The 72,089-nt window shown below is 40.4% G+C and overlaps 2 protein-coding genes across 6 annotated transcripts in view; one reads left to right on the top strand and one right to left on the bottom strand.

Annotated features, from left to right (window-relative positions):
• Nucleotides 1–8,352: 8,352 nt before the first annotated feature.
• On the top strand, nucleotides 8,353–23,466 carry kcnj5 (potassium inwardly rectifying channel subfamily J member 5). Its single transcript, XM_062418859.1, has 3 exons — nucleotides 8,353–8,415; nucleotides 10,574–11,447; nucleotides 23,078–23,466. The coding sequence occupies exons 1-3, from the start codon at nucleotides 8,353–8,355 to the stop codon at nucleotides 23,464–23,466; spliced, it is 1,326 nt and encodes a 441-aa protein (XP_062274843.1).
• A 36,036-nt stretch (nucleotides 23,467–59,502) lies between these two features.
• st3gal4 (ST3 beta-galactoside alpha-2,3-sialyltransferase 4) overlaps nucleotides 59,503–72,089 on the bottom strand; it is a 21,061-nt gene continuing 8,474 nt past the window's right edge. For all 5 annotated transcript variants that reach the window (XM_062418761.1, XM_062418757.1, XM_062418760.1 and 2 more), the window contains 9 exons: nucleotides 71,759–71,840; nucleotides 71,313–71,402; nucleotides 69,854–69,951; nucleotides 69,403–69,466; nucleotides 69,066–69,161; nucleotides 67,285–67,474; nucleotides 66,431–66,568; nucleotides 60,679–60,831; nucleotides 59,503–60,572 (listed from right to left, as the gene is read on the bottom strand). In XM_062418761.1, the coding sequence (XP_062274745.1) occupies nucleotides 60,483–60,572; nucleotides 60,679–60,831; nucleotides 66,431–66,568; nucleotides 67,285–67,474; nucleotides 69,066–69,161; nucleotides 69,403–69,466; nucleotides 69,854–69,951; nucleotides 71,313–71,402; nucleotides 71,759–71,840 (1,001 nt within the window). In that variant the 3' untranslated portion in view covers nucleotides 59,503–60,482. The remainder of the gene's footprint in view (nucleotides 60,573–60,678; nucleotides 60,832–66,430; nucleotides 66,569–67,284; nucleotides 67,475–69,065; nucleotides 69,162–69,402; nucleotides 69,467–69,853; nucleotides 69,952–71,312; nucleotides 71,403–71,758; nucleotides 71,841–72,089) is intronic.

Genomic DNA, 72,089 nt, shown 5'->3' on the forward strand with positions numbered 1-72,089 from the left:
AAGATTTCTGCAGCCGTATAGTGCATTTACTTGTAGATATAGCCACTCTTACTGTAGCTGCAGGCTGATTTCAATATTGTTTAGCTTCTTACTACAGCCAAAGACATTTTAATTGGCGACTATAACAAATACCCATGAATATGATTTGCTTACATTGATGAAGACTGTCAACTTAACTAACAGTGCACACTGATTCATGCATGCAAAGACATTTTAGCTTCACATACAATTGAAATAGAGGATATCCCATACATGTAAAGCACACTTCCATAATAAAGTGATGCTGCTAATCACCGCAGTACCTTTGAGATGTGGGAAGCGAACACACTGAGGCCTCCTCTACATCTGGTGGGATGTTTTTTTTCTCTTTTTTTCCAGGTTTTATGTAAGCATCTATGAACCGTGAGCATCCATCACCCTAGGGAAGCACATCCCTGTACATTTCCAGCTCATTAACACCAACAGAGAAGAAAAATACGGCATGGATAATAAGGGCTGCAGAGTGACAGCATGGATTTTTTTTCGTATTTATTTTTTTAAAGATTTTTTTAAAAAGATTAAGGGATTGCTGAGCATCATCCACACCAACTTGCTTCACGTTTATACAGCTAAGACTCATTCACACTGTATCATCTGCCATCATCCACTGCAGCAACAGAGATTTAAGCGTGTTGGATTCCTCGTCAGATCAAACGAAAAACAAACAAACAAGCTGGTTTGAGGAATTAACGTGCAACTGCAGAGCCATAATCCTATTTTAATCTGACTTGTTATGTGCTGACTACAGAGAAGTGGGCTCCTCAAAGGGACAAGCCCACGGACACAGTGAAGCATGTCAGGAATTCCAATCAAGACCATTTGACCTTTGGCTCCTCCAGCATTTGCCATGCGCCGCCTGACTCTGCAGCCCCGCCCCACTTTTCTCATGGCCTAACATCCACTCTCCTCTCCCGCGCTGCTGTCCTTTACGGTGAGGTGAAACGGAGGAGTAATGAACCAGTATAGTAGGATCAAGTTTGCTTGCTCAGCAAGTAACATTTGATGCAGAGATTCACCTTATTACTGCAGAGTCATACTGTACATATACAATACTAAACAGAGATTAATACTTATCTCCAAATAGTTCCCTCTCTTTAAAATGTGTTATTTTGCTTAGCCATCATTCTCTCCTGCTAAGTAGGAGAAGTGGCCCAGGAAGGTGGGATCCAGGCAGTAAATCATGGTAAGAGCCTGACAGAAACGCCTGATAAGAAGAAGGACTAAGGTGTTGGGGAGCATGCCCACCCAACCTCACACATCTCTTGTCTCTCTCTCTGGGTCTCTTACCGTCATGTCTGTCATGCTCCAGGCCAGCACGGTTGAAGAGGGTGTTATTTGGCTCCAGGAGGTGTTGGGTTTTAATCCCATCCAAGCTCCACTCAGCACCATTTTGAAATCTTGGCTATCACTTAAAAACATATTCATCTTAGTGGAAGAGTGACGTAGATCTGAAACATGAAGCGATGAAATAGCTATTCTTGGCTTGAACAACCATCCTTTTTTTTCTACATGTGTGAGCAGAATGTACTGTAAGAGGGAGAGTGAATGATGGGCAAGGAAAGAGAAAGATGCGTCTGTGTGTGCGCTTGTGTGTGTGTAAGAGAGAGAGAGAGAGAAGAAGAGAGAGAGAGAGAGAGAGTTGGACAAATCATTAGGGAAATTGTTTCTCCAGTGTGAGTCAAACGTCTCGGTGCAGCAGTGTCACTCCAGAGAAGGTCATCCATGAGAAGGACACAACTGGATACACTCAGCTCACAATCGGGCAGGCATAATGGGAAAATGGGAGGGAGGGTTGGTATGAACTTTGTGTGTTTGCGTGAGTGTGTGTGTGTGTGTGTGTATGTGTGACTCTATGCATGCGTGTCTGTATGTGTGTTTGCTGGGCCTGGAGCCAAACTAGCTCGGGACGTTTTTAGTCATTTGACCCACTCGACCTCAAAGTGTCATAAGTGAGCAGAGATAGTGATGAAGCCATGTTATTGTATGGGCCAATCTTAGCCCGGGACATAATCGTGACAGGCCCAGTAACCATGACTCTTCACTTTCACTCAAGGGAAGGAGTGAGGGAGGGTAAAGAATCAAGGAAATAGAAAGTTCCAGTGCCTCCATGGCTACGAAGCAGAGACAGCAGATAAGCTGGGACGGCTCTACCAGTGTAGATATCTATCTGATGCAGTGATTCGGTAAATATAGTTGTTTCAGTATTCTGAGAAGCTCCGCTCTGTTGCAGTCCTTTTCTTCCTCCTTTCTTTTCTTTTTGCCTATTTTTTCTGCCACTACCGTGTCAGCACTGTTCGCCGTATTTGATGAATCGACAGAAAACTGCAAGCTATGACCTCAATGTCTATGGATGAGTGCCCACTAATAGTCAAATTTGTATTGTAAACTAAGGGATACCGCTGAGTTTGCACTATATTGCTGTGCCATAGGTAACCCTGTCATGGTCAACGGTAGTGTTACAACCCCAAAAGAGGAAATGTGAAAACATAAGCACTATTGTAAGGTAAGAGAAGGGTTAATGTAATGCTTTTTTTTCCTTCTTTTTTTTTTAAATAATGCTGATTTTTCCCTACTGATATGTTAACAATTTGAGAAGACAAAGCTTCTACCCAACAGCAGCAATCTATGCATCTGCAAAACAAGCACGTCTCAAGCAGGAAACTGTGTTCTCCACATACTAGAAAAACCAAATTGATTACCTCCATATAATGGGAAATAGAAAAGTAATTTATAGAATGAAACCATTTACAATGATGTTGATCAAGTGAGATATAATTCAGATAATTAATCTATTGCTGGAGCTTTATTGGAATGGTGATTAGTATTGATAAAAACCCCTCTATTTGCTCAGCTCTAAGCTAGTTTCTACCTTTCGGAGCTGCACACAGCGCTGACAGCACTAGTTTCTGAAGTTTTGAAAATGTAGAAAATTAAATCTTGAAGTGTGTGATATTCAGTACCGTACAGGCCCTAGGGGGAAATTATAGAGCTTGCCACAGGTTAGAAGGAAAAAAGACACATTTTGCAGGACTCTGTACAGATTATTGTTTACAGCATGCAGCGTCAGCAAATAAGGGAAATATATGTGCTATAGATATCCCTTAGGAAGCAAGTTCCCTGGTTTACTAGTAGCCCATTGGCATTAAGCACAATAGATGAGTACACTTGTTATCAGGACACAAACACAATTCAGCCAAAGCATCCTGTCACTCTCCCGGTAACAAGATAAATGTTTGTTACCCTCTTAAAGCGCCAAGATAAAACACCCCAGCTGGTATCCATGTTCGAACACCTCTCATTTGGGCTTGTTGAGTCTGCTGCTGCAAACAGACACCGCAATCACAGCCTCGCTGAAAATACACACAGGTCTGGAGTTCACAAATCTCCAGGGAGTCATGTTTAATTCATGAGAGAACCTAAAATGAGTCAGAAAGCGAGACCTTGCAACCCTTTAATGTATTCTGTGAGGTTTTTCTGAAGGTTTGTGTGTGTCCCATGCATCTCTCCTGTCCATCTGTCTGTCTTTCTCCCTGCTCAGATGCCTGTCACGTCACTCTGCCCTTTGCTTTGGACCATCAATGTCAACACTACATTCCTGTGTGGATCTGATTTGTGACGTTGTCCTCTCACTTTTCCACTCTCGCCTTTGCATTCCCTCTCCTCGCTTGTCAGCGATCAAATAGAGTAACATCAAAGACAGATGACAAAGAAATGTCAGATGTTGTTAAGGTCAGGGACCTTGGTAATTTACCCATGTTCGTTTGCTTGGTTGGTTACAAGACCCTGTGTATCCCTTGTTCTTTTAGCAAATTAAAGTTGTTATAGTAATTATAGTTGATTTTCAAACAACACCCGAGGGCTCTATAAGTTAATTGCCTCTTGTGGAATTCCAAAGGTGTTGTAAGATTAATGCTAAAATGAGGTCTCTATCTGAGGTTCCCCCCCAACACATTCACACCCCCACTCCCCTCTGTAGCAGCAGATGTTATTGCATCCCACATCATTCAGGAGACATTAAAAAGTGTTCCTTTTTCTACTACTCCTGTCACTGGATCTCACACAAGAGATGTTTAAAAAATACCTGTTTCAGCATACAGTACAACTAAGGAGCAGAGAAATACTTTTTAAAATCTCATCACACATAATGTAGCCTGTCAGCGCTTCACCTAATCGCTCCACTGGAGCTAAAAACAACCACAAAGAGAACACGTAACACTCATTTTACATTAGATTAAATGTAAAGTAAAAGAAGCAATAGAATTTCCTGTGACAGTAAGTGTTTATTTCTCTGCCGGCTTCGGATTAAAAGAAAAAATCAAGCTAGATAAGATATGAAGCATTGTTGGTCCATGGAGGAGCAGTTTGTTTGTATTTATAGAGTTGTGTATCTGCGTTTGTGTACATGTGTGTGTGTGTCTGTGAGCGGGCACATGAAGCCGTAGCAACTGGCAATTCTGGAAATGACGAGCTTGCTCTTTGGAAAAATGACGCAGTTAAAAACGTTGCAGCTGAGGCCGCTTCATTGTACGGGCAAATTAGCCAACAGTGTACACTGGGTCATCTCCCATGAGAGGCTAACAGATAATCCCTTCGGTCGTTTAGCAGTGAAAATGCTGCACCTCTATCACCTCATTTTATTCTATTGTATACAGTATACTGGGGACAAACTATGGCACTTTATGCATTTTGGATCCTTTTATATATGCTTTGATTTGTGATACTGTGCTCATTTTTACATTTTGATCTTAAAATACAATTTTATATTTTATATTCCTGTATTTGTACTTTCAGTTCAGTATCAGTGGATTTACATGCTAAGCTGCAAATGCATGGGCTGTATGCATAGACTGCAAAAAAAAAATAACGCAAGTAGCTACCCTTGATTTCACCCAGTGGTTTGTGGACTCCCAAGCATCAAGTTTTTACTTTGACCATTGTCATCTTAGATTTTTGGAGCCAGAAGTTACCGTATTTGTATGAGAAGATGAAGCTAACCCCCACGCTAGCTGCTAACTTAGTTGCATTAGTTGCTCAGTCCATTTGCAGTCTATGGTTAACTGTGATAATGCTAATGCTAATTTGTGCTAGCAGAAAACAGATTTAAAACAAACAGTACTTACCATAAAAACTAAGCAACCAAAATGTTACAATTAACTTTCTTGACCTGGGAACACACTGAAATAGCTATTCTATTCTACTCTCTAAACTCTAAATGCAGGTTTAAAGTCCTTCCACCTTGGCTTCACTTTTCAGACCTGGAGCTACCCACTTGGCTTAATTAGTGGTTGTTCACCAGAATACACAATTATACAGTGAAATGTACTGTATGTTCAGACATGGCCGTAGCTACCATTGAGGACACCGAGGTCATGTCCTCTGTATTTTTTTCTTGAAGTTTTGTTTCATTGTGAAGTGAAAATAGCGTCAACGGACCGTCACGTGACACATACTTGCAGATACCGCTGCCATGTCAAAACGAAAGTAGTCAACTATAGCCAGCATCCACCAGGAATTTGTTCACCAGCCCCGGCCCCGGTGTTATGTGCCAACTGGTTTCCAATTTAACTGGTTTCCTTACAGAACAGCTCCAGCTGTGTTGTGCTTCCGTCAGCAGATTCGTCACAAATTCACAAATATACAGCCAGCATCATATTACTGGAGATTTTTAAGTAGCATTTATATAGTGCTCACTTCCAGAAAAGATATTCGCTGCAGTAGATGTTGAACTGCGACTTGAAAATCGCCAGAAATATGTTTATGTCTACATTTGTGAATTGGACTTGACCCGATTTTGCCAACTGTTCATTCATTGGACGAACCCTTTTCTCCCTTTCCCAGCAGGCCGTGCTCCATTCCACATTTGAAGAACAAACAAAGAAAAAATAATATATTGCAGTTATAATTTTTTAAATATGCAACAATGGAAGTTTGTAGAATACTGAAATAGGAGTTGATTTAAGTTGCAAAATTGGAAGTGATAAGAAAGAACTGGACCACAAGAGTGACCATGACTGAGAAATGCACAGCAAGAAAGCGGTATAAATACATCATGGATTACGTGGACCAGATACTTAAGATGTGGTCTCTTTTTGACCTCGGTATTTGAAAAATCCTGGCTACGGCCTTGTGTTCAGATCAACTTTGTCATTAGAGATCACACCTCAAAGTTTAACTGACAGTGAAATCATTCAGCAGTGGTTCCCTTTGATAGATGAATTTATCTTTTGCAGACTGTGAGCACAAGACATGGTGTGCTTACTTTAACAGTTCACTGAAACCCTGATTTTTACCTGATAAAAGTGTTTTGTGTTGCCTAAACCTGCACCGCACACATGATTCAAGATGCAAAATCCCAGCCTTGCTGTCAAAGTCCTGCACTTCCATCCATCCTGATTTCTACAACAATTATGGCAACAAAAATGTCCTTTGGGGGAGCAAATTAGTAGTAAGCAAATGTGATTTAAAGTGATTTCATATATCTGACCTGACAGTAGTGAGTGTGATAGCTGTCTTCAGTGATGGATGGAATGAACAAGTTAAGTATAGGGCTTTAAGTGGTTTAGAGGTGAGTGGCAGCAGCATGAGCATATCTCCATAATTATGAGTAAATAAATAAATCATGCTATCAGCTTTGGGAGAGATAATATCACCATTTTTGACTGACATGATGCATGACAGAGAGCTGTGTGAAAGAGCTGCCTCAGCTACTGTGCCATTAGTCTTTAGTTTAATTTTTCTTGCAAACGCTTGTCATCCTCGCTGATGATTTCTTGCATTGTGGTGAGTTACACAATTTAATAAAATAAAATAAAAAATGGATATGAACATTTAAAAGTGAACCTCTTCAGAAGTATTCTTTCACATTTTTTGACAGAGTACAGGCTTGTTGATTTAACATTGCTTTTACTCCCCAAAGTTGAAGTTTTGGCACTAATTTCGTAAGAGACAATAAAACACACATTCGTCGCTCACATTTTGGGTTGGGTGAAAGCTCCGTAAAAAGTGGTTAAAAAGTGAAATCCTTTGAGCTCCCCTCAAAACATGATTTGTGAAATTTTGGTGAAATTTTGATTCACGCAAGAAGGCTATTCATCACTTATTCACTTTAATAAAGATACTGCCATGCATACTATCCTTGCCATCACCATCGAAGTGTGGCCATGCTATAGCTATCATAAATTTCACCCAGTTTTACTGAAAGATCAAAAAAACCAAAACTTTATTGGTCACTCAGTCTGTGCACCAAATCGATATTATTCTTTTCTCTGATATGTGGTCGTCAGCATACAGTGATGTAAAAAAAAAAAAAACAACACATGTCAATTGACTGAAGACCAGAGCCAGTGCCATTTTCTACCGCAAATGTTAGTGACAACCGACACTGAGCGTAGACCCGCTGCTGGGACTGCTGTCAGCACAGACCAAATAACACTGACAACATAGGACAAGCGAAAGAAGAAGCTGGAGATGGGGGGTGACAACTCAACAGCTCAACCTCTCTGTCTTATTTGTGCTGATAAGCTATAGAATATAGTACATTGCTCCGCAGAGCATAGTGTGCCCTGCTTGGCTGTATTGTATCATACAGTGATGTTTGGTTTTATGTCTTCATTAATTGATTATCATATATATGATGTCAATATTCTCTCAGTGCACCCTCTGCCCTGGGTTGAGCGCCCCCGAAAGACATGATATAGTTCACATACTGACATAGACTACACCACAGTGCTATTACCTGGGTTTACAAATGAGATGCCACTGCAGTAATGGTAGCTTCTTAGCTTCTACCCATATCCCAGCCAATGCAAATGCAAATATCGTACTCTGCTGAAGATTTGAGATTTAAAAGCAAATGGTTTAAACTGCCTTTGTGGGTTTTTTATGGTAGAACCCATAAAAAACCCATAATACATACATATACACCAGCTAGAAAATATTGACATATTGATCAATTTAAGCAATATAAATGACAAGTGAAAAATAATATTCTTGGGGGATTACACTATACATCAACATCACATTGTTAGCGTAGACATAATGTATGTTCTTTTCAAAGAGGCTGTGCATTTTAGAGGAGGGCTAAAATGTTGAAAGGTCCACTAGATAAAGCTTGTATACTGTATGTCTGAGTGCACTGCAGCTTTGACCTTTAGTCTCTTTTGCATTGGTTGATTTTAATGTCGGTGATCGATGCAATGAAGCTCATTCTTTTGTTGCAAATGCCAGCGAAATACTTTCATTGTTTTGGCTGAATTCTATCTCAGTGACGATGTACTTTTTTTATGTCCTACAGGTGTTAAGCTTCAGCTGAGGATGGCAGGAGATTCTCGAGTCCTCATGGACCACAACATGGAGATAGGTGTCACGCCAGCACAGGTAAACAACTGTGAGAAAAAATATATGTGACAGATGCCATGTGATGAGAAATGGTAGTGGCAGCACATTGAGAGAGAAGATAAAGAGAAAAAGATGGAGAAGAGATATAGAGAGAGGGGAAGGATTAGGTGGGACTGAGCTGTGTGTGTGTGAGGAAGAAAACCAGACTGACGGGTTTCAAGAATGTTGGGAATAAGGAGGATAAAAGGGCTCTTAGATATACAGTAGATATTCTGAATACATACTTTATAGATCCACTAAGTGGTACAGATTATAGATCAAGCACAACAAAAGTCAAACCAAACCTGTTTGTGTTGTTCAGATAAGCGCATGTTTCAGTTTGCTTGGTAATGAGATGCAAGGAAAAAAACACTTTACTCATTCCCAATAGCAAGGGGGTGGAGTTTCACTGGCTATCTGCGCTGATTCTCCAGCTGATTGGAACTTATACTGTGTACCCGAGCGTGGCCGGGAGAGCTCATTGAGAGAAAACAGCCACCACTTACTACTGCCACGCAGAGAGAACGAATTAATTTGTTTATGGACCATCACCCCCGGGGACTGTATTGACTACAAAGGCCAAAGATTGGTTGACACTGCTTGTGACAGCTTCATCCATCACTCAATTAGCACCAGCCCAAAGTGTGGAAATCAATGGACATATTTTGTTTGCCTCTCATTTGAAAGCAGTGTAGTAGTGATTTACAAGAACTCAATAAACAAAACAACAACAAATGTGTGAACATTCACTGATTTTGTCAGTGGAAAGTTTAAATCTGATAAATGGGGTGGGGGGCTGGCTTTGTCTCGACTCTACATTTGATCCAATATCTCTGAGCACAGCTGGTCATAAGGGAGCCCGTTGACATTTACTGAATGCATTGTCATCAAGCCACTAATTGCGATGCTGGTCAATAAGCATTGTCTTTCAATTCTTCTTTGTCAAAACGTTCCTTAAACAGAGATCACTTCAAATCGATATCTAAAAACTCAATACACGCATGCCTGACCGAATCCGCGTGCACACAGGACAGCAGTGAAACACCATCTGACATCTCAATGAAACTCCCATCTTGAATAAAACCTCTCTGACAGATTTTATTATCCAGGCGCTACAATCGAAGGCACTGCAAGGATATTGTGGTGCCCTTAGATTATGTCCTTCCCCGGCTGGACTGTGAGAGTGATCGTGTTTGTGATAGAGCAGAAGAGCAGTCAGTACAAGCACAAAAGGACATAACTTTCCTGGTGATGTGAGCATGACCCTGGAGGGAGACGGATCACAGGTGTCCGATTAGCAGTGAGAGATTCAGAGGGCACAGGAGCTTCTTTCGTGCCTCAACACAACACTTTTCAATTATCAACTCAGATTGAAAAGTGTCAGTGTGCTGCCAACATGTCCTTGGTTTGTTTGAAAGGTGCATTGCAACTGTGTCCTCTGGTGTGTGCCTTCCCATCTGAATCTATGCATGGATCTGTCTAAAAAAAAAGGGGGGCAGAGCAACTTGGCAAATGCTATTTAGTGCTTGTAGCAATATATTTCCTGAATGTGTGACAGTCATTGTTTTTTGTATCCCTAAATGTTCTTAAACCGTGCATGACACCACATATTTAAATCCTGTGTGTACAATATGTGAAAGCCTATTTCTTCATGAGAGCATATATGTGGCTAGGCACATGTCTCTCATTTTAAGGATGCCATAAGCATCTGTTGGGGGAGGATGAAGGATGTGCTGCCAATGTCCCATTGGTTGCGACGGAAGGGAACACAGGGGACAGGGGGAGAGGCAGGGCACAGCTGTGGAGCCAGATCGCCTCACTGGAGCTGGGCCAACACAGACAAAGACCTGGGTTACCTTGTGTTCTTGTTGTGTCCTTACTCTCTTTCTCCCAGTACATACACATACATCCACCGACACCTACAATGTCATTGTACTAACTATGCAACAGCACTTAGTTTTATTCGCCTCCCCTTCGGCAGCACAGAACAGCGTGGGTTTGCAAAGGCTACAATAAAATCACATTAAAAAAAAAGGTTATCCCACTGTCGGAAAACATTTCAACTCTCCCCCTTGTCTTCGTTTGCTTGCTTTTTTTTCACTGTCCTTCTTCCCCTTACTGTGCCTTTCTCTATCTATATCTTTCATCTTCCATGTAGGTGAAGAAGCTTCCCAAACACTTGCGGGAGGCTCAGATCTCGACAGAGCGAACCCACTTGATTTCCGACCCAGCAAGGAAACCGCGTCAGCGATATGTGCAGAAGGATGGCAAGTGCAACGTTCATCACGGAAACGTGCAAGAGACTTACCGTTACCTCAGTGACTTGTTCACAACACTGGTGGACTTACGCTGGCGTCTTAGTCTCTTTATTTTCACCTTGGTCTATATAGTCAACTGGCTTTTCTTTGGCTTTCTGTGGTGGCTGATTGCGCTCATCCGTGGGGATCTGGTGCATGGTGACGAGGAGGACTGGACCCCCTGTGTTGAGAACCTCAACAGTTTTGTCTCAGCCTTCCTCTTCTCCATTGAAACGGAGACCACCATTGGGTACGGTTATCGTGTAATCACAGAAAAATGCCCTGAAGGTATCATACTGCTTTTGGTGCAGGCCATATTGGGTTCCATTGTTAATGCCATGATGGTGGGCTGCATGTTTGTCAAGATCTCACAGCCAAAGAACCGTGCCGAAACCCTCATGTTCTCACACAAAGCTGTCATATCAGTACGAGACAACAAGATGTGCCTGATGTTTCGGGTTGGTGACCTGAGGAACTCTCACATCGTGGAGGCCTCGATCCGAGCAAAGCTGATCCGCTCGCAACAGACGAAGGAGGGGGAGTTCATCCCACTCAACCAGACTGACATCAACATCGGCTTTGACACGGGAGACGATCGCCTCTTCCTGGTGTCACCGCTCATCATTTCTCATGAGATCAACGAGAAGAGCCCCTTTTGGTCGATGTCACTGGCGCAAATGGAGAAGGAGGAGTTCGAGATCGTGGTTATCCTCGAGGGCATGGTGGAGGCCACAGGTATGAAGGGGTGTAGATGGTCAAGGGAGGAGGAAAGAGAGAATACAGATGACAGATAGTTGGATAAATGAATTGTTGAATGCAGGAAGTGAGCTGAGAAGGAGGGGTAGGAGGATGGATAAATGGATGGAAATAATAGCAAAAGATAATAGTGTAAATGATGGAAACAGAGAGATAATCAGCTCCCTAAGTGAGACATAAATAATATTAATGCATTTCAGCTCAAGGTTAGCACAGGTTTCAATTAGGTTTTTATTATTTTAATGATGTCATAACAGCTAACAATGTTTTTGAGGAGGCTGGCAATTGTTTCTTCATTAATCCAAAAAAACTCATCAAATCAGCAAATCCTTTCTGAACATTTCCAAGCATGTTTTACTTCAACTGAGGCAGATAATTTGAAAGCCATCCATGCTGTCTGCTACAACTGCCTTGCAAATGTTTCTCTGTGCTGCAATGTACTCACTGCTACCCGCATTTCCACTGTTGCTGCTTCAAGGTTATGCCTTTGATATTGTTTATTTCAAAATGAATGAAGTGTAGCTACCCACACTGCTGGTCTGTGTTTTGAGTAAAGGCCAGGCAGTCCCAAGAAGTGCTCCAGGCTTAGTCTTCATTTATAAGGCAGGTGTGACCGAGTCTTTCTGTAAAGTTCCACAGAGCTTCTTATTTCCCAACAAAAGTCTGTCGAGGCTGTAAGAGCAAACTGCACCGTCTTCACCTCAACAATCAAAATGAGATAACAGCAGGTTATTAGGTCCGTGTTTCATTCATGGGATTTTCAAAAACACTCAATTTATGATATTTAAAGTAATTTTTTGAAAAAATCTTTGAAAAAACCTTGTATGAAACATCAATCACCTTATTATTCATCATTATTATGTGATGAATACAGACCTCTACAGCATGATGACCCACTGCTAGCTGTTAATTTGCTGTTCTAATGTGTTTTCTGTGGGGTATTGGATAAAGCAGGTATTGTTCATATGCCTAAGCTGCATTGTTTATTGGCCTTTATTCAAGGGCTAATTATAATACACTCATTTTAAATACAATGCATTATACATGTTACTAATTTACTTTATTAGATATCAACATACTTTGCATCAATAAATGAGACACACTTGTTGATTAGGAGCGTTTTAGTCTCGTGGACACATAATTGTCATTTAAAAAAGAAAAAAAAAGAAAAGCACAAACCACACAGCTCCCTAATGTGATCAGGCATGGCTTTGCATGCATCTGAACATTTCTGCTCTATTTCATTTTTGATCTCTCTATTTATTTATTTATTTATTTGCACCATCATGCTTCCTGCCCACACTGCTGGATACTTGACTCAGACATTAAATCACCTCTTGCTTCCCCGGCAGAGACCATGGCGTCATGCAGGGGTTATGACGTCATTGTCCTTGACCGCTAGGCAACAGACCAATCTGACCATTTACTGTTCCTCCCCCAACTCCGTTCTCATGTTAACCTTATTGAGACTTGTTAAACAGGTTGCCTAAGCCTGGGAATTAAGCTTAACTAATGTTAATTTTACCCATTTTGCATCATTTTTGCAATCATGACACTTAGATTCAAATTTTGCCAACAGCTTCATATAAATGCTTGCAGTACTGCATTTGACACACATGCTGAAGTCAGGATGGTATTAGGGTCAATGACGTATAAGGATTTACAACAACTCAATTGTAGAATAATAAAAACAAGCATATCTAATGCAGTAGTTCAAACATTCAGAATGTTGTGTACCTAAAGATTCATATTATAAATGTGAAATTAAGTGATTTTAGTGGGTTTTTCAAGATTAATTGGCACTGGCCTTAAAAAAAAGTCATGTGGTGCGACCATGATTCATCTTGAAATAAATTAATTTACTTAACACGCTTCACTTTTTTTTTTATTTTTTATTTTTTTTACAAGTTTTCAGTAATATAAAGTGATTGGAAACAAAGTATTTGCATTTTTTTTTTTTTTATTTTTGTAAATGATGATCTTTTATTTATATAAGATATTTCAAGATGAATCATGGTCGCACCACATGACTTTTTTTTAAGGCCAGTGCCAATTAATCTTGAAAAACCCACTAAAATCACTTTCACATTTTAATATGTATCTTCAGGTACACAACATTCTGAATGTTTGAACTACTGCATTATATATGCTGGTTTTTATTATTCTAAAATTGAGTTGTTGTAAATCCTTACACGTCATTGACCCATTAACCAAAAAAGGACCAGGTTTAGGTTTGAATAAAGCCTGTAAAAATAACTTTTGTTGATAATAAGCGCATTTTTTAAAATTGAAGTGTAAGACATTAGGTCAGAAACATTCAATGGCTGAATAAGCATTCTCATTTGCTATTTGAAATTGATGAATCATCCTCTCAGAGTAATTATGCATCAATCAATGTTGGGCCAGTGCTGTAGTACACAAAAAATACTATCGACCTGATCCCACATAAAAGCATATTGTATTATAATATTCATAGTGTGAAGATACAGTAAATGCATGTCATGTACTAAAATGTTTTTAAACAGTTATAGAATATACATTTATGGCCCCCATATCAAACAAATAATGATTTCATGAATTCAGTCCAGTTGAGAAAGATTGAAATGAGCATCTACTGCTGCCCATGAATTGTTCAGACATACTCTATAGACTCAAACTCTTGAGTAAAATATTTACCACATCATGATACGAATGCTGTCACAGACTTTGGTAGTGACAGATAAGTGGGTGCGAAATGGCTTCATTTTCTCCTTAATGGCCGGCCATCACTTGTCTCCTCCATTGACAACCATCCGGTTTTCAGCATAATTGTGAGTCAGGCTCGAGAAATCTGTAATAGCGTTTGCTCTCCAGGCACTCCCACTGCATTTGATATAAAAATGTAAAATATGATAATAAGAAGAATATAGTGTAACTTCCTACTTGATGACAGGATTGCATACTAATTAAAATAAATGAAATAGGTAAAACATACAATAAACTCAATTCCAGTCTCTCAGTTAATAAATACAATAATAATGTCACAATAAAATGATCCAATTAAGGGATTCATATTTTTGAATATAATGAAAATGTATTAATATATGTATTTGAGGCCCATAAAACTAATGACCTCACTATCACACATAGCTATCAGCTATCATTTTCTTTATTAAGAATAGGTGATTCAAACAAATGGTACGACTTTTATGCTGCAATACTAACATCTTCACTGTAGTTGGAAGATTGCTCGACTTACCTTTTAGAAGCTGCTAAAGGTGATGATGTACAGAGCTACAGAGAAATATTACTGTTTTCCTTGCTTACTTTGTTGACCTATCTATGTCTATCTATATATTTCCACTTTCACATCCTTTTATTTGCAGCATGTATTTAAGCACAAACTAATTACAGTACAGTACAAATTACATGAAATGCAAATAAAGGAAAGCCACAATTTATTCACAAGAGAAGTTTATGCCCAGTCATTCAGTGTATGCTTCTTTAAATTAAATTACATAAAACAATAGTAACCACCCCTTGTTTAAACATGTATGTGGTCAGACATTTGTGTTGTTACAATCACCTTTGGGTGCCTGAGCAGCGACCAGCTGTCCATAAAATAACAGCAAAGAGTCCCCTTCATGGCCTTAAGGTTTTAATATACCTTTCCTTTAATATACATTTCCTGTGAGTTTTTCTATAATTAACCAACCTCCCTAATCTCACATTTTGCTCCTAAAGAAAACGTGATTTTTTTCACTGCAGTTTATTGTTACATTTCTCATACTGGTTGGTGTGCCAGAGGCCCAGCCACGTGCATCAGTGATGCTGATAACAAACTTTGTTTCACTGATTGTATGATTTTCTTTAAAGTAAATTATTTAAACATAAAACAAGGCCTGCTTCAAGACGTTTCTCATAATTCAGGAAGCATCTTGAATCAATATTGAACAAGAGTGTCTGCACTCATGTTTTTGGTTCAATGCTTTCCAGGAACATCCCAGAACACAGACACCTGTATTAGGGTCCAAAAGAAAGTTTTAGTAATAGTTACCAGTAGTGGTTTAAAATGGATTGACAACAGATATGATTGCTGAAAATCTCTAACAAAATGTTTGTTTTGAGGTTATTTAAAGCAAGGGTACAGTATTATTGATTCAAAGCAACCAGAACCAGGCCCAGCCGATATAGTCCAGTTATAGAGCAATCCAGTCCAGTTTAAGTCTGCTGCATCTTTTGGAAGGGAAACTACCAGCAGCAGCAGTTTCACCTAGATTTATACCTAGGTGAAAGGGTTAATGGCAGTCAGGTTGCAGATAAAGACTGTCCTCCCAAGAAAAAGTAATTTCAGCAAGTGCCTCGACATGTTTATGTTTAAGTGACGAAGTCCTTTAGGAGCTGTACGAATTATAGCTCTTGTGCATCAGGAGCAAAGGAGGAAATGAGGTGACATTATAATAGAACAATAAAGTCAGCTGAAGAGGAGGTGAGGTGGATGGATGGGTCAACAAAACGTCAGACTTTAACTCAGGAGATCCTGTCTCCAAGTGACATTTGTTACGTTTAACCGTGGCCACTGTCACTCCCTGATCTCAATCACAAGGTTATTATTGTAACCATGGAGACAAAGGTCCTCTAATCATAAACCTTCAGTGCAGAACTTTTTTGCTTTCACACAACGCTGATTAAGCCTATCACTATCAGATAAATCTCTCTGTATTTCACAGTAAACTGGAGTTTTTAAATCTCACGTCGGGCGCAACATTCCCGTCCTGGTCGTTTAAGTGTTAATTTTGCGGCTCTTGTAGACTTTCGAAATTTTATCGGAACAAATAGATTAAAATTCTGACAGTGAAATGAGTCATTTCGCCTGGGCCGTGTGCCGCTCAAATCAATTAACCACCGTTTTTTACAGCAGCAACAGTGGATTGGCGAGGGGCGTACTGGCCATCGGGCATACTGGGACACATCTCGGTGTGACAGTGGACAGTCCTAACATTTTTACCGGCCCTCCCTGTGTGCCTGTCATTTGGGGTGCACATAAGAGCGTGCCGCATACCTGTGTCAAGCAATCATAGCCAGGTGCCGCCCTTTGCTCTCACTGCCAGAAGGGGGAGACAAAAATCCTCTACTCCAGCTTTACAGGAAAAAACATTTTAAACTCAAATTACAATTTTTCCCTGTTGGGGTAGCCTCACTACGAGTCACCCCAAAAAGATGTTGGGTACCCTAAAATGTAAGAGTGTAAGGGAGTTTGGTTATTAATAATGATATATCAATTCTAGTTATTAATTTGGGGCACCACCCAGAAACCAGGAACAACAACCAAACTGTCAAATTAGCCTCAATCAAGAATCAAATAGGAAAAGTGAATCAGCCACTTATCACAATAACATATGCACAATGATCACAAAACACTTCTCTTTAAAGCTATAAACGATTTATGAACAAATGATTAATTAACAAGTTAATCAATGAATAGTTATGAAGTTATGTGTGTGTGTGTGTGTAGGAGAGAGAAAAAGGGGGGGTGCGTGTGTGTAAGAATGGGGGTGTTCAGGAGCATGGGAAGGCGGATAGGGGAGAGTGGGGTAAAATTATCCGCTTTTTACATTTTTCATCATTGTAATTTGTGTGAAAGGTTTTATTACGCAATCTTAACATCAAACAAAAATTCAAAGTCTTCTACATCTTCTGTAAGCTAGAACTTCAAGATAACTCAAATGGTTTAAGACATATATACTCCCTCCAAAAAAGTTGGTCTTGTGGCACAACTTGAGCATAGGTGTGGGTAAGATGAGCCAAAACACACATTCAAAGAAGAAACCTTTTATTTCCTTTTAACAATGTAGGATTAAAATAGCGAGGTCACACCAGTAACTTTCTAACTTTTTTTCTTATAAACAGTTGAACATCTTTTAAACTAAGGTATTCACTTTAAGCCACTAAGGTAAACTATTGGCGCTTTTCCACTACACAGTTCCGGCACGACTCGGCTCGGCTCAGCTCGCCTCGCCTCGACACGGTTCCAGGACAGACCTTTTCTATTACAAAAAAGTACCTACTCAACGTGGGCGGGGTCGTCATAGCACGGCTCCGCGAAACTGCTGTGACTTCGTTTTATACACGACACAAAACACATAAACAATGGAGGACATTGAGGCAGTGGTGTACTTGCTGCTGTATGAGGCTTTCTGTCACACACAAAGCAAGAAAATTGAGCCGTATAGCTGTAACTATGGTAACGCTGTTGCCGGTATTTAAAAATGCCAGGTTTGATTCTTGTGTGGGACGGCTCATGACTCTTCCAGCGACAACTCTTCTGACCAATCAGCGGCCAGCAGTGTGTCGATGTCACATTTAGTATCGACTCGGCTCGCTTGGAACCTCACCAGAGCAGGTACTAAAAAAGGACCAGGTACCAGGTACTTTCCCTAGTGGAAACGCAAAAAGAACCGAGGCAAGGCGAGTCGTGCTGGAACTGTGTAGTGGAAAAGCGCCATAAGGTATTACACTAAACTAAGGTAGCCCATGGATTCAGTATCGCACTGTTTCAAGTTGCAGGGGAAGATCAGACTGGAACCTTCAAACACTATCACTTAATCAAGTCTGTAAGCTCAACTTGCCACAAGCCTGATGGCTCATCTTCCCCCGCGACTGCCATCTTTGAAAAAATGCCTCTCAAAGCTAAGTAGGCTGACATTCGTGATTTTCTTCAGCCCTCTTATTATACCTTGGAAGAGCACCTATTACTTTGTATTGCACATGAATGTGGATCTATTCCAGTTTTTTTCAAAAAAAGGTTAACTCTGGTTACAAACAGAATTCACTCGGAAAGCAAAAAATCACATTTTTACACATATTTTTCTTACCACATTTTCCATGTGCTGCCCTTCTCCACGGGTTGTTAGAAAAATGATCCCCTCTTCCTTAAAATGCTGTCACATGATTACATTTGTGTACCGTTTCCTAGAAACAAACACAAGGGGGTGGCTCATCTTTCCCCTTATGCTGACGATAAGGCTACTTAGCATGTAGCTTAGCTTAGCCTGTGTTGTCTCACCAACAGCTGTGTGATGAGGGATGTGTGAGAGACAGAGAAGCAGGGAAGATAGCGATCAAGAGGGAGAGAGAATGGCAAGCTTTGTACACAGATAAACATGCACACAGCGTGGAGGCTGTGTACATGTGTTACCTGATGCAGGCTGACAAAGCTGTTATTCCTCTCGCTCAAGATGGCGTTAACCCACGGCGAGTTAAATTTCCAACAAAGGTAGAGTCGTGATTGTAAAGGAAATGCAGTGCTTGGATTGTCCACGGGTCAATGTCTGCTTTATCTGGTCTCTCAACTCGACAGGGCGACTTAATTCCTCTACAAACACATTAACAGAAGCCCTGGCTGGCTAACAGAAACATATCACTATGGCAACAACTGTTGAACAAAGACTCATGGAGTCAAACAGCAAGTGAGGGCGCGCGGGCCCAAACACAAGCTAATACTAAACTAGTATTATACACACACTAATGACTGCCCAGACGAAAAGCTCTTATTGTAAGATGGGCTTGGTGCGAGTGGTATGGCTTTCAAGGTCCGGTAGGGAAAATCAGACGCTGTCCACAAGCTCCCCGATCCTTCAGGCTAACAGGCGCTGATTTCGGCTCTCGACAATTCTCATGGGTATTGGTCATCCACGGGTTCAAACGAGGGGGTCTGCCTACGTTTCGTCTGCAGGAAAGGGTTTTAAAAGCTGCTTTTGGTTAGCAGGTTCTTACGGATCCGTTAACAGGGTGGAGTTCATGGGAACCCGGTTGAAGTTTTCTTGTTGTCCCGCGGGTCAAAGCTTCGAGGAAAGGTGTGGGGAGGAATACACGTGTAAGGTTACCTTTTTAAGCCAGTCGCTAGCGGAGACAGCGTTTCGTTTGCTGGTTGACTGGTTTAAAGGCCAGGTGTTACTCGCGCGTCCCCATTTTAAAGACTGCGGTGACATCAGTGGCTAGAAGTGACAACGGGTGTCTCACAGCCAATGAGGGACGAGTCACAAAGGGGATTATGGGACCCTGAGTTCATCTTGATTCAAACCCAGACCAGTTAGGGCTGGGGGGAAGGAGCGCTTCTTGCCCCCTTGGCGGTTTTTCCTTTGCTGAGGGGGGGCGCAGGTCACTCGAATCAGGTCTTGAACTTTCCTCGAGGCTGCAGTTCATGCTTTGTCTCTCAGCAGACAAAGAAAAGCCATGTGCTCAGTCCATCATATTCCTTTAAGTCGAGGCCCCAACATCCCTAAACCTGACAAAGTCATTTTTATGCCTAAATCTAACCAAACCGCAACCGTAGCATTGTCACACCATAAAATTGATTTGTAACGGTTTTGGAAGACGCAGGAAAATTATGCCGACTTGATGATATGGGACGTCAGATCAGAACAAGCTTCTGTGCATCTGTATAGCCCCAGCACAACACTTGGCAGGTATAACATACATGCTTACAACTAAAGCCAGCAAAATGTATTTTATAAGGAAGGAGGAGTGATCCTTTAAAAAAAAAAAAAAGAAGAAGAAAAAAAAAGACATGCCCTGGGCGTCTTGTTCTCTGGTACGGTAATGAGTTTTAGTTGTCCTTATACAGGTTACCAAGCTTAGTCAGCACGCTGTAGTCAGAGCAGATTGTGTACATGAAACCTTGAGGGGGACATGAAGAGTCACCATGAAACACAAGGGCAAATGAGTACAAGAGCACAGAACACAACCAAGAGATTAACTGTAGTAATACAAAATATTATTAGCTTTTTATTGCATTAAGATTGACTCCATTTACTGCATAAACATTATTGATTTCGACATAAACCGCATCGATAGTTTACAACAAATAAAAGAGAATAAGTCATAGGTTAGGTGTTTGGTGCGACGAAAATATAGCAAGAAAAACACAGGACAGATTCATTACACTACATGAATGTGACATCTAGGCTCTGCCCTCATCGATACCTGACGATCCCTGATACCATAATCCCTTTCAAGATGTCCCATGCTTGCTTTTGTTGCTTTTTCACTGTAAGTCTGTTTGGGAACCACAGTTCAATATCATTTTATATTAGAAAACAATATATCTGTGATCGGAAGATGAAACAGTGAGCATGGAACAGCAGCCTTGTAGTTTACATAATAACAATGTAATGAAATACAGTAGATAACAGAATGCAGAAGCTGTTTTACAGTAGGTGGGTGCTGTGCTCACCTGCTGCCAAACATCACTGCATTCACAAGTTGTTTTGTGTTTTCAGAAACACAAAATTTCCAACAAAAAAGCAAAAACACTATTGTCATGAAAAGAATAATACAAATTTAGTAACATCTTCTACTTCAATGGCTGCTGCTCATCTGCTACAGACACTGTCAAGTCTTGAAGCACATGAACACATCACAGCACAGGTGTGTCTTCTACACACAGAGCACACTTTTTTTAACCACATGCATAAAACAAAACAAAACTCACAGGTGCTTTTATAAAAGATACAGATGAAAAAGCCAACTCACTGTTCTGGAGCCAAGGGCTGACTGTAGCAGCACAGGAAAAAAGAGAGACATTATCATACAGTATTTGTTTATGCTGATAGTGATAAATGGAGTGTGTCTTCAATTATGGATAGTCTCTAGTGTCCCTCGTAGTATCTGAAAACCTGTTGGTGTGTCTAAGTGTGTGTGTGTGTTTGGAGGATGGAGTAGAGTACTCAACTATTTGTATTTGTGAATCGAATACTATGATAATCAACATACCAGTGCATCATCAAAATGCTGTAATATTGTCTATGAAAAGTCTTGGATTGAGTCCACCTGAGTAACACCTTCAATATAATGATTAACATTGTATGCAGCATCTTTTCAATGCTAATACGACAAGATGTTAAAAGATCCTCACTCAATATTCTTAATGTATTTGAACTGCAAAGTTTTAGTTAAACTAGGAATTTAAAACCAACACATCAAACAATAACAGACACTATAGAAAACCCTTCTCAATAGAAACCAAAATTTGATGATAGTCACAGAAATAACAAACAAGTTAAAAGTTGAAAACTAGGCCACTCACTTCCAGAGGGAAAGCTGGGGGAAAAAAGGTGTAAAAGCCCCTCCTCTTGCAGGGACATTAGACGCCATATCAATTTGGCATCTACATCTATTTTAGAGCACATGCTTGATGTTATCGGGGGATATTATGCATTCATAGGAGAAGGAAAAAAAACACACTGCTCAACAGCTGGGCAAGCAAGCTATCAAATCAGTATCCAAGATGAGTTGGGTGTTTTCAGTTTAAAGTGATACTACAACTATAATACACCTCTGTCTTTCGAGTATCACAGTACAACAATCAACTTCTGAAAGTTTGAAAGGTGAAAGGCCACTTTCCTGAGGATGAGGATAATTAACCGAATGCAATACACCTCTGTGATAAACAAAAAGCTGTGGGAGGAAAAGGAGTGTGCTTCACTGAAATAACCTGGACAACAACTTTTTTTTAATCACCTTAAAACAAAACATGTCCCTGAATACAAGCAATGCGAGTTAGTAACAAGCCTGCTAACCGCTAATAAAAGCATCTGATGTTCCCACTGAACCTAAAACACTCAAATACCTTGCAGTAACAATGGACGGCCACATTTGTAAAATTGCGTGTTCTGTACTTCCCATTTCTCATTTCTCATTTTGTGTCTGTATCATTAGTCGCATGGCTATCTGCGGCTCAGCTACTTCACTAATAGAGCTTTTCACAGCAGAGATTTTATCATTTCAGGAAAAGCACAGACGTAATTAGTAACGTTATTAACGACTACATTCCATTTCATTGAGACAGTTTCAGGGCTCTGGTATCATGCAAGCTGGCTCAGTGAAATGGCTCTCTGGGACACTGAATAGAGGGTGGAGCATCATTCATGTTATTAGCTACACCTATGGTTTTGCTGCCATAAAAAAAATGTTTATTAACCATACACCTACAAATCAACACTGCCCATAAAGAAGACCATTGTGTAGTGCCTAAAAATCCATATACGACACTAGCAATACATACATTTTGTTAATGAGAAACACTTACAGTAAAGTTGTGGCTTTAGCGTTTATCTCTCAAGGCCGAGTATTTCTCTTTTTCCATTCCAAAAGAAAGTTTGGCATCCCAAACGTGTTTGTTTAGTTTGGTTTTTATTCTTCCTGACTTGCTTGTTGGCACAATCACACAACAGTAAATTAATCCTGACACTGTTTCGCCAGTCAGTTGTGTGTATTTTGTCAGCCAAACAAAATGACAAAAAAAAACCTTTCTATTTAGATCAGTGGCATTTCAAACATTTTAGCTTACACAAACACGATGGAGGTTTACAGGAAACATGGTGCAGGTTACTGGCCTCTTCTGCGTGTAGTGTCTATATAAGCATGAATAATTAACTGATGCTGTCTCTCTTTCCCCCCCACACCTCTTTCCATCTTTGTGTGTGTTTGTTTACCTGTCCGCTCTGACTGTATGTGTACTTGCCTCTTTCCAAACCGTGTGTATGTGTGCTATATGTGGATGTTTTGTGCTTGTTTGTCTGTGTGTGTATGTCTATGTGGACACTTATGCCTATCCATACCTGTAACAGGGATGACATGTCAGGCGCGAAGTTCCTACCTGGACACTGAGGTGCTTTGGGGCTATCGCTTCACACCGGTCCTCTCTCTGGAGAAGGGCTTCTACGAGGTAGACTACAACAACTTCCATGATGTCTACGAAACCAACACCCCAACCTGTAGCGCCAAGGAGATGGCTGCTAAGTTTCGGGATGAGCCTCTATTGCCTCAGCTTTCACTCCTCAGCCCCACCGAACCCAAAACGCAAACTTTTGACCCCCTAGACCGCCTGTCTAAACCAGACCCACTAAACCAGGATGAGGACAAGGAGGAGAGGGAATCAGGGGGTGACAGAGGAGAAACCAATGGCTCAGCTGCTGCTTTAGAGGAGCTGCCCCTTGCTGATGGACTGCCTGACTGATGAGCCACATCAGCTAAACAGCCCAGGAGAATAAAGACAGGAGGACTGGACAATATAATGCTTCATTTAGTCAATGGCCAGCTTGTTCCATTGCAATGTTTGGAGAGACAAGGCATCTTTCTCCAGCCCCCGGCTCATGCAATACTCCTCTACTAGAGCGTCAATCTATAGTATAGATTGGTTTTGTAGACACGTAAGTACACATACACAGACACACACGTACAGTATCTATATCTACACTTAAAGGTTGGTGGTTCAGGTTGTCTTTTTATAATCGTAATAACCACTTATCTGCTATACCGGCTCAACTTATATAATTTAAACTTGAGCTGAAACAAGTAGCCATGACAGAGTACCATGGGCTTTTCATGGATACTCCAATATTCTCATTTTAGAGTGTGTTAATTCAGCTTCATTTGAGCAGAGTATAAGTCTCAAAACTCAGCTAATGTGTCTGACAGCAGCTTCTGCGTGGTGGTAATTAAACCTTACTATTGATTATTTTCAAAAAAAAAACACAAAAAGACATGGGGGATTATTATTTCCTTTCTCTGTCAGTGTTGTTATTATTCTGTGTCCCCTTCACCTGGAGGATATATGTACAGCTTGTAGTTTGCCTTTAGCAAGACAAGAGGAACTTATCCGTAAAATGCAACGTGTACTGGCAACCACTATCTGATTTTTTTCTTTTTTATTTGTTGAAAGCCTTCCTCATGGCTGGACCACCAGAAATAATTTCATTGTGTGTCTGACTGTCTCCCCAACACACCGGGAGCCTTGACCCAAGAAAAGCCAGCGAGTACCTCATTTTATACTCATTTCAGGGTTTCAAATTAACAATAAGAACAAAAGCAAATGCTGGTAAAAAACTGTATGTGCTACTGACTGACTATTTTGAAAATGTTGTGACTGATTAAAGATTTAATTCCTTTTCTTGTTACAGTTACTAAAACATTGATCCTGTGCCCTTTTCTTGGTACATAAAGCACAACTTCCCAAGAGGTGACTCCACACTGACCCAACCACCCACCTAGACACCGCTACATGGCTGATGCATGTCAGACCTAGTTACAAGTGACATTCAAATGTAGATTCAAATATTTATATGAAATATTTATGTTCAACTGCTATTTAAAATGTTCTTGATTTTTATACACCACACACATGAATATTTCAAATGCTCCACAAGCAAAATGAAATACTCCATGTATCTTTTAATGTTTGTTTTGTTTTTGTTTTAAATATTTAAAGAGATTCAACCTGGATATTTTTTCTGTCGCATAAAAGTATATAAATGATAGCAGCAGGTTTTTCTGTCCAATCTCATGAGTCTGGTTGATCCATCACCAGGAGTATTTGCCTTCTTTGTAATTGTTTCCTCTTAACTTTACCTTTAACGTTCACCTATGATTCAAGGTCTTCATTGTCCATGCAAACTCAGTTCAGTCTGCACTTTGGCTTTGTTTCACAAACTGCCCCTGGGTCTTTTGCTTGATATAGTTTATGGCCCTTGTGACCACTGTTTTGGAAGCTGACACTTGTCCTGTGAGAGACATAGCCTACAGTATTTTTTGACTTTTCTTTGAAAGGACACATGTCAGAGCTTGCATGCATGAATCAACCCTTATGTCCCCCATTGCTGAGTAAGTTTAATACAGTAAATACAGGGTATTTTCTAGGCATGCAAATTATGAGATTTCTACAATATGTTATCAGATAATGTATCCAAATATCATTTGTTGAGAGAAAAATGAGATTCCTGATACTTTAAAATTTCCCATTCCCCAATTTAATGTTAAATTGTTTTTATTTTTATTTTTTACAGATGCTTGTCCAATCAATGTATTTATTTCCACTGTGACATTATAGCATCTTACTATGTATTCCATTTGCTAAACGATATGTTTGTCATTAGAGAAAGATCATCTTTCATTGTTGGAATGTCATCTGTTTTCTGTGTGTTCTCATGGGAATAAACATAATATGGCCGAAAGAACAAGATGTTCCTGTTAGATAATGTGTGCATGCATGAGCAAGTGTGTGTGTGTGTGTGTGTGTGTGTGTGTGTGTGTGTGTGTGTGTGTGTGTGTGTGTGTGTGTGTGTGTGTGTGTGCGCTTTTGTGTGAGTAGTTTTTTTGCACCTAACTTTGCAATTGAGGATTGGAAAGTACTGTAATTTAACAAGTGTGGGACCACACTTTATCAGCTGTAGTCTGACAAAATGGCAGATTTAACCTACAGTATGGCTCTATGGCTAAAACAACTACAACTCTTGCACACAAGCTTCCTGAAAACTAGTTTAACTGTGCACCAAATCTTAAAAAGGAGACATAAGCAACTTAAATTATCAGCACAGCACAATCTTGTCTTGCACTGAAGCTCCAGGCAAAAACTTCTCTCTGCATGTTATGAAACAAGTACAGGGGATAACATCAAGAACTTTGTCTCCCTTTTTCCATGTCTGAATTTGAATTAATTAATTAAAAACATATATACAACAGCAAATTCTGGATATATCCCAGCAGGAACCCACACCCGTGTTGTGCTAAAACCTGAAATCTAACAGTAGTTGTCCAAATCCATAAAGGCAAATAACCAGTGGTTTCTCATGGATTAACATGACTGTGGCTGCTGGAGTCCTACACAGCATCCCTGAGTCAGCTTTGTGTATTATGAGACAGCAGTTACATTCGTACAGACACATGCACACACACAGGAAGACACAATCACAGAAAACAGCTGGCAGACTGATTAAAAGGGCCACCACAGCTATTAACTAACGACAGAGAAAACACTGCAGAACTCACAGGGCTAATCACATTTATCCACAGCCCTCAGAGTACACCAGTCAGAAAATGGAACATGATGTTACATTTGGTGGCCAGTGTGTCATAGAAATTCACTGAATCACAGCAATGTGCTGTCAAGGCTATTCTTGTCCAAGCTATTAAATTTGGAAGCTAGATCGTCAGCAAGATGACAGTCCCTGATTCAAATCTGAATAATGTACGATGATGAATATAATGCATCCATTGAATGGTGCATTGAAATAGGTACCCAAGGCAGGTGCGTGTGGGGGAGCATGTGTCTGTGTGTGTGAGAGAGAGATAGAGAGAGAGAAAAAGAGAGGAAGAGAGACATAATCAGTCATCACACCCTCAAGTCAGCAGTGTACACACAATAACATCCACAAACACACAACTGAACACAAATGTATCTATTTAAGCTTTTGTCTTTTCTGTAGCAGGAAAGAAAAATGATGAAAGGAAAAATAACAAAGTGAGATAACATTGCTAAGGCTGATGAATGGCACCGCACCAACGGAGTAACTAGCTATTGTTCTTTCCGTGGCTAGCTAATACTCTTCCCTTCCCCTTTAAATAATGCATGCTTGTGACTAAGAAGGAAGCACATAGGCCATTAACAACTGTGCAGTCCTGCATAAGAAAGAAAATTACAGTGACAGAAAAAAAAAAAGTTAATGGGAGGAATTTTACTCTGGTGCAGCACATTGTAGTTAGAGCTCCATAGTGTTGCTGCATTGTTCTCAGACTTTTTATTTTTCCAACTACCTGACCCTGTCAAACACTTCCCACACAGAAGAAAGACACAAACAGACATACACAGACATAATCAATCAGAGCACTGGTTGTACAAGTACTATACAGATTTTTTTTCCTGTGGATTGCCTGGTGATGTTTTCCTGCCTAGAAAAAGAGACATCCAAAGTTGAAAAAGAAAGCTCCTAAACCCCATTGTCTCCCTCTTTAGCAACTGTGACTCCCTGCTGCAATTATCTTATTACGCATTCAAATCACCTCTTACATGATACTGTAATAGCTCCTCTGTCTTCATTCCCTTACATCTCCCACTGGTAAAAGATGGGCTTTGTGTATGTCATTTGTTTCTTTTTCCCTTTTTGAAGCTTTTAATTTGACATCCTATCTCCACTGTAAGGTGCTGGTGCATATAGACTGGCCCTTTTTCTTTTTTTTTTTTGCACATGCTTATTCATGTGCAGCTCTGCGTAGAAACCCACACGACCTGCGGGTTTCCTGGGAATCTTCCTCTGCAACTGAACAAAAGCTGTAAGCCTCCAGAATCCAGCAGTGAACATGTTACAAAACCTTATGTAATAAGCTACGCAGAACAAGTGAGCCAATCGCAAAGAGCTCTAAGGTGACGCACTTCAGTCTGCTGTTTGTTCATGGTGAAAATGTGTTTGGAGCAGGTCAGTTAAGCCGTTGAAATAAACACATTTGAAATGTTATAGGTTATATAGGTGTAGCCCCTGTGAGAAAATGAGGGGTTAAATAAATGTAGTGCCTTATGAAAGTAGGAAAAACCTAATAAGATAAAAAAAAAAATGAAGTGGTATTAAGTGTTTTCATAACAATTAATAGAGACACTCAAAATATTAATAAATTAATAAAGTGATTTCAGTTCAAAAGAATATAAATGCATTTTAAGTTATTTTTTGAAGGTAAATAGTTAAATATCGTGAGATGTACATTCAGAGAATTCATGTGGTTTTGTTCTGTTTTATTGGTCAGGTATGTGGGCAGTTTGATTCACCTATGATCATAGACTGTATATAAAATGGACGCAACATCCATGACGTAGCGACACTGCTGCTTGGAAGCGAATAGTCTCAGATCTGGGCAGCGCCATCTTGAAAATTTCCAGTGCATGCTGGGTAAAAAAAAAACACGGATTCTACTTATATGGGCATCAGGAGGGGCAAGAGGCGCCCTCCTGAACCTGTGAACCAATCAACTTGTCAATCACGATGTAGCCACGCCCTAATGCATACCCTGCTTTATCGTCAAATATAAAATCAGGGAGGCCAAAATTTCCCAAATGAACATCATTCTGCATTGAAGAAGGCTTTAAACTAGCGATTGAGACCATAAACACATTTTGAAAACGTTTACTGAGGTTAGAAATCAAGTGAGAAGTTGGTGAATTCTCCATTGACTTGTAAAGAGACGGAAGTCCTTTTGACACCAAAACGGTCGCCCCCTGGTGGCCTTTTGATAGAATGCAGTTTTAAGTTACTTCCGCATTGGCCTCATTTCAGAGGACCAGAACTCCCCGTCTGCCTATGATTGGGGGAGGAATGTGGAAGCAGGGTGGAGAGAGTTGAGTGAACACAGCATGATGCAGCAGCTAAGTTAGCACAGAGAAGAGGTGATGTTATTAACAAAGTGTATACTAGTAACAAGAAGAAAACGTAGATAAACACTCACCTACGTTTCCTCATTAACTGTGAGTTTAGTGAGGCTAGTATTAGTGCGTGTGTGTTTGTGCCACGTTAAGTGAAGTTAAAGGACGACACGTCGGACGAAGACTTTGCCGCCAAGGTTGCCTGATTGGTTTATTGCCTCCCGCCAAGGATTTCTCCAGCTGAACTGTGAGTTTGCCTGCCTGTTCTTCTGTGGTGAGGAGCGGAGGATTTCGTCAGCTGAGCTGTGAGTTGGACTAGCTGCGCTGCTGTTGCATGGAGGAGAGGAGAGGACTTCTTCATATGAACTGTGAGTCTGCTGTGTGGTTTCTTTCGCGGGAAAAAAGAGGATTTCCATCGACCGCACCCGAGCATCATACAGGCCTGCTACGGGGTTTTCTGTTACCATGAATGTGTGTGTGTGCGTGTGTGGGCCCACGTTAGTGTATAGAGTATTATCAGTTATTGAGTATTTAATAATTGGACATAAGGGATACATTACCGACAATTTTGGTCAATTAAGGTATTTTGTTACATATTTGTCGTAAGTGAGTATTTGTCTGAGAAGAACTACCCCATGTACCAGCTTGAATTCCTGGCACTCAAATGGGCTGTGGTCGATAAATTTCATGATTATCTGTACAAGACCAAGTTTGAGGTGTGGACAGATAACAACCCCCTAACGTATATCCTCACCACAGCCAAACTCAATGCAACTGGTCACCATTGGCTTGCTGCTCTGTCGACATACAACTTCACTCTCCGGTATCGAACAGGAAGCAGCAACATTGATGCTGAGTCACTGTCACGCAACCTCCTTCCAGCTGATGAAACTGAGTGGCAACACATGCCCCCTGAGATTGTTAAAGCCATCTGTAAGCAGATCTCCTGTGTGAAGTCATCTGGACGGTCCCTGAACTATGCAAAGCCATTAGGGATTTCTCCAGATGCTATCCCAGAGTGTTGATGATTGAATGATTTCCCCACTCGCCTGGATCTTGGTTGCTTGAGTCAGATTAGCAGAAAAGACCTCATCAAAGCTCAAGATCATTTCCAACAGTTAAGGGTGTCGATCCGGGGGCTATGTTGCTTCAGAGAGAGGCAAACAAGTTAGTTAGTCAGTGAACTGCTCTACAGAAAAGTTGAGAGACTGTCTGGTACGTAAGTACATCAACTTGTTCTTCCCAAAGAGTATGTTGCCATGGTACTCAGATCCCTCCATGATGAGTCAGGACATCTGGGGGTAGAAAAGACAATCGAACTGGTCACAGACCGGTTCTACTGGCCTAAAATGGGAGCAGAGGTGGAACATTACGTCAAAAATTGTGGCAGATGTGTCACACGCAAGACGCCTCCTCAGAGAGCTGCACCTTTAAACCAGATAACCAGTAAAGGCCCACTCGATCTGGTGTGTATTGATTTTTTGTCCCTTGAACCAGATTCCCAAGGATTTGCCAATATCGTTATCGTAACTGATAATTTTACCAGATATGCCCAGGCTTTTCTGTCAAAAGATCAAGACCTCCTGAGAATGTTGGGGATCCGTAAGTCCATTCTCAAAGGGATCCGCAACCTAAAACGGCACCCTCCTTTCCATGCTTGGAACTCTAGATCCAAATCAAAAGCAGAAGTAGAGTCAGAACATCGGTCAGTTGCTGCACGCCTATAATTGCACCTGAAAAGAGGCAGCTGGTTACTCACCTTCTCTGCTAATGTTCAGGAGAGAAGCCCGTTTGCCTGTAGACATCTGTTTTGGAGTGTCTGATCAGAGGGGGAAGGGTGTGACGTACCAGCAGTATGTAACCAAACTGAAAACAGGTCTCCACAAAGCCTATCAACTCGCTACAGAAGCCGCTGACAAGAATCACAAAAGAAACAAAAAAACACACAACAGGCTGCTAAAAGAGTATACCAAGTGAAACCAGAGAGGGGTACTGGAGTTGTGAAATCAGTGCACCGTAATCATCTTTTACCCATTGGCTATCTAGTGAGATTGCCTGTGTATATTGATGAACCAGAGCTGCCACAGAGGCCTGGAACCAGGACAAAGCAGAGACAGGTTCAAAGTCCCCCACAAACTGTCAATAATGGAGACGCCTCACTCTCTTCAGAGTAAGGTTATGAAGAAGTTGACCAACTAAGACCACTGGCTCAAGGGTGGAGAGATCGTTTGTCACAGCCCGAGTTGTTCACTATGCAGCAAAGTCAAGTCCCTGATGAAGTCCAAGTAACTTCACCAGCCAGAAATCTGGCAGAAGTCTGGAGACTGAAGACATTCCAGATGCTCATCTGCCTCCCATCGCTGATCTAGATGCAGACAGAGACTTAGAAGGGGGAGCAGATGTAAATGCGAATGAAGAGGATGAGATGCAAGTCGAACATTCAAAGAGAGAGGCAGACAGAGATTCAGAAAGGGGAGAAGAGGTAAATGAGAGCGAAGTATTGGAAGATGATGAGATCCTAGTTGAACTCTCAAAGAGAGTGAAGAAACAGTGATAAGACTGAGTTATGATGAACTTGGAAAGCCGTCCAACCAGGCGTTGACTGTCCTAAGCCACGGTGTACTGGTTGGAAGCAGCACCTACAGAGATTCAAGATACCTCCCATGCCAAACAGCCTGGTGTCACCCCATGGCCTTGTGCTGTCATTCTTCTAGTTTAAAACCCTCGAGACAGCTGAGCTGTGAGTTGGACTAGCTGCGCTGCTGTTGCATGGAGGAGAGGACTTCTTCATCTGAACTGTGAGTCTGCTGTGTGGTTTCTTTCATGGGAAAAAAGGATTTCCATCGGCCGCACCGGACCCGAGCATCATACAGGCCTGCAATGGGGTTTTCTGTTACCGTGTGTGAGTGTGTGTGTGTGGGCCCACGTTAATGTATAAAGTATTATCAGTTATTGAGTATTGAATAATTGGACATAAGGGATATATTACCGACAATTTTGGACAATTACGGTATTTTGTTACATATTTGTTAGGGATGCAACAGTACTAGGTAAAATATTGAACCGTTTGGTCCGCTCTGCACGGAACAATTCGCCCTTATGGACCGCGGGTTTTCGGTTTTGCAATTCATTTTGCATTGATGCTTTACAGGCCACTGAAGTTGTCTGGTGTCAGTTAATAAGGTAAAACAGGTGTATAGGCCTGGGCCATTAGTAGTGTGCAGTGGGGTGCTACATAGGAGCTACCAGGGTATAAAATTAGCACTCGCCAAATGCATGTAAAAATTTGTTTTGGCAAATAAAATAATTAGGTCACTCGCCATTAGCGGGCTGCTGAAATTTGTCTGCTTCACTATATAACTTTCACCATTAATGTCATAGACAATAAAACACACAAATTATCTGCAATAACGAAATGAAGAAAACTGTGGATGTACCGCTACAGCAAAGAGGAAATGTAATGAGACTGACACGGGAGTGAGGAGAGATTGGCTTTTATACAACAGCAGTGCTAACACCACGAGCTGCAGCATCTGTCGCAGGTAGGACAAACCAAACATGTTCATTTGTTGTCGAACAAGTACCAAAGTACAGTCAAGCGCAGCTGGTAGCGCGGTCAAGATATCCGAGATCAATAGCTGCGACACCAACTGTACAGGGACTCACTGCTATGAACGACCCGTGTGTGTGTGTGACAGTGTGTGTGTGTGTGTGTGTGTGTGTGTGTCTGAGATAAGATGATGACATTTATCCCATCAGAGAATGTATATGAAGGAATGCATATCAGTTAACCTTTTAACAGCGTCTGAAACTTTCATTAATAAGGTTCCCTGTCAATCAATGGGGCAATTAACAATTATTTTTATATTGTTTTTAATGACCTTGTGTTGTGAGCAGTTCAGTGGCCGGTAAAGACATATTTTGGCCGGTAAAATTTCACACCTTACCAGTAAGTAAATTTTATACCCTGGGAGCTACTTATCTATATTTTGCATGTTACATCTATGCATAAAAGCACACAGCCATATGTTAAACACAACATACAGTCTTGACACACCTTTCTAAGATGGTCTTAGAAAGGTTCGTTGTAATTTTACACACAGACAGTGGTTGGGATGAAGAGTGAAAAGCACTGTCTAAAAAATGCTTGGATCTCTTCCCTGAGTTTTGAGCAGACAGAAAGACACGCAGAGAGAGAGAGGAACCTTTGCCTTTTTCCAAGCCAGTAGACAGAGTAGTAGGTCTGCCTCTTTGATCTGTTTGGGCGATGGCAGCCTTTGATGACGATTTCTATGGCTTTTTTCTATGGAGTGGCTGTGCCTTCAAATTGAGCACGCTGAGCTTCACCTGCTGAGAAGAGCAGGCAGGCAGTACTGAGAACACAATACTATTCAAGGAGGTAAACTTTATCATTGCCAAAGTTCAAGTTTTGCATTTTTAGTGGTTGGGCATTTTGTGAAATATGCATATTCACCTTCTTGCCGAGAGTTAGATGAGATCGATAATGCTTTAATATCTGTCAACTAAAGCTGCACCCACCAGCTGACTATCATAGCTTAGCATAAAGTCTGGGAACACAGGGGGAAACAGCTAACCTGGCTCTATCCAGAGGCAAAAGTACAGTATCTGTCTCACAGCACCTATAAAGCTCACTGATTATCACATTAGGCTATATCTCATTTGTATAATCCATACACTGAATAAGGTGTAAACAAGGAAAGTTGCATTCTTACCAGGAGCAAGGCTGTTAAAGCCTCATATTTAGCAGACAGGTATGAGAGTGGTATTGATCTTCTAGAGAAAGTGATTAAGTATATTTCCCAAAATGTCAAACTATTGCTTTAATAGTCCCGCAAGTGATAAAGGAAAAAAGGGAACTATAAGTAAAATTTGCTTCACCTGAAACTTGTAGAGCTGCAGTGTTTTTTTTTTTTAATACATTGTGAACCAATTCTGTCACCTCAGGTCTTGTTTAAAACTGCACAAGTTAACAGAGCATAGAGGGTTGGATTAATTAACAGTGACCTCTTAGCATCATAGCAAGGCATTACTCCTACATTAATACTGCAGTGAAACATGAACTGAATTCAGAGCCTCTGGACGAGGTGGAGAGAGAGAGTTTGTAATCCACAAGCACTTTAACAGCTTACTGACTCATCATCACAGCACAGCTCAGTGTGATGCAGCAAACACTGGATGTTGTGATACTTGAGATTTGGAAAAAGCGGAGAGATTCAATTTACATGGAGGTTTGATCACCTTTTTTTTTTTATTTGTTTCTTTGCTTTGTTTTTGTTTTTTTAACAGAATTTTAGATAAATAACAAGAATGCGAGGGTGTTAAATAACAACAGCTGGAGCACGGAGAAAAAAAACATCTAGATGCCCAGACGGAAGGGGAGCCGTATAGTTTTAATTCTTTAAAGCAAAAATAAATATATAAATGGAAAACATAGTTGAAAGGATTAAGATAATTGTTTCCTCAGTATTACTATACCCACATATTAACCTATATTACAGATATAGAGAATATGGATTTAAACAAGTTACCCTTCAGTTACCAGACAATTATGACCTGAAACACTTTTCACTGTCTATTATCTAAATATTGTGCTGGTAAGTGTGAGAAGAAAAAAAAAAGCGGGCTGGAACAGGCATGTTTTTGAACTCACTGTGGATTTAAGCCCACTTAAGAAACCTTTGAATGTGTAGGAGAAAGAGAGATGTCTGCGAGATGTGAGAGATCCCACATCAATGATAGAGATAAATCAATAGTTCCTCACAAAGGCTCCAAATGAAGGCATTGGTTTGCTTTGTCTGGAAGCTCTGTTACCAAGAAGCCCTTTGTTCCGACGGGATTTTAAAACCTCTGCAAGACCTGCTTTATGTGCTTGCTGTGCGGTTTATAGCAATATTTAAACTGTCTGCCATTCAGGAAAGACGCAACCTTTTCAGGAAAACAGACTTTACACTGTTAAAGGGTTTATTGATTAACTAGAACTAGAAACTAGTCTGAATATATTCTACCCAAACCAGTCAAGTAGCCTCCCTTTTCTGTGAAAATCATACAAATTGAGTCATTTTAGGGTTATTTATGTTTTCATTACTCCCTGCAGTGATTGGTAAAATGGTGTAGTGGCAGAAAGACACACGGTGCATTTTATCAAATCACATGAGTTACACATTGAGAGGTTTTATGTGCATTTAATAGAGATGACTTAATCTTGTGTTAAAAAAAAAAAGTAAACCAACACTATAAATCAAATGAAATCACTTTAGACTGCATACTGTGCAGTTCAACAGTGTGTCTGTGCGGAGCAACAGTGGGAAAAACCAAATTACCTCATGCAGAGATAAGTTTGTACACTCTATATTTATCTTTTCATTTCTCTCTGCCTCTCTCTTTTCTATCCATCTCTCTTGCTCATTGAGTATGTAACCTTTATGACTCCTCTCCCTCCCACGCACCAAAACAATACTAGAACAGGAAAAAGTGCTGTCCGGTTCTCATCTACCTGCCGATGACTAATGTGTTTCAGGGCATATAACACATCACAGCGCATGCACGAGCACGCAATCGCAGCTCTCGCACCCAAAAATGTTCATTTTGTTCGATATCACCCTGTTTAATGCTTCTGCTTAAAGTCTGTGTTACAAGATTCGGCACTCTAACAGCTGACAGAGTGAGTGCACCGCCAGCCAAATCCTTGCCTCTTTAAAAACATGCTCAGTTATTACTCATACCACCAAATCACATCGCCTGTACGGTGCGTAAACACTGCCTCACTTCAACTTTGGAGAGGGCTGTTTGGGTTTTCGAGAGAAATATCAAATATTTATAGATGTGACTAAACCGTGCTATGCTGAACTGTACTGAATTGAAGTATTTTCATCCAGGGCTATTGTCTCCTTTGGGTCCTGGCATTTACGTGCATCTGTGAACTGCTTTGTACTATAACTCTTCATGCATAAGGCAGCTGTCCTTTATGATTCATACTATAATCACATCAAAAGCACCTACAGCGCTACATATACATGTGCTTTTACACATATGTTCACAGCAGGCCATTCAGGGTGCACCACTATGGGAAATGCTCCTTACATCTTAGACCCTTTATGCAAAAAATAAGCCAATAAGTCTCAAAGACTCTTGAAGTCCCAGAAGCTTTATGCATCTTCAACACGTGCTTCCTTGTCACTGCATGTCCTCCCTCCAGCCAAGCTAGTTGTTTTGCCTGTGACCTTTTAACAGATTCCCTTGGCATCCCTGCAGCCTGCAGTCATTTGCAGTGTGCTCTGTCACAAGCAGCATAGTAAACGTTTCCAAAAGGGTCATAAACTGTATGTCAGGCATCAGAGGTATAGGCATTTGATGATTTTTACACAGATTGTGCATGTTGTTGTCATGATGGAATATTTCAAGGTTGAGGAATCATCAGTAACATGGGCCCCCAGCCCCCCGCTCCATACACACAAACAGACACAGCGATTTGTTTGTTTGCCCTTCAGCATTGGATTAGGACTATATTTAGACGAATGAAGTATGCTAATGAGTACCTAGCTTCTGGAAGGCATATCTGACAGCCTCCACCACACGCTCTGCCAAGACCATAATCTTTACCCCAAATCCTTTTTTTTTTTTTCTCAGCTTCTATTTTTTCCTCACTCTATTGTGATCCCATTGTTAAAATGCTTATGGAGTTGCATAACGTAATGTTAGTTCTCATGGATATAGGTGTGAAGAGTGAGGGGAATTCTCACGTTTATTAGTTGCTGAAGTGCATCTTATTTCGACATTTAGCAGCAATCCCCTAGAGGACGAAAACTCTTGCATAACTGTCGTCTCATAGATGGAGATAAGAAATGTGTCCCCTGTCAGGACAGTGCTGATTGTCCTGGTGAATCACACGTATGCTCTCATACCTTTTTTTTATTGTTTCATGATCCAGATCAGTCTATTAAGTCATCTCTCTTTCATGTAATCCTAAAAAATGAATTCTCACTGTTCACACACACCGCAAGTTTCATCCCAGCAGAAGAGTTTTCTTGTTTCATCTAAAAATAATTAACCTTATTCTCATTTCATCAGAAAGTTGCCGCTTGCTATCTAGGCTAAGAGATAAGCAAGGACAATCATTGAGCCTAAAACCCCACCAGTATCGGCCATGAAAACACTAAATGATGAAATTGTAGTTGAAGGAAGGAAGGAAGAGCTGTTCACTGTTTCTAATTAAAAGGGGCTCACAGTATTTCTAAAATCAATGAAAGTTATTCAGTTGTAAGCTTTTAAACCTCCGACATCGATTCTCTGTAAGCATGTGGATTAGACTGAAAAAGGAATCTTGGGAAGAATAAAGTGTAAAAAATCTAATATAATTATGTGAAGGGGTGACGATCATTTAAAAAGCAGACAATAGTCATTTATCTCAGTAAAAATGATAAAATTGGATCCATCAAGTTCATCATTACCTAAACGATATCAATCAGAAAATGTAACCTCAAGCAGCAGTTAGTAATTTGTAGATATAATTTAGTATTGCGCAATATTCTTATTTTAGGGTTATCAGACACAGATACATACAAAGATACATTTTTTATCTAAAACTAACAATACAGTAGCATCAGAGGCACATCATGTGTCTAACTCTTGTGTAGTATGTGTTACTTTATTGTTAATCCGTTTATCGGTTAATCCAAATAAGTGATTATTATGTGGATCTCAGTTTTAATCCAATTAAGTGGGTGAATTTATTGTCCAGCTGGTTAAAGCTTACTTATGTGTTAGTTTGTTTCCTTTTTTACAAAGAACTCTGTAAATCTTTTGAGACTAATTGCATTTCAATCAGGGGAGACAAGTAAATAGAAAGATATTTATTGTAAATATGTAATGAACAAAATCTTAGTAATGGCAAAAGTCTTTGGTGCTTGAACTCCATGAGGAATCATCTCTGAACGGCTGCATGTATATGTAGATCCCCCATGAAGTCCAGACACTGGTGATGGTGGTGATTGCTGATGAGACTGAAGAGAAGATGGCAGATGGGAATAGACTGCAGATCCTGTAGAGAATGGCGGAGATGGGGAGGTGGTGGGGCGCAGGAACAGCTGTATGACAGGACTGAAGCAAAGGGAGAGAGGCACATTTAAACGGACCGCTACAGGATAATAGGCTAAGGCTGAAGGGAGGAAGAAGGAAGGAAGGAAGGGAAGGAAGGAATGGAGGAAAGGAAGGATGGAGGAAAGAAGGAAGGAAGGTAGGAGGGAGGGAGGAAAAAAAGAAGGACAGAGGAAAGAAGGAAGGGAGGAAAGTAGGGGGGAGGAAAGAAAGAGAGAAGGAGGGAGGGAGGAAAGAAGGAAGGAAGGAAGGAAAGGAGGGAAGGAAAGAAGGAGGGAGGGAGGAAGGAGGGAAGGAAAGAGGGAGGGAGGAAGGAAGGACGAAAGGGGGATGGAAGAAGGAGAGAAGGAAGACACTGGTGGTGGTGGTTGCTGATGAGACTGAAGAGAAGATGGCAGATGGGAATAGACTACAGATCCTGTAGAGAATGGAGGAGATGGGGAGGTGGTGGGGCGCAGGAACAGCTGTATGACAGGACTGAAGCAAAGGGAGAGAGAGGCACATTTAAACGGACCGCTACAGGAAGATAGGCTAAGGCTGAAGGAAGGAAGGGAGGAAGAAGGAAGGAAGGGAGGAAGGAATGATGAAAGGAAGGGAAGGAAGGAATGGAGGGAAGAAGAAGGAAGGAAAGGAAGGAGGGAGGGGGAAGGGAGGAAGAAAGGATGGAAGGAAGGGAAGGAAGGAATGGAGGGAAGAAGAAGGAAGGAAAGGAGGGAGGGAGGAGGGAAGGAAGGGAGGACGGAGGAAAGAAGGAAGGTAGGAGGGAGGGAGGGAGGAAAAAAGGAAGGAGGGAGGGAGAAAGGAAAAGAGGAAAGGAAGAAGGAAGGAAAGAAGGACAGAGGAAAGAAGGAAGGGAGGAAGGTAGGGGGAGGAAAGAAAGAGAAGGAGGGAGGGAGGAAAGAAAGAAGGAAGGAAGGAAAGGAGGGAAGGAAAGAAGGAGGGAGGGAAGAAGGAAGGACGAAAGGGGGATTGAAGAAGGAGAGAAGGAGGGAGGGAGGAAGAAAGGACAGACGGAAGGGAGGAAAGAAGGAACAGTCAAAACAGACGGGGTCAATTTGACCCGGGAGGACGACACAAAGGTTAAACGGACCGCTACTAGATGATAGTCTAAAGCTGAAGTGTGGCGATTTGCTATTGGTTGCTGAGATTGACAGGTGACTGGCAACAATTGAAATAACGCCCTTAGACATAGAAATCTAGGTAATAGATGAGCATGCTTGAAGGAGGCAGAAGTTACCAGTTATGCCTGTATGTTTTAGAGTCTTCTGACTGAACTTTCGCTAAGCTTCATTTCTATTAGCACTTCTTCAAAAAGGTGGTAAAAAGTGACCACACCAGACTTCTGTTGTTGATTTTGTCGGAGTGACAGGAATAGCCTTCAAGCTAAATGTAAAAGTGTCAAACATTATGCAGCAATCCCCCTTTTACCAACAAAGTCCCAATGGTGCAGTCAACTCTTAACTAATTACATGGCCTGCAGCCATAGAAAACTGAGCATGCAACTTTGTTTCACTTTCAGCACGTTAAATTGTTTCCAGCAACAAATTATTCTGTGTGATATTAAGTTGTAAAAATTAACTGTGCTTTTTATTGATATACCAGAGAGTGCTGCGCTGCAATGAGAGATCAGATGTTGGGATTTTGTTGCCATTAAAGATTGGATTGCCTATATTGATTCTTCAGGGTCAGAATTTGATTGCATTCCAGTATCATCACATATCGGCGCAGCGCAGTTTGTAACCCTGGGCACTAAATGAGGTGGCGGAAATGTATGCTAAAAAAGTCCTTAGACACCCTTAAGGATCATTTCCTGGTGGCTCAGCATATCAAGGCATATGTGGATTGATGAAGTCATGCAGGTCCAAGTTGTCACATCTGTTGCATAATAAAACTTCATCCCTCACATCTCCCGCTCTCTACACCACCTAATCAAGCGAAAGTCCCATGATAGCAATCTCATGATGGCTATCAGGAGCTGATGAATAATGTTTAGTGAATCCTTCAGTTCGCTGATGTGCCGTTTATTAACATTCTGCTAAAAATCAGCTTTTTCCATCTTACAATACCTCAATATGTTGCTGTCTTGATTGACACCTTTTTCAGTTGATGAGGTAAACCATAGTCTGAATTCAATTAAACGCTAAAGCTGGTGGACGGTCATTTTTAGCTGACATCCTCTCACCAGTTTGCCCAGATGTCTTCTCTGTGAACACACAATCCATCAAAAGACACTGAAATCAATCAACTACAAAGACCTAAAATAAACTGATGAAATGCAAATCTGCAGTGATGACTTGCAGGAATAGTTGGACTGTATTTGCTCTTTTGCTGAGAGTAAGATGAGAAGATTGATTCCCACTGTTATATCTGTAATGTAAATATGAATAGGGAGCGAAAAAACAGGTATCGGCCTTTTCATGGAACTCTCAACAAAAAAGTATTTCCTCACAATGTCAGATTATTCCTTTAACTTAAGACACCACATTGTAAACAGATAAAGAAAATAGGATATTGGACCACCAAATCTGTAATCAAATTTGTGTCCATGCTTTGTTTTTAATGAGGCAGAAATTGCTACTCAACTGAGAAAGTGTTTACAGCTTTCATACCAGTTCTTTAAAACCAGCGTGTTTTTAGTGTTTTCACATTTTTAGCCGTTGTAGATGTGTGCCATCTATGGCAGCCAGCCCTGGCTTTGTCTGTGCTTGTGCGTACGCATGTTTGTGATCAGCTATGCATGGACGCCTGACGCCTGTGTATGTGAGTCCGTGCATGCGTTTATGTGAGGGCTCAGCTGTAAAAAGGTCTTTAATTAGGATTGGATGGCTCCCTGTATTCTGAGTATTCTCAGCTATTACACAGCCAGACCTCCTGTGGGACAAGCTCTCCTAAATTAGAAATGGAGAACTGCTTTTTTTACTAAGATTTATTCAACCATTTAGTTTATTCATCAAAGAGCAAATGCCTCATATTTTCTTCACTGGTCATATGTCGTTCATCTGGGACCATTTTGTGGCCGTTCAACTAGAAACTTTTAAATTAATCACCAATCAGGGACAATGTCTTTTAGTAAATTGCCTCATCCTGGGTGCTTCTTCAAGGTGGCATCCAGAATGATGACAAGGCAACAAAAAGGCACCACATGTCAGGATCTGGTCCGCCTCCTGTCTTCCCCTCTGTTTTTCATTTTGTTTTCCCCTCCCTCTTGTTCTGTGTATGGTCTGGTCTCCCTGTCATTCCCCGGGGAACGCCTGCCAGTCATCTGTCCTGATTGTCACTTACCTCTCCTGCAGCAGTATAAAGACCGGCTTCACACTCCACTCTCTGCCAATTCGTCATCAACCACTTGTGATAACAGACTGGCTGATATTAGTAGCTGTATTTGGTACCCTGTTTTGCTCTGAAGCTTCGTCTAACTCTGCTTTTCTTGTTTTTTTTGGCCCTGCCACCTGCCTGCCCTCAGTGTCCTGTCTCTTTTTCCTGGAACGTTGCTTCATTCCCTGGACCTCTGCTTTTCTCCCCTGCCCGGCGTCGTCATTTTGAGTTCTTGTTTTCAGTAGTCACTGTAAATAAACATTGTTTGCGCACTAATCTGCATTGTGGGTCCAGTTTACTTATGGTTTTTGCTTGACACCACATGATTTTGCAATTTGCAAAACGTTAATGCTCCATCTGACAAATGTCTCTTGATGGCTCTTGTTAATGTCATTCTTAATACCCGCATACCCCCGCTGGGTAGATGTTATGTCCTGACAGCCATCTGCACTATGACAGAATCATCAGGAAAATGTCATGTGACTGGATGAGCTGCCGTGAGATCTTGGTGACAGTGTGTCTTTTTGAGTGCAGGGAAATTCAACCCTGTGAAATAAACAGTTTCTTTAAAAAATACCCCAAAAAAATCCATTACACATCACATTACATTACAAAAAGAAACACAAACATACAATGGTGTAAGTATAGTATAATCCACAATTTAGGCTTTCACCTGCATTCAATATAAAAACTATCCATAAACTACTTTTGCACATGTGCATGATATTATGATATGAAGCTGGTTCTTTTTCTCAACTGTTTCATGCTGTAAGCCAGTAAATCCAGATTTGATATGATCAGAGACCAGACCAGACACTTTCCTGCTGGCACAGACAAAATCATCACATAACTGTCTCAGTTCCTTCCAGTTGAAAAGGTAATATTCTCCATCGGCACAGTCTGCTTCACTCAGTGTGCCAGCTCTAAATGGTTGAAATTCATGCCCACTTATAGCATTGGTGTGATCTGCATTGCAAAGGCTTCATGGCCCAAGAAATATAATTTCTCAACCAATTTATTCAGAGGCTTGTTGGGTTGAATGCAAAATCATACCTTTTTTCTGAAATGTGACAAAAATGATTCGTATCTGGGGTAAATGTTAGTTTTGTTTATCAAAGATACAATTTTATATGTTTGCATTAACATAACAGTAAATAAACAGTAAGAAATGCATACTTAAATCTATGCCTCTGACTGAAAATTGGCTTTTCACTGCTTTCCAGTGGGTGTATGGCATGGATTGTACAGACTTAAACCTCATTTCAAAGCAAAACCAAATATTGTGTAAAACAATACAGGAAACCATAATGCGTGTCAGGCTAGGACTATTTAAAACGCCAGAAAACAGTGACTGCGGCTGACATCTGCTTCTCTATTGCCTGTTATTGTGTAGCACACTACATAGAGTCAGCTGCTTTAGCCACAACCTGGATTCCTTTTTTTTTTAGATGGACAGCTAATCAAAATGAGTGACAAACACTGAGGCCTGAATTTGACCAACTAAAGGGAAAGAGAGCAGGTCAACCATCACTTTATGCTCCCTCAGGGGTAAAACTTTCATATTTGAGCCTTGAGCGTTTTCCAAGCTACCCACTGTGTTTTGGGTAAGGATGCATTCAATCCTTGTGTATTACTAGCAATAAGTAAATTAATATAAGTTGACATTTTTCTTGCTCTCAAGTGAACCATGCATATACTTTTGTCTGTAAACAGAAGACATTTTTTCTAACATGTCAACATCTTCTTTTTTTTTACAGCAAAAAATATATGCTTTGTGCCACTCCCTTCTCTGGGAAATCCCCGAAAATGATAAGGGAGGGATGGAGACATATTTCAGAAGGGACTACTGCATGAAGTGTTTACTGACAGTCACAGTCAGTCTTATGTAGCACAACACTGACACTCCACCATACTCTTTAGTTCAGAGTAACTGACAGTGTCATTCTTTCCTCTGTGTCTACAGCTCTACCTCACAGCTGTGTTTGAGCTGTCAAAAATGTTTTTAATAATGGAGAATTACTGTTTTCCAACATTATAAACAGATGAATAATGTCCTGTTACGTGCTCCTAATGAGGCCACTGTTAAATAGATAATGACTGTTTGGTTCCCATCCAACCAACCTGCTACTGTTAGTGCTTGCTGAGTTGAACTGTAGCATAGAAAGGGCTACACCCCCCCCCCCCCCCCCCCCCCCCCCCCCCCCATGACAAAATAATTATCTGGACTGGAGCTGCAACTCAAGACTTAGTGATTCTTTTGTCACCAGCATCCTGCTAACAAGGTCAATTGACCAAAGAAAATGACAGCATATCTCTATTTTGCTAATAGCACTCCTCCCATTCCCACTCTAATTAATGGATAAACCAGCTACAGCTGACTGCAGCCCTTTGATGTGAGGCTATCAGAATGTAATATGCCCCTGTGGCTAAGTTTTTATTAGCCAATGTTTTGATATAGTGAGCTGAGCTAAGGTTAAGGGGCTCCTTTGGCACTGCATCGCTGCAGGGAGCCTGTCTAATAACCCTGATTCCACCTTCCACTCCATCTTAATCTCACACACCTCATCTGTTGATGGTCATCATATATTTTCTTCATTTTCATCCAGCCCTCAATTTTTGTCTTATTAAGTCCCCAATCAGCCTCCCTGTCTCTGTAGTTCTTCTTTTCTCCGACAGCTGACATCACATACGGACAGATGGTCTATACATATATATATGTAAGACCTCATTTTGATCCTCTAATATATTCAAAACCAATACTTCAGTCTGAATATTATGCACCAAAGTAAATAAATAATATCCTTTGCAGCTACTTTCTGCAAAAGCATAAGATGTTCAAACATGTTTCAAGTTAATAGGTTTTTAAAACTTCTTCTCATCCAAATGAACCAAACTAATGAATTTGTTTGGTTCCTCATCTGCAATTTTTAGTTGACTCCAAGTGTAAAATTGAAATTCGTTTTCGCTTTCTGAAGTAATCATTTCTTGCTCTATATATCTATATTTTACAGCACTGAGTCTGGTAAGGTTGCCAGAATGCTGTGAAAAACAAAAGTAAGGAAACCAGCGTAACACAAGACTGTCAGATACCTGAGGCAGCTGCCAAATGAAAAAGCAAAGGGATATGGTGTGAAATCAATGGCAGAGAAAAAGGAAAAAATGCATATTTGATGCAGATAACATGTGCCAGCATGGTTATTACTGCAGGCAATGCTCCCCTAATGAGCCAGGCTCTGGAGCTGGTACTGGGTTACTATTACTAATCACTGCCCATGCTCCTTTGTGGACAAATGCAGAGCTGATTTGGAGAGGGTTAGGGGGTATTTTTTATACTGCAGTCTGTGCAATGAACCCACATTACATACTATTGCACGGCTGTTTTGCAAAAAGGCTTTCATTAAATTGTCTGCAAGCTACTCTAGCTTTCATCTTCTTCTTCTACTTCTTCTTCTTCTGGGACCTTAGTACTCTCTTATACAGTAGTATGCTCTTTGTCATCACTAGCCTTTTTCAACCAACATTATCACATATTATACAGGGCCAAGTTTACGAGGCGGGTTTGATGAGGCTTGTGCAGGTTTGTCGGTATTTGAACTATTTATTGCGTGAAGGATTTGCTCAATGTAGGTATGTGACTGGGAAACATAACTAGCTATAGGTCACACACACTAACCGACACATATGCACACACTAACAAGACACACTTAGCTGGGAAGTGACAGTTGACATTCACATCAATATTTTAAGATGTTTAGACATAATATGCATTATAAGTGGTTGTATATCAACATGTGCAGCCAATGGCATAGCCCACATAGGTAGTCGCCTATGGCAACAAATGAGTGACACATTGGACCAGATGCAGATCTTAAATCTGTCATACTTTTTTCATGAGGTGGGATTTACTAGTGTGCCAGTCGTATCACAGAAATAGATCAACAGAAGCACATATTATTATTATTTAGTGTGTAAGTGGTGGAATTAAAGGTCTAGAGAAAGCCAAAGAATGAATAACATGAATTAGATGCCAAAAACATCTCACTACGGTCATCAGCCAGGGAGCTAAACTATAACTTAGATCACCAATATTTCAGTTAAATGAATAAATGTAATTAATAAATAGCTTGCATTATATCAGAGTTTCAATTGTCAATTTAAATGACTGATATATCTAACTAAATGGTTAAATAGCCTACTACTTTATATTAAATAGCCTAATACTTTGGCCATCAGAGTAATGTCATCATGATTATGGATTCAGAAGTGCAATTTAATGAACGGGACATAATCCATTGGTCAGGGTGTGAACTACAGGGAAGCCAGGTGGAGCTTGGCTCTCCTCAATAAGACATGACCTCCCCTGATTTGTGTTTTTTTTGTTTGTAGAAACAGTAGACTACATCACTCTCTACCGCAGTGGTCTCCAACCCTGCTCCTGGAGAGCTACTGCCCTGCATGTTTTAGGTATCTCCTCACTTTAACTCGTTATCAAGCAGCTGAGGCTCGTCAAAGGGGTTGATAACGAGTTGATTATTAGAATCAGGTGTGTTAGAGTGAGGAGATACCTAAAAGATGCAGGGCAGTAGCTCTCCAGGAGCAGGGTTGGAGACCACTGCTCTACCGTATCGTGCTGGGCTGTATTGTATCATACAGTGTTGTTTGGTCTTGATACCCATGTGGAGGTGTTATGTGTTCATTAATTGATTATCATATCTTGCTTATCTATACGATGTCAGCCCCCCCCCCCCCCGTAAAAATGTATTATAATTAATTCCCCCAAAAGACATGATATTGTTGGCACACTGCCATTAGACAATTAGAAAGCTATAAGTCATGTTTTATTGCTCTGGAGAACAACAGAAGGGTTGTGCGTGACAGGAACGACAGGTCTGCACCACTCGTAAATGTTGTCCTCCTAAATCACTCATACGCATGATTTAAGAACGAATCTGTGCGTACGAGTGTTTCTTGCATCTGGCCCATTGTTTGTTTTGTTTCTTACAAGAGGTGTGCATGTAAACAGCTTTAGGCAATATGCATTTGTTCTTCCTTCTTAACATTATTTGTCTATTTTCTACATTGACTTGTATGGCTTTCATCTGGCGAGATTTTATATTGGGGGGCTCCAATCTCATCCCTGTGTATCGACATAGCCTCTTTCTCTTTTATCAGTATCCCAAAATGTATTGATCAATATGCAGTATATAGTGTGAGATAAGTATGCTATCATTTAGCTTTAGGGTGGGATCTGCAACCCCATCCCCCACACGAATAACAGGCTTGGGTTATGTAGCTCAGGGCCAGGCCTAGTTTTGCCTTGAAGGTAATCAATTTTTCAAAATGATTCTAAAATTAATAATTAGCTTGTGAAAGGAGGCCAAGATAGGGGTGATAATTATAATGTTTCCTTGAATTGGCTAAGCCTCCACACTGCATTTCAGTCCAGCTGAGACAGATTCTGGGTCCAGCAGGAATACATGAGATAGACGTGTTTATAACTTTCTTAAGGGCAGCAGAGGACACAAAAAAAAACATATTTTGGGTATGTTTCTAAAATTAAAGACTGTACGTACAACCCCATAATTTGTGCAGCAGGACGTTACAATCCCAGGAATAAGATTATATATTATAGTCTATATACTCTGTGTGTGTGTGTGTGTGTGTGTGTGTGTGTGTGTGTGTGTGTGTGTGTGTGTGTGTGTGTGTGTGTGTGTGTGTGTGTGTGTGTGTGTGTGACAGGTGAATGTACATGTACGTGTGTGTGTGTGTGTGTGTGAGTGCGTGTGCCCATGCCCATGCTAATTAATTGGGACAGGAACCAAGGGAGAGTGGATCTCCAGCTGCTCCTCCCCGCCTCTGTTCCCCCTGGGTTAACTCACTCCTCTGAGACCAATACACATGAATGCACTTGCACACACAGAGATGTACAAACACACACACACACACACACACACGATTTAAAGAAAAAAAAAACAGAGACAGAATGTCAGAGGGAAGAGGTTAAGACTGATAGAGATGAGAAGAGGCTAAATTGAAGTCAAAGTGACATTTGCAGCTCCACATAGACCACTCCCCTTGCTGTCAGAATCTTATTGAGAAATCAGCCCCCAGGTGACTATTATGGCAGCTTGGTACTGAATACCAAACTGCTCTGGACTGTCACTGCACACTGACCAAACAGTGATCAATGACACTTTGACTATGTGGCTCTTTGTAGGACACGATAACCAACTGAAAGTAACAAGCTCAGTGGCGCATCACAGATTGAGTTAGTTAATCTTCTTGTGGTGATGGTGATATGAGTTCAACACAGTATTTAGAAAAACTGTTTATTTTTAAATTTGAATTAATGTAAGACAGCAATTAAGTGTATTGAGTATTGATGTGTGACATGACTGGTCCATGGATTGAAAACAGGTCCTTGGTATAAAGGGCTAGAAAACTGTCAACTTCAATATAGGTAATGACTTTACAACTGACAACTCTGACACTCATGTGACAAATACCGTAAAACATGACATGACAAGTGACAGTGTGACAACTGTAACACTGTCAGCTGTCACACAGATACTGTTTCTAACTAGAAAGAGTTTGATACATATGTGAACCAGGTCAATTTAAATTTCTACTAATCCAGGTGAGCATTTAAAACCAGTTAAAGGTAGGGTTGGTAATCCTGTTCAGAAGCACTTTTGTTATACTGGGTGAAATGGTCCTTCTATTATCAGAGGTATCAATACATTATGTCTTTAGAAAAAGTAACGGAAAACATCAGACCTCTGTGGCAGCCACAGGACTGATAAAACTCCGACCAATCCATGCTCTTCGCACCGAAAAGCAAAAACCAATCAGGTGCCTTCATGTCTAGTTCTGCATCCGCCCCCCTCTCTCCCTGCCTACTTCGCGCGTGCACAGTCTTCACCTGTCGCTGTTGCCGGTTTGTGGGGGGGCGTGGCTTGGACGGACTCACTGACGGGAGGGGGAGCAGCGGGGTGGAACTTAGAGGATTTTCAAATCTTGCTAGCTCCTTTGCTAGCTTTCCAACATTACCGACCCTAGCTTTAAATCTTTGGTAAACTACAAAAATCATAAAACCGTTTTTTTTGCACATTCTCTGTCCAGATTTCACATCAAAATGTTGGTGTATAATTTCGTGCATTACGACTTTGTAAAAAAAACTGTAATACTGCCAGAGGGAGTCATTAGAAACTCAGGGTCTAGGTTCAGGTAGAGAAGTGTATTGAAAACATACCAGATTGTGGAAATGGGTACATCAAAGTGCAAGTTGAAACTGAAACTATAATAATGACAGAACCATCATTCTGAATACTAGATTCTCGATCAGAGATTTTTTGTGATTAAAAAATGTATCCCAAGCTCATGTTATATCAAAGAACCAACCTGTGTCTGTCTGCACCACATCTAAGCTTTCCCTTCTCATTCTGTCTGTTCTCCAGTGGGAAGATGTACGATGTTAGAATGTCTTCAATCCTAACATTACAATCTACTTCAGAAAAGTGATAAAAAAAAACAACTTTTGCTACTCTGTAAAGTTCACAGCAGCCCACTTCCTGCAAAGAGCCTTCTTAGAAGTTTCGAACCCTAAAAAGAAATGGGCCAGTTTCATTATAGTGAAAATATTCATTTAAACTGTAATTACCATAATAATAGCCGTGCTGGGGTTTTTACTACTTATTATCCACAGGTTTTATCTGAAAAAAATAATTTGTAATGTCTTAATCTAAAAAGTGTGAGTGTTGTCATGAGACCCCTGTTTTAATCAAATGTTCGGACGGGTGTGGAGGCACCAGGCGGCGAGTCCGGTCCTCTGAAATGAGGCCAACGCTGAAGTAACTTAAAACTGCATTCTATCAAAAGGCCGCCAGGGGGCGACCGTTTTGGTGTCAAAAGGACTTCCGTCTCTATACAAGTCAATGGAGAATTCACCAACTTCTCACTTGATTTCTAACCTCAGTAAACGTTTTCAAAATGTGTTTATGGTCTCAATCGCTAGTTTAAAGCCTTCTTCAATGCAGTATGATGTTCATTTGGGAAATTTTGGCCTCCCTGATTTTATATTTGACGATAAAGCAGGGTATGCATTAGGGTGTGGCTATGTCGTGATTGACAGGTTGATTGGTTCACAGGTTCAGGAGGGCGCCTCTTGCTCCTCCTGATGCCCATATAAGTAGTGTTTTTATTTTTCCCGGCATGCACCGGAAATGTTCAAGATGGCGCTGCCCAGATCCGAAACTATTGGCTTCCAAGCAGCAGTCCACAAACCAATGGGTGACGTCACGGATGTTACGTCCATTTTATATACAGTCTATGGGAGGCACACACTGCTTGCTTTGCAGATATCTTGGAGTGGACCACCTAAAGGCCAACCTGGATATGACTATGTTCCCTTGGGGTAAAACATTAACACATCAAGTATGGTCCATCCCATTTGACAATACTGTGGTGATGCCCACCCGGGGATGCAGAAAACATGGTTGTGATCCTGAACAATGAAATTCTCTTATTCTCAAGAGATTTCTCCTGTACAATATCAAGAGGTTACGGGGGCAGCCCAGGAGCTCATCCAAGTATTTTCTTTCTCCCACCTAATCAACTGCTGAAGCCCCTGCAAGTGTAAAAGACCTCTGCAGCTTGACCAGAAGGCTGCTGCATGTTTTACCTTTCATGTATTGTCTCCCTGTTGCAGCCCACATTCAATATGCTTTTACTTGTTTGGGAGGGATGTACAATATATCCACTTTTTGATGGATCTCTTCCGTCTTAAAACATAAGCAATATTTATAAAGGCTGCAAAGAGATACTACGACTACCTCCTTGATCAGTTAGTCTATCTTTGTAAGTTAGTCTATCTCCTCTTACCTTTCTGGGACAGAGATGTCAAGGATCCTGTGCAGATCAAAATCTGTTAGAAACTCTTGAATCCTAAAGAATCCTAAAGCATAAATCATTAATACGGAGAAGTCACTGGAGCTTCAGCATTACCCCACCTCCCTTTTCTTTTGAGGCTTCACCTGGGAACTGCTGTCTGGAGCCTCCAGCGGACTCCATCTCCCACTGATGGAAAGTCTGTAGATAGCAATGCCAATTATGGAGGTATCCTCCTTGCAGCCTTGACAATACTGGAAACGAATGTAGGTCCTCTGTTGTCATTATATATAATTTTAACCTTAATAAAACAAACTACCAACAATGTAAACATTTCCAGATGAATGTGAGTTGTAGTACTTTTTTAAGCCACACGTAGAAATTTGCTGTAAATTTCATTTATAATCTCTTAAATAACAATGAAGCTAATTTCAAACTATTCTTGAGAAATATGAAAATGTTTGTAGAATTGTAATGTTAAATGTAATCAAGGAAAGTCACAGAGTTTCTTTAAGCTTGTCTAACAATAGTACTTAAACAATATGATTTATTCTTTTCTCTAGATATAGTGCACAAAACTAATCCTATTAATTTATTATAATGTTTTTAGATGCAAAGACCAGTTGTTTGGATTCACTGGCACCTGACATAAGGAAGTCAACCTTCCATCGTGACCGAGAATCAAACCATAAGCAAAACCTGTTTTCCAGACACCCACAACATGATTCAGGGTCAGCTTGCTCCAGGTCACGGTTACGCAGTGCACAACATACTGCATTAAATTACAGATCTTATTAATGGAGTAAGGCCCACAGGGTTTCTTTTTAAAACCACCAAGATGTAAAGCAATGCTGGTTTAAGGTTTTATTCAATTTGATGCCTTGAGATAAGGTATAAATATTCTCTCTCTCTCTCTCTATCTCTCTCTCTCTCTCTCTCTGTCCCTACAAGGCAGATAGACATAAAAAGACAAAGAAAAAACAACAATCTCTCATCCTCATCAAGGTCCTTTTCATTGCCAGGAGCCAGCTTTAGCATAGGGCGAGCTAATAAAGGTCCTGTCCCTCATCTTACTGCTTACTGTAGCGTTTTTTCTCCCCCCCGTTGAACAGGATGAAATAAATTTAGGTTTGTCAGATATGGTCTCGTTTTGAATTATCTGTGCGGAGGTAGAATATGGCACTCAGAGGAGAATGGATTACTTGTCCAAGCTAAGTATGCTTGGCCCTCACTCTACAGAGCATATTGATGTTACCCCCTGGACCCAGACTCTTATTTAATCATGTTTGGCTCAGGTTAGTTTCCTACTATACCTGTCCTCTGAATACTGCCTCTTCATATAGGAAAAATATATACAGACTAATTTTAGCTCAGATTGTGATCCTCAAATGTGTCAGTATGAAAAAAGACTACAGAGCTGCCTCGACTTGGACGGCACAGCCATTTGCCTGTGCCTTTTATGGAGCCGGCTAAAAAAGGGGTTAAGTTCACAGAAATCAGCAAATAGGGCCAGTAGATGAGCTCCACTGCTTCTAATGACAGCATCATCTATCACTGTCATTTAAGAGCTCAGGGAGAATAAGGCTTGAATCACTCTCAGATGGCAGAAACTGAGCTTACAGTACAATGGGAGTCTTTTTTCTCTGCATATATGTGGAAAAAGTGAGACAGGAATGCAGAAAATACAGAGTGGCTGTTATTGCGGCAATAAAAAGCAAAGCGTTCTTAGAAATCTCGGTTGCTCACGAGTATAAGGCATGCAGAATATATTGTGTGTATAAAATATCTTTTGACATTTGCAATGACAATCACCAAAACACCATAAAACCTGTGTACAAAATAGACACTCCCATTACCGTGACAGCGCTGACGAGTGGATTTAGCAAAGGAGCACTTTTACCCCACTCAGAGTATTCTCTTATGACTATCAGTTAGACAGGGAAAAATATAATAATTCGGAGGCATTATGAAACCGTCCACTTCTGGGAGTATTTTTACATTGTTTTGTATGGTCATTATTCAAGCAGACAGGGAGAGGGAGAAAGAGAGAGTTGACCTCTTGATAACGTGGGTGGGCATTACCACATCAAGAGGTGGTTGACAGGTACAAAAGGCTTCAGCTTACTCCAAAAAAGTCGATTGGATATCGAAAAAGTGACAACACACCATTATGTAAGTGCACATTACAAGCCAAAAAACATTTTCCTATAAGAGTGAAATATGCTGCCCAATTACATACAGCAGCTCCAAATCTATTTTAGAGACAAAGATAGAGGCAGTGGCAGAAAAGGGTGAAACAAATAAAAAAAAGTTTAACTTTAAGTTAACAATATTAGCACATGTGCCGACTTTTATTTATCTGTATATAGCAATAACAGTATGATTGCACACACAAACATGACAAATCCCATCATCGCTCATCTCCTAGCATTCGTCTGGATTTACAGTCAACACAAACTAATGATTGAAGTGCTCCCTTGTGTCGGCAAACATTTTTTTATGGAAGAACAAATACTCTCAGTGTGCCATATAAGAACAACAAACATAAGGGACCCGTCTCTGTTTTGCCCTGCTCGTGTCGTCGTCATCAGTCACGAGTACATACGGTGTAAAATTAGAATATAAAAAACAATGAAAGAATACCTTAAGGAATGAGGTGAGTGTGGTACATTTTCTTTGAAGATGTGCTTGCTTATTTGTGAGATGCTTTATGTTAGCAATTCTGCTGTCAAATCTGAAGAGTTGTAATGGGCGGCGGCACTGTATAAAAGTTGACATGATATAGATGAATAATGAGTGCAAATCAAAGCTCATATCCATCTGTCTTTCTCCAGCTCTCCTTTCTCAGAGGGAGGAGGAGGCGTTGTCTGTCCTGTATTAAGTTAACTGGTAATATACTCCAGAAGCTCTTGTGGTACTATTTTATTGATTATTGTGGTGATGGAAGATCAGTGACAGTTAACATCGCATGCCTATAGGATTGGGACCAGGAGTTCAGATGATTTAACCCTCCTGTTGTCCTAGAGTCAAGGAAGGAAGGGAAGGAGGAAGAAGGAAGGAAGGAAAGGAGGGAGGAAGAAGGAAGGAAAGGAACGAAGGAGGGAGGAAGAAGGAAGGAAGGAAGAAGGAAGGATGGAAGGGAGGAAGAAGGAAGGAAAGGAGGGAGGAAGAAGGTAGGAACGGAGGGAGGAAGGAAGGAGGGAAGAAAGGAAGGAGGAAGGACGAAGGAAGGAAAGGAGGGAGGAAGAAGGAAGGAAAGGAGGGAAGGTAGGAGGGAGGGAGGAAAAAAGGAAGGAAGGAAAGAAGGACAGAGGAAATAAGGAAGGTAATGTGGAGGAAAGAAAGAGAGAAGGAGGGAGGGAGGAAGGACAGACGGACGGAAGGAAGGAAAGAAGGAACAGTCAAAACAGACGGGGTCAATTTGACCCGGGAAACAACACAAGGGTTAAAATGAAGTCTAGGATTCTACTCTTACATGTCTGGTTTCTTCATGGGGTAAAAGGCTGTTTCCTTCACCACATAGAATAAGTCTTTTGTAAGGTTCTAATTAAGAGCAAACCAACAACAGAAACTCTACTTGCTGTGCACACTGTTTAGCTAAGGTGCACACACTCACACTCAGCACATTTCATTTAATCCTTCATTGATTATCTTTGGTCTGCTTTGCTATCAATTCATACTCACTCTTCCACTTCATGTCATGTTACACTCGTAGGGGAATTTGTCTTAACATGAGTGGTGAAAACTTAAGTGCCTGAAAATCTACTTTCGGCTTAAAGTAAAAATATGATGAGAGCTGTGAGATTTCTCCCTTATAATAATAATAATAATAATAATAATAATAATAATAATAATAATAATAATAATAATACTGCTAATAATAATAATGCATTTTATTTAAAGGCGCCTTTCAAAGCACTCAAGGACACCTTACAAGGCACATAAAACACAACACCAGTACATCAAACATTATAAATCAGGTAACATTTAGTGCAAAGATAAAGAATAAATATGAATGTGACTATAAAGTGCATCAGTACAATAAATAAACAAGAACGTGATTGCATAGTTAGTGTGAGACAGAGTATATTGTCAATTAAATCTGATTACAGCATTATTACACTGTCCAGACAACGTAGATTACAGTCAAATTCTAAAACCTAAATATCTTAACACTTTAATTGATGCTGATATAGTCATTGAAATTTACTGTGACTATAGACTGTATATAAAATGGAAGTAACATTCGTGACGTCACCCATTGGTTTGTGGACTGCTGCTTGGAAGCGAATAGTTTCGGATCTGAGCAGCGCCATCTTGAAAATTTCCGGTGCATGCCGGGTAAAAAAAAAACAGGGATTCTACTTATATGGGCATCAGGAGGAGCATGAGGCGCCCTCCTGAACCTGTGAACCAATCAACCTGTCAATCACGACGTAGCCATGCCCTAATGCATACCCTGCTTTATCGTCAAATATAAAATCAGGGAGGCCAAAATTTCACAAATGAACATCATACTGCATTGAAGAAGGCTTTAAACTAGCGATTGAGACCATAAACACATTTTGAAAACGTTTACTTAGAAATCAAGTGAGAAGTTGGTGAATTCTCCATTGACTTGTATAGAGACGGAAGTCCTTTTGACACCAAAACGGTCGCCCCCTGGTGGCCTTTTGATAGAATGCAGTTTTAAGTTACTTCCGCATTGGCCTCATTTCAGAGGACCGGAACTCCCCGCCTGACTGTGACAGAGAAATATATTGTATAAAGTGTGTAGATAAAAACCAAGTTTGCAAGGGGCTTTAATACACACTATAATCATTAGGTAAACATTTGACAAAGCATGGTCAATATAGCGTAGAATGTAGATATGAGTTGTTTGACCTAAGGTTAAGTGTTATTATCGATATAATTGTTGAGTTACTGGATCAAAACAATCCTTATCCTGGGTTGTCTTTGCTGTTGACCTACAATGGGTAAATGTTAGACAAGTGATTTTTTTGGTTTTAAATGTATGCACGCCATGCCCCACATTCAGTCTCTCTCGCTCTCTCTCTCTCTCTCTCTCACACACACACACACACACACATTCAGGTCATGTAGCACAGTCCATTACCATCTTCCAGTTACACAAAATAAAATAAAACACTGGGTCCTGTGTTTTTAGAGGAACTGTACACACACTGCTGCCTCCAGACATCCAGACCTCGAGGACAAGCAGACAGATGTACCAACAGACTGACAGACAGAGTGGTGCCAGGTTAAAACTCCACCCGCTTTGGCACAAACAGAAGGAGGACAGGATTGTCAAGTCACACACTACGGATACAGCGGGATAACCGTCTTATGGCCTCGTAATACAAAACAACCTTAGCATCTGAAACACTGAGCCAGAACAAATCAGTACATCCAAACACATATAAAACATAAACATGATTTATATTCTTTGCTGCATCTGGACGTCCTTCAGTGAGGGGCAAATTTAGTTTTTAGGGAAAACAGCTCCCAGTCTATTCTCTGACCTACAACCCCAATTCTGTCACAGCTGAGGCTCACAATATGGCAGCTGCCTGTGTCAATGCCATCAGACAGATTCTTGCATATTTATGGTATCTGTTGCTTAAATTATTTCCTACATCATGATTCTAGCAGAGCTGTAGACTTAATACTTGGACCTGGATCAGACATAAGTAAGACTTTACTTAGATTTAATAAAACAGCTTACAGTCTATGTGTTCAATCATCAGGCCTATTTCCTGTGGCTGAATAAAGGAAATCAATGAAGAGAAAAAAACAACGACTTGTGGCTCAAATTAGGGCTACTTAATCATTTTAGGTAATGATGATCATATATTTTCCAAAATACAGAAGATTAGTCTAAATGAATTTTCATGCCTATAATGGTGCAATTATTCAGAAATACTGTGGTTTTAACAGCTAGTTATGCTGCAAAAAATCAATCAAAGGCAGGCCACATCACACATAGTGTATACTGTACAGGCATGTGTATATCAGACCATGCATTCATGACACACCACATTATGATACTAGCCATTTTTAACCAATGTTGGCTCAGCTGACAGGTTTATCATGCTGGTCACACTTTTTTGTCATTCAATATTTGGCTGAAGTGGTACACAGTATGTAACATCTGCAGTCTATACATTTTATTTTGCTGTTGTCTGCTTTTAGAAAACTTGGCACAGTCAAATGCATGAAATACACAAATTGCACAATGCATAAATTTGCAGTGTAATCTGTCCTTTTGTATTAAGTTCCATTAACAATGCATTTTTTCTTCTTAGGAAGACTTGAAACATGTCTCCAAATTTTTACTCTGACAGACTTGATTTAGACTTAAAACAGCTCATGTTTCTTCCACAGTTTATGTTGTGCCTCTGTAGAATTTATTAAAAGAAAAAACAATGAACATAACCTCCATAAAACCTGATGCTAAAACCTTCATCCTAACCCAAATTTACATCTCAGCTTCCCATTCCTGCTGGAATCATTTTCCATGTGATTGCAGCAAAAACAAAAACTGAGCTCACATAAAATGTTCCTTTGGCTGCGAGGAAACAATGATGTCGTGTTAGCCTTTAAATCAGCTGAGTTGGCTGACCTTTTGGGCTGTGCAACAGATACATGGAAGCACTTAGCATAAAGTGTTGTGAATTAGGCTGCTTCTTTTTTTTTTTTTATTCTATTTTTGTTTTCTACAGCCTGTTACTATTTTCGACAGTTGTCCTTTTCCTTCCAGACGACAACTGCACATTTCACACAGTCTGTTTAATGTGCTCTTTTTTTCTGTCCAAAGCTTCTCTGTGAGGTGGAATAAATGAAAATCATACCGAAAATCCAACGTCACATGTAGGCAGTGCCCACGTGGGAGTGAGGAAAAGGGGCTTTGCAAAGGAAAAGCAGAACTAGCAAAACTCACACTGGAGAAAAGCTGCTTATCGTTTTTTTTTTTTTCCCCTCCATCACTCTTCTTATTTCCTACTCATTTTCCCCGTTCCCATGGTAGTGTGTTTGCATGAGCACCTGACTCACGGCAGCTCTCCGGGCTGTGGGGGAGTTATCAGTGAGCCAAGCCAGATGCCCTCTCTCCTGGTAGCCGGCTACATACTATATCTCTTCTACCTCTTCCCACACAAACTGTTCACTGGGCTCCTTAAACACAGTCACACCATAGAGCCACATTGTGAGGTCTTTATTTTATTTAACAATGCTGAGAAAAAAGGAGGCCTCAGGTGTCTTCATTAGATCACTGTGTACCTGACATTCTCAGGTCAATAACACAAGGGGGAAAGCCGACACCAGCAGTGGCTCCTCTATTTTTCTGAGCTTCTGGCTTGTGGCACCTAAGATAGTGTTCCAGCTCCTGATTCCCTGTTGCAACGCTCACCTGCAGAGTGATACCAATATGGTCTTTTTTTCCCCACATTAATGTGTGTCCAAGCTGTTATCTAATGAAATGCACACATAAGCCTAAGCCTACTGTATATTAAATACACTATTGGAGGATCGTGACTGTTTTAAAGTAAGATGTTTCACTGGCTGGCTGAGAGCAGTGTGCAGAGAGCAGATGGTGTAATGAGATAAGCTGTAATAACAATCGCACTATAGGAGCTTTTGCCTGCATGAGACTGCATTACAGTGGTGCAGCAATCATCACGGACCATGTACTTTACTATGAAATTGCTGCATTGTAAAATCCCAACCAATGAAGTCGGGGTCATAGAGCAGTACAGGTCTACCTTAAAGTTCAAAGCTATGCATTTCGAATGAATCTTAGTGCAGCTATGGGCTCATTAGGTCAACATAACATGCATAGATAGGCTTGTAGGGCTCAGTTTGTGCACCATAGTGTGATCAGCACTAAGGTTAGGAGTGCAACTTGCACATGAGCATGCTAGAAATCTATACATTCACTGTACCGTAAGAATTACAGTATGTTTGTCTGTAGATGCTACAGCCCACTCTGGACATGAGGGTTCAAAGGATGTGCTCACAGTATAATAGATTCTCCTGAAAAGTCTGACCTGATTCTCAGTTGTCATATAAACAACCTGCAGTTTCACACACATCCTGTTCAATTATGTAACTCCCTGTCTTGTAGGGGAGGGGAACACAGCACATCAAGTGTAACATGACAGCGCTCTTTCTTCAACACATCCTGCTGTTATTTGGAAAACAAATGCATTTATAATAATGTATATAATGACTAGCTACATATCTCAATGACATAATACAGGTAAGGTGTTTTAGGTGTTTGGATGTCTGAGTACAAACATGTGCACAGACATGCAGGTGTCTTATCATGTGGATGTGTGTGAAGGTGATACTCGTTTTTGAACATGTTTCAATGCATGTGGAGGGGAGTGACAAAGGGGTGGTTTAACAGTATGAGACAATAGCCCCTCCACACATAATGAATGGCTCTCAGAAGTGCCATGATGAGCTTTAAATGGTCTGAAAAGCACATTTTGTTTGCTGTTAGATTGGTGTTCAGTTGCCAGGAAATCAGTTAGAACCAACAATTGACAATTCTAGTGAATTGAATACGGAGGTAGGCGTATGGTTGTAGTCTTTACCCTGCTGCAAACAGGATTGCCTGCTGTATCAGCAATACACAGGCTAAACGCGTGGATTTCCGGCAAAACAGAACACACAGCTGAGCCCATGTACAAAAGCGGTACTAATCTATAGTTGAAAACCATCCCTTCATAGTCATGCAGTGAGTTCAGCTAGTACAATAGCAGACAGCGGTGCAGTGCATCATATTTACAGCACAAAGGAACCTTTCTTACAGTCTAACCTTGGAGAAAAAAGGTCTACATCACTATTCAAAAGATACAACTCTGCACTCCATTTGAGATTTTACCATAATAGATGAATACATTCACACTACAATATCAGGAACGTGGTACAAATAGTAAGCTGTTGTTATTGCCATTAGTAGTAGTTGTAATAGCAATATTACAAAACACCTTATATCACAACAATGTGTGTATCATTCTGGACACTGTCAGAGCTGATGTTGCACCACCATGTGTAAGCCTAGTTTATAAATGCCAATGGCACAACTCCATTCATGTCAACACTAATAAAGGGCTGAGTGTACAGTAGGAGCCATCATTAACATCTATCGCCAAGGGCAACTGTGTGTTAGTCATTCTCAGTTATTAGCATTGAGCAATTTTCTGGTCTTCCAGATGTTCGTACTGTACATGCGCTCTATAGCACATGTGTTAGTGCTGGTTTTGCTGTTACCATTACCCCAGGCACTTTAAGATGGGCTGCTGCATGACTGCACCATGTGCAGTGCAGCAGAGAATCTCCTGTACAGTATGCATGCAATGGAGGCTCTCTGCCATCTAGTGTTAACAAGTGATAATAAATGAATGCCAAACAAAGGAAAGCTCAGTAATGAATTAATGCAAGTGCTGTGATTTCCATTCAATAGACACATGAGCCTGCTCATCTGAACATAAACAAAGTAGAACAAAGTTAAATGGATGCTAAATGAGAATCAAATGAAATTCATACTGATTTCCTTTTAATTAAAAATGTATTTAATTCTGTACAATAAAAATATCCAGTGGTACCATTAACCGGTATTGTTTGTGAAAAAGAAAAAAAAAGAATAAATTAAAAAACAGATACAATTGTTTGGAAGATGTAATTAAAACTCTAACAAATAAGCAAAATACAAGTCGTATTTCCAGTCCAAGAAGTAACGGCAAGAATCAGGTTTGTGATCAATTCATTTTTGTTTCATATGAACTAAAATGTACATTTAAAGTGTAGTTAAAAACATCCCTCATCAATTCTAACAGCCCTATTATTGTAAAACATATCTGACAAATCTGAATCTGATTATGAGACGCACACCATAATTAGGGTATAAGAAATAATCCAGACTGATTCGTTTTGCAGCTTACTGATGAGCATAAAATCTGGACCAAAAAAACCCATTTGAGCTATAGATCTGAAATGCTCATATGCTGTATAAGCTGGTGCCGTTACATGGTCCTAAAAACAACATCAAAGCATTGTAATTATCCAAGATCTGACGTAATCAGATTTCACTAGCTTGTAGGAGCTGCAACAAACAGATATCTAAGTTACCACGTGAATAGTTGATTGTACTGTGAATTGACTTTGGAAGTTGTGATTCATAAAAGATACAAACCTCAAAAAAGTGACACAAAATGCAGAGCCTCATTATAAAAACATCATACCACTTCATAAATCAATGGAGCACTATTAAAATAACAGTTTAAACCACTTTATATGTCTTTCAGTTCAACAAAACATAAGGTGCCACGGAGGTAAACACTCTTCACAGCTCAAGCGGGGCCAGTTCTGTCACCACATGATGACTCAAAGCACCAGCAAAATCTCTTGTATCGCACTGCAGAAGGCACATTAAGATCCGATTACCCAAACCAAATTTAAATCAGATTTGGGTGTTAAATCATTTTTTTGGATTAAATAAAACTGTAACAGTGTTGTGTGCTGTATGTGCATCATAAATGTGGATGCAGGTACAAAATGGCACCTGAATCCTCCAGTCTTCTTAAGGCTTCAGCTTCATGATTGAGGTCATGATAAGAATTCTGCAACAGGGAGAAAAAGACGCATCAGTATTCATAGAATTGAACAAGCTGCAAATGAGCTAACTATAAAACAGACTACATTTGAGGAAGACGACTAGGACCCCACCTTCATAGATTTCATGGTGTCATATCCATAGTAATGGATAGGCTGCCTTTGGGTCTTTGAGGTTGGATATCCAAAACCAGCTATGTGGACCACATCACAGTAGTTGAGAGCGACGAACACAGCAAGGATACCCGTGGTAGGATGTACCGGATTCTGTAACAAACAAAACACAGCGTTGATTCTGATCTTCCTGACAAACTTTTAAAGCGCCCATGTCTTAGATTTGAACATCATCGACATTGGTGCATCCTAGTGGTGGTTATGAAAGAAGCATCTGTGCAAAAAAACGAAATGCTAATATTGTGTCTTTTGAGTAATGACTCCCCAAGTGGGCAGAATTCTTATGAGTAAGTTGCAGTCTTTCATTTTGCCACTAGATGGTGGAAGAGGGCAACAGAAACCGCTTTGTCCTCCTGCATCTTACCTTGGCTTGCAGTTTATCAACACAAGTCTTACTTCAAAATCCAGACTTCATGTGAACTTGAAAACATACGCACTTATAATTTTTTTTAAAGCATCAAGCTCTTGTTCCTATAAAAGTTATATGAATGAATTGTAAGTAACTTTGAACAATAGCATTGTCAAATAAATGTTATCTAATATAAATAAAACATCTGTCATGTGACCTTCTGGCAAAACAGAAGAGTTTACATTACAATAACAATATTTTTTTATATTGTGAATCAAGGATTCCATTTTTCCAAGTAGATCCACAGTTCAGATTTAATCTAAAAAAAAAAAGATTAAAAAAAGATAATCCTCATATTACATTTGCAACAGCTGACCATTTACTAAATCCTCAACCCTTTGTGTACACCCATAATAATCTGGTTGAAGTGCTTTCTAGTTTTTTCAGACACAACAAACATTGGATATCAGGTATAATGTCAAAACATTGAAACAGCTTTCATATAGTTGTAAATGTAACCTGATTTATATTGTTTGATGTACTGTTGTCGTGTTTTATGTGCCTTGTAAGGTGTCCTTGAGTGCTTTGAAAGGCGCCTTTAAATAAAATGCATTATTATTATTATTATTATTATATAGTTGATGCTGATTTGTCCAACAATAGTGCCCCCTCTTATGCAAACTACGTGTGCCGTTGAAACCCTACGTTCCCTAAGTTTTCTGCATTTCTTTACAGCTCTCTTTCTCCAATTGAACACTCTTTCCCTGCAGACTGTGTCTTTCCAAGCAGCTTACTAACTTCAGAAGAAAAATACACTCTTGATTTTTAGTGACAAGTCACAACTTCTGGAATTTCCCACTTGATGTTTTTTTTTTATAGCAAAACACTTGAGAAATTGGAGAGGGGCACTTGACACAAAAGAAAAGTGCTCAGTGAGACAGTTCAGTTCAAAGTTGACATAAAAAAAATATCACAATTCTTGATGCCATGAAAAAACATTAATTAACGAGTGGATGAGATCATGATTATGCAAAACCAAGTTAAAAAAAACAAAACACTATACATCTTCCACTCCATCTTTGACAAGGAACCATGGGTAAATTGTGTTCTCCTGCTAGAGGAAGAAGAATTGAATACTTGAATGTACTTTTTACAGGCCTTCCAACAATATGTCAGACATAATTGTTTCAAAAAGATGTGCCAGTATCCGCATGCCCACTTCACGCATGTTGGTTTGCTCCAATTAAATCACTCCAATCGAATCTCCAATTAAATCTCTTTAGTAGCTGCCTGTGAGCTATATAATTGTTTTCAGGTGCTTGTCAGTGTTTTAAAAATAGTTAATGGCCTTGCTCTTGAAAAGCTTAAGTCCTGAACACTTCAATACATTCAGCTAACTCCTATGAATTATTACGTGTTCCAGGACTAAAGCCCACAGTGATGTTGAATTAATTAAACTATTAAAAGTGTCTTCTGATTTACTGGCTTATGTTCCTATTGTTACTGCAAATCACTGTGAATTAGGCAAACCCTGTTGACATTGATCAACAGCAAAACTCTTAAATGACAAAGTGAAAAGAAATCTTTGCAAAGGTATTGGTCTGGATCAGGCAGGGAGTTCTGGTCCTCTGAAATGATGCCAACGCGGAAGTAACTTAAAACTGCATTCTATCAAAAGGCCACCAGGGGGCGACCGTTTAGGTGTCAAAAGGACTTCCGTCTCTATACAAGTCAATGGAGAATTCACCAACTTCTCACTTGATTTCTAACCTCAGTAAACGTTTTCAAAATGTGTTTATGGTCTCAATCGCTAGTTTAAAGCCTTCTTCAATGCAGTATGATGTTCATTTGTGACATTTTGGCCTCCCTGATTTTATATTTGGCGATAAAGCAGGGTATGCATTAGGGCGTGGCTACGTCGTGATTGACAGGTTGATTGGTTCACAGGTTCAGGAGGGCGCCTCTTGCTCCTCCTGATGCCCATATAAGTAGAATCTGTGTTTTTATTTTTCCCGGCATGCACCGGAAATTTTCAAGATGGCGCTGCTCAGATCCGAAACTATTCGCTTCCAAGCAGCAGTCCACAAACCAATGGGTGACGTCACGGATGTTGCGTCCGTTTTATATACAGTCTATGGTCTGGATAAGAAAAAAGATACAAAATAAAAGATAAAAAGTCGAAGCTCTAGAGTTTATTACAAACTTACCTTCCAGCTCACTTAAAGTCTATAAGAAAGTAAAGTTTACAGATCACACAGCATCCTGATGGACTGCATCTCTAAGAAACATACCAAGTGACTCCCTCAGTTTGATTCCAGCTGGAGATTTTTGATGCCTGTTTCCCATGTTTCATATCTGTCTCTATGTCAGAATTGTTACTGTATTTACTTCTTGAAAAAACAAAATTAAAAAATGGCAATGTCCAATGCAGCATGACATAAATGAATTGTATGTCATATGATTAGAGCTAAAATAAAATTGACCCTGTTCAGACACAGTTTTCTTGCTTGTAACTTGATCTGCCGTTGTTAAACACAGGACAAACAGGATATGTATCTAATGTGAGACTTAATGAGGTAAGACATGTTTGTTGTGTTGTTCCCGCTGAGATTTCCACGTGTTGTTTGCTTATTCCCCAAATGACTCTGTCAGTGATTATCCATGTTCACAAAGGCAAGAAGGAGAATCACTTCTAAATGACCTGGCGATACAAGAAAGTTTCTCTTTCCATCTTTTTTGCACACGTTCCCAACAGCCTTTTCATATCTCTTTCTTCTATAGTTTTCCATGTTCTCATCAAGTTTCCTCTGCAGGAGCCCAATCTGCAAGGACATTTCTATTGTCCAGTATCCCAGTAGTGCACGTCCCAGTGTTTACAATGGCCTGCTTCTCACATGTCCTTTAGCAAAGGCTTATGATTATTTAACCAAAATCAAAGGTTCTTTTGTCAGCTGACTAGTTTTAGATAAAATAACACGTGTTCCCAGCTAACAGAGGCAGGCTTCTGTGTGTGAAATATGTCAAATATGAACATTCACCAGCTGATTAGCTTAGCTTAGCATAAAGACGGAAAATAGGGAGAGACAGCAAGCCTGGCTCTCTCTAAAGGTAACAAAATCGACCTATCAGCACCTCTAACAGAATGCCTAAGAGCATTACAGCAACACCTTTCAGAGAAAAATATGCTTTCAACTTCTGACTTCCTGAAAGCTACACCACTGGTTAAAATGTTCAAAGCATTCAGCATTCAACCAAATAAACTTGCTATTACACTGAGCGTGACTGTCTTTTTTTTTCTTTCTTTAATTCAGTATCTATTGAGCACCCCACAATGGGACACAGCTGACATTCTGTGTGTATTAGCCTCATGTGGTCACCAGCACACTGGCGAACACCAGAACTCTGCAGCAGCGCAGCGCATAGTTTGGACGTGAGCCCGTGGAGCCTTGGTGAGAGGGGGCGACGGAGGGCTGCATACTATCACCACTGCAAGCCAGACCTACAAGAGCTCAACACAAGCCTGTGTTAGGGGAGAGGGGTGCGAACATGTGAGTAGTATGCAGTGTTCATGTGTGACTGCAGTGCAGAACAAGAGGAAGGATAAGAAAAGAGATAAGTTGTTGCCTGTATGAGTAAGTATTTGTGCCTGTGTGTGCATGTGTGTGTGTATTTTCAGGGGAGTGCTTGTCTATCTGGCAGGGTCATTAGCTATGGGAGGGCGGGGTGGGGTGTCTGCAAAGAGATGGCCTGCACGGTCAGGATTCCTGCTGATATTTGTCAGATGAGGAATACAGAAAAGGGGGAAAAGATAGAAGGTGGTGAGGGAAATATAGAATTCCTTGGCTTTTCCAGCAGTCATCACTATTGTTTAAAAAATATGTGATTACAGGAATAAATAAAGCTAATTCCATTTTTTTGAAGTTTAAATCTGTTTAACATAGTAAAATTTAAGTGCTACATCCCTCCATCTCTCCCCTCGTCCTGCCCAACATCCTCTCCCCTTGGCCCTCTCCATACAGTCTGTGCAGATGGTGCAGAGCTCCTGTCGGGCGAGCCCGCTGGTTGCCTGTAGGATCTCTTGCCTTCCCACTGCTCACTCTTCTCATGCACCAGCCAGTTGTGTTTGTACTGCAGTCCAAAGGGGTAACACCCCCGCCCCCCTCACTCTTTGACAAAAAGGGCTCAGGAGAGGGGAACAAGCAGAACCAAAACAAAACTTGGCTCCAGCCCACGTCAGGGACAATCCCCACCAAACACACAACAAGTCCGCTTGGCAGATGGGATGCAATGGGCCAATAAAAGAGTTCATTCTACATGAGTAATAGCCCAAGTCAAATCCCAGGGTGTTTCAAAATCCAAGCACAAGGGCCAAACATAGAGTCAACGTCCAATTTGTGAAACAAAAACAGATCAATGGCCCACTGCAAAAAAAAAAGTCCTCCTCATGTTTTCTTATTGCATAATCACTGTTTTTCAGCCAAAGTTTCACAAGTTAGTTTCGGTTATGTTATGTACGTTTTAAGTTGCTTATTTATCTTTACTTTACTTTATAAGTAATAGGTAAGATTTCATTGGCTGTAAAGTCCCAAACATTTCCAATGAGATTCAACAAAACCTTGAAATCATACAAAAACACTGAAGGTCACAAACTCTGGACATTTTCATGTGAAAGCAGCAATAATCAGTTTTTCAGTGGAGAAACACTGGAAGCTGTCTCTTTTCTAAAAAATAAAAAAAAGGCATCTGGTTGAAATTTATACAATATTTTGGCTTTCCTTCAAAAGCCAATTATTTCTCTCGGATTCACTGAAGACATGAGGAGCTTATCTTGTAATGAGATGACAGAATTCCAAGCAGAAGCTAATCTTCATCATGTCTTGCAGTAATTGGATCCACAAAATCACTATTGACCCAGCTAGATTTCATGAGAAGTGCTTCTTCCAGTAAACTGTTTATCGCAGCACTCAAGACGTATCACTGGAGGAGCTGTGGCTAATCAGTGGATGCTCCAACCAGCCTTGTTAACATTCATGTGGGAGGCAGCAAAGGGCAAAAAAGGGGGAAAAACTGAGGTATGGGAGAAGGGGAACAAACAAGAGAACTGGTTCCAGTGGGAAAATTGCAGTTGACGATGCCAGAAATTGGTCAATATTAATGAGATGCAGCAGAGGAGAAGCATCTCCTCCGTAATTGTAGACTCATTAAGCCACAGATTTGATAGGTTTGGTTCCGATCAGAGCAACAATTTGGTGTGGACTTTGAGCAAAACATCTGGTTCTAAAACTCTGCTCTTGCCTGAAGCTCAACAATTTCCCGAACATTGAAATGGAAGCAATTTCTCACCTGTTTACTCTTGGAGTGCAGAGGGATCCTTAAAAGTCTCTCTGCTGTCTGATGAAGAAAGTGGGGGTCCAGCACTCTGATTTTACTGACATCAGCCAACCAGATTTGGGGAGGGGGCTTCCAAAAGCCTTTCCTGATCTGGGGGGGGGGGCACACAACAAAATACAAAAAGATAAGTGACAGAGAGGCGTAGAGGTTAAAAGGAACAAAAGCACAGAACAAAAAAGAAATAAATCGCTATCCTTGGTCAGCACAGTGAGCTCATTTACACAAACAAGAGGTGCAATTGAACCTATGACTCCTTCATGTCTGGAGGCAACTAAATCAATGTGCAAATTAGCGGGTAATGACCCTGCAACTATTAGCAGTGGGAGGCCGGAGATGCCGGGAGCAACACAGTGAAGGATGTCTGCTATGGAAACTACATTTAACTCTGAAGAGCACTGGCATCACTGAACCTTTCAAGCACTGGGAAAAGAAGCTGAAAGGAGTGTGTTTACGTCAGGAAGAGAGGGAGGGGAAGAAAATAAGAGAAAGTGACATGGCACATGGCATGCATAGGTTTGTGTGTATGTATGTGTGGTCTATCATACACTAGGCTACTTTTGGGGGCAACTTTCAGACTTGGGACCAGTTAATTGGGGACAATAGGCCTGTCCAAAATTGGGAAAAGACTGATATTGGGTCAGGTTAGGGTTAGTCAAGTAGCGGTGATGGTTAGAAGTAATTAATGTAAGTCTATGTAATGTCCCCATAAGTGACCATTATCTGATGTGTGTGTGTGTGTGTGTGTGTGTGTGTGCGTGTGTGTGTTTGTGTGAGAGAGAGAGTGCATTCTCACACATATCCTGTACCCTCTTCTCATTATAGAGGATCTCTTTGAGCCACCGTAGGTCTTGCTGTTTGAAAGGCACCAGGACCATGAGTGTGCCGGGCTCATTGTGCAGGCCGGGATTGTAAGAGGCCGATTCGGGGTAGAAGAACCTCATGGTGGTCTTGTTTCCCACGTCCTCCTCATAGCCCCTCACTGGAGCATCATTCAACCTTAGCGAGGGGACAGGAAACAGCACAGTTTCACCTCTAGTTTCATCTCAAGCTATAATCATTCATGCAGAAACATAGGAGTTTTTTTTTGCTGAATCATACAAATCACATTAAACATTTTTGAAACATTTCTGAGCATTAAAGGGAAAGTCCTGTATTTTTCAAAATGTGTACTCTCTACCTCTGTTTTAAACATTCAGGGAATACAACTGTGGTCAAGTATATCTGGGTAAGCCTCCTAAGAAGTCCATCAACAATCACTTTTTCCCTGAGTCAAACACAGAAATTAGCCCCCGTGATTAGCTAACCTTACCTAAATAACCAAGCTAGCTTTTTAGCCAACCAACTACCAAACTATTAATCGGCAGTAATAACAAAATTCTGTTACTTATCATTTCATATCCAGTGACCAACTTATGATGTACATAATAGTATCCCATTACTTTTTTTAAGGAAAACTGCTTTTAGACATGAATATGATTCTTTTCAGTATACCTTGATGATTTCCACGTCCATTTAAATTAATGTTTTTTTCAGCTAATATTTATTCTGTGTCGGCTTGACAGAAGGATATATGTTAATGTTTAACTTGGATGGTAAACAGGTGCTGTGAAAATGTCAGGTGTGTACTATTTAATCACCCGACCGAAATATTTTTGTAGTCAGGTCGTTCTTCTTTCCCCAGTCATTTCTGCCACTTTCCACAACTGACTGTCTGGGAAAATAACTGAAGAAAGCGTTGCCTTCAAAGACTATGAAACTGCTGACATGCACTTAAGTGTTTAGGGCTTACATTTTGATGTGGGCCTTATTATGGAAACGTCCCTGCTTCATTACTTTGAACAAATCCCTAATAGAACAACCCCTTAAATTCACATTATAATGCGTTGCTCGGCCCATTAATTAACACAGTAGCAGAGACTAAGACTGTGTTCTGCTAAATGATTAATCCAAACTTTGGAAACTCATGTCTCGACAGGCTTTAACAGTGTTTAATGGGGTTTCTATGACAGAACCATTCCAATGGCGTCAAACTCTAAGGCATGCATTGAATTCTGAGTGTCAATAACCTTACTCTACTTGGCCAGGGAACGATTAGCTTCTGAGAAGAAAGGGAGAGATGTGAGGGGAGGAGGTGGGGGTTGATGCAGGGAGAAAAATGCATTGTGGCCAGGCCAAATTCTGGCTGTTTGAAAGAGGCTTATAAAAACTCAGAATGCATGTGTTCATTCCTAGGCTTTAAAGTCAGATTTGCCGAGTGCCTTTGTCCCTGAGTAAACGAAACGCTTTCTGTAGTCCCCTTGAAAATTTTTTAACTTGACCCAAAAGTTTGCTAATTGCAGGAGAGGACAGCTCTATGTCAGGGTCAGACGGTCACACAGTCGGATACTGTCCATCATAAGACTGCGGCCAAGTGAATTTATATTACCACCCTCCCTTAAGCATCTGTCTGTTCCTAACCAGCCTGTAAAAGCTTTGGAAAAAAGAGGTGGTTATGAAGCGATTTAAGGTTGAAAAACTACAAAAATAGTTTTATTGTTGAAATTGACTATATATAATATTTACAACATTTGTTATATGTTTTGCTTACCGAATGACCACGTCATATTTGTTGATGATTCTTCCCAGGGAACTGTTTTTAATGGCAAAGCCGTTGCCTATGACTACACAGGTTCTGCATTCAAGGCTGCAAAGAATTAAACCCCACACACACACACACACACACACACACACACACACACACACACACACACACACACGCACACACACACAGACACACACATATATAGTTGAAATGTGGCCGATTCATGTTCATCCATTTTTTGTAATAGTAAAAGAAATTGAGTGACAATTTACAAAATCAGAATAGAAACCTCTGTTAGAACGAGGTGACTCTCAGTATTATGTGACAGGCGTCTCACACTTACTTTTCAATGTTGGCTGGCACCTGATAGTTTGCCGTTACAGCGAGAACTTTCAGTAGTTGCAGCTCTGGGGGGTAAAGTGAGAAAAGGTGAAGTTTAAAAATATGATAATTTGAATACAGAGCTGTAATTCACATCAGGGCTGAAAATACACATCTGTAAAACACATCTGACCTGCAGTCCTCATTACAGTAGATTAACACACAATATGAAGCTGTGGCATCTGTCAAAGTATTATAACTGTATGACAGTAAAGCATCACATATTTCAAGTCTGGTCATGAAATCAGTCACAAAGTATTAAAAGAGTTCTTATTATATTTGATTTAATTGGGTAGAGGTGAAGATCTAAAGTCAAGTTAAAGCTGGTGTTAATATGTCTAAATAAATAAATAAACAAACAAAAAAACAGCCATGAACTAAGCAGAGCAGCGGATAATGTAGAGTCGACATACCACTGCCCTTTATGCCATAAGGTAACGCCAGCTTTGACAGATGCTCTCGCCAGAAGAAATCCTCCAGTTTCAGAAAGAGCTGTGTTTGTCTGCTAATGCTGCATGAGAAATGTCAGAGCAAAGAATTACAACATAATACTGTGCACAGGGTTTTACTGTATAGATGAATTATGTTACAGGAGGGTTTGTGGCTGAGAAAGAGAGCGGAGCGGTATGAATGAGGCGTAAGACACAGCGAGGATGAAGAAAAGTACTTTCATTTTTTTTGGCTATTCACCACCATCAAACCACACAATGGAAAATACCAACTTCACTGCCAAACAGTACAGCGCTCATAGTGGCACATGGAAAACTGCTTCATGTGCTCGACTGATTCCTTAACTTTCCCAAATGTTCTGGTATCTATTAAGCAGGTAAACCAGGCTCATTATACACAAACCAGCCATTTACATGATGTCATTCAATAGCAATTTTCCTCATTAAAATCCTCCTCTGTTGGCATGTCTCTGCCGAGAGGAAGGAAAGGAAAACAACAACATTCAAAGAGCCTGTGGAGTGAGACAAATGTGGCAGGTAGTAATATGGGAAACAGTTGCTTTTCTGTGTTCACTGCCTTCAGACTCCAGCTGTTTATGACCTACTGTATTTGACAGTGAGTCTCTCAGACATTTATTACTCTCACGTGCCAGCTAGCTCTACGTGGGAGATCAGATATCTCTGGGGAAGGGTCTAATTAGAGGAAATGTCACTGCGATTGGAAAGTCTCACTGCGACTGTAATGACTGATGTGAAAATCCAAGAATGACAAAACCAGGACCATAATGCAAATCATGTTCTTTTCACAAGGGGTAAACACAGGGATTATGAATCTGGGCTGTTTAAAAGGTCAAAGGTCAGCTGTGGAAGGTTCTACTGGGCTGAAGAAATAAACAGTGACCTTGGAGGAGGGTTGGGACAAACCACAGATGGAGACCATATCGCTATTTTGTAACGGCGCACACAAAAAAGACCAACAGTAAATATACAGCTGAATAAACTGATAATAGTGCAAGAGAAAATAAATGAGAGGGGGGCTCGGGGGCTGTGGAACAATGATTACTTAACAAGGCAGAACCTGAGGAGGACAGAACAAGCGGCCGTCTGCCTTTAAAAAATACAACTTTATCAAGAGCTCCTTTCAAATAAACAGTAGTTTTAATATTAACCTTTTCTTCAAGACATTCCAAATGAATTACAAACACTAAAATCTTTTTAAATGATAAATCGTGTTCAAAAATGTTTTACCCTTCCCAAAACAGTTCCCGGAGCCTGGCACCTTTGGTTCGAATAAAAATCTTGGCATGCCATCCTCCCCTTAATAGGCCATCCACTGCTTCCAGTTTGTTAAAAAAAAAAAAAAAAAAAAAAGAGAGAGAGAGAGAGAGAGAGAGAAAAAAAACACAGACGTGCCATTACTCACTTAAAGTTAAGGCTCTCCCACTTCTTCTGAGTTAGCCAGCCACCACACAGCGACTTGCTACTGTTCAGAGACTTGCTGGTGCCTCCGTAGCTGAAAGACAGACACACTGACAATCACCACAACTGGCATGAGAAACTACTGCTGAATTCATAAAAAAACACAGTGTGCCAGTTATTGGCTCCAGAGCACTCAAAAAAAGAAAAAAAAGTGCAAAAGTGGGTATGTGTGAGGGCCTAAATTGACCAGCAGCTTAGACCACTGGATCAGAATGTGGGTTGTCTCCTTAACTTTTAGTGACTCAGCATTTCACAGACCTCATGAGCTTACTTTTTTACCAGAAATGGGCATTTTTGTAATCAAATGACCTCAATACCACAGCATTGGAGAATGAAAGACAGACACTAAGAAGGGAAGAAAGAAATGGTTGTGCTAGTGTGTGCATTTACCTCTGAAGTATGACATAGGAACAGTAGTATGTGACAAAGGAGATGAAGAAGAGGAGAACTGGGAGAAGCCTAAGCCACCATGCTGGAGTCAAAGAAAATAAAAAAAACAAAGGGAAACATACAGAACACACATTTCAAAATAGGATAAATCATTTCTTAAACACAACAATGTTTTTGGCTTTAAAGTCTCAGCACTTTAAAATCCAATTAATAAAACCAGAACCAGAAATTGAAGCTCACAAATTTCTTAATTCTTAAGATTAATGTTCACTGTGTGTAACCCATCCGATATAATCTAAAACCGTGCTTCTTCCAATACCAGTCATTCATC

The sequence above is a fragment of the Scomber scombrus genome, chromosome 5, assembly GCF_963691925.1.
Source record: "Scomber scombrus chromosome 5, fScoSco1.1, whole genome shotgun sequence".
Lineage (NCBI taxonomy): Eukaryota > Metazoa > Chordata > Actinopteri > Scombriformes > Scombridae > Scomber > Scomber scombrus.

Bases quoted from the DNA above. Each gene is read 5' to 3' on its own strand.
- kcnj5 (XM_062418859.1), top strand. From the start codon at position 8,353: ATGGCAGGAGATTCTCGAGTCCTCATGGACCACAACATGGAGATAGGT. The intron at 8,416-10,573 runs GTAAACAACTGT...TCTTCCATGTAG, and splicing joins TAGGTGTCACGCCAGCACAG to GTGAAGAAGCTTCCCAAACA. The intron at 11,448-23,077 runs GTATGAAGGGGT...TACCTGTAACAG, and splicing joins GGGCATGGTGGAGGCCACAG to GGATGACATGTCAGGCGCGA.